Genomic DNA, 64,877 nt, shown 5'->3' on the forward strand with positions numbered 1-64,877 from the left:
ATGCACAATAATCACAGCGAAATAAAAAAATATTTATTCAAAAAAACTATATTATGGCAAATTTATTATTAATAATATTGTTTACTAAAATTGTGTTTCTAATCTTTAATATTTTTATAAATATCTTGGAATAATTTATGGATGCACTATATATACAGCATGAGTATGAACCGCACGCCACTAATTCATGGTAAATCTACTAGGCACAGGTAGAACATTTCATGTTGGTTTTGATCACTTCTGCGCATGACATCAAAAGGGCCAACTACCACGTGACGATCTATGATGGCGTTGCACTTGCATTAGAATCACACTGTCAAAAATTATGTACATATGTAGATATTTGTAAAAATCTGCATGGCCTATAATATGTAGGGCTGTCAAAACGGTATAAATACTTTTTGACCTTTATACTAATCTTTCATTATTTTGTCATTGATAGGTGCTTTTCTTCCAATAAGATATCAGTTATCAATACTTTTTCATTCGATATGACAGCGCTATCTACCTGTAGTAGATTCACCCGCCACTGATTTTATGGTATTACCTTCTGAATGGTAACCCTTCTGCTTGGCATAATTTAGTAGTTTATTGATAAGTACTTGAAAAGTTGACTATTCAGTTGCATAAATTTTGATAGAATCCATAGCACAGGTGATACATTTCTTTTCAGTTTGTTATCAAAAGAATCACTCCTTCTAACATATCATTTAACACTCAAAAAGAGCTAAATGTGATGAATATAATATTATTACATTTATCACTTTATGTATTCAGGTAGTCAATTATTAAAATAAGTTAACGATCAAAAATGCTATATTTTAACACCCTCTCTCTTAGCTATATTAACTTTTAAGAGCGAGATAGAGTACGTTAATTACATATTAAAAATTGAGATGCGAGATGTGACTATTTTGAAAAAGAATCTATATCACGGTTGACGGCCATCGTCTCAATTTATAGTTCTCTACGAGCTGTCAAATATCGAGTGGCGAGTAGTAACACATTTTTTTAAATACATACTGCATGGACATGACTGATAAAATTGTAGGTTATGTTGATATTTTCAATTTCTGTTTGGCATTTCAATACAAAATTTCGAGCATTTCGAGGCTCGGGTGGAAAAAACATAGATATGCCAACGCAAACATACCCGAATTTGATCGAGGACCACAAATAGAGATGTATTCCTACAAGTCTACAAACTTAAATTTTCACCGTATTACATATTTACCAATTATTGTAGATAACCGCTGATAATCAACCGCCTTGTGTATGGAATTGCTTCCGTGTTATTTTGGACTAAAGCAAGGTGCTAAAGCATTAATTGTTAAGAATAACTGTTTTGACCCCATAATAATGTTTAATTTACAATGGCATCGCTTCATCTCTAATGCATTACGAATGCCTACCATAAAATCATGAAATTGTCAGCGGTAAAATGCTAAATTTTGTTATGTGAAGTAATTTAATTATGTTTTCAGATACTGCACTTCTACTATTATTGTTATGGCAACGGTTTTTATCAACAAGGGCGCATTTCAACATTGGATAAACACCAAGAACATGTTGGGTAGGAGCACGTAACTACAATTTGTTAAATTAAAATAATGCAGTTGAATTCATCGAATTTAAAACTGACATCCGAAAATATTTTTTTAATATTATTAATAGTAAAATTAAATTAAATACACATTATAAAAATGAAAATATATATAATATATTATATTGAGCGCAAGTGGAATCTTTTCTGTGGTAGTCAATTATTAATATCTGAGAATTTATTCATGTGATTGTCATCATCAGCCTGGATCAATCTACTACTGGATGAAGACCTGTCCAAACTAGTTCCATTCCTTACAGTCCAGTGCGTTGTTTCCACATATTTCTGCAGAACTAATCTCGTTAATCTAGCATTACCTTTCGGACATATTCCACCTCTGGTGCCACTGGATTGCATGCTCCTGGGCAGTGTAGATAAAAAGATCACATTCAAGCCTGCACGTGTCACGCAGCAATCTCTGCCGGCACTGTAACGAGCGGCGCAGACTGCATCATCTTCGCGTCAGCATACGCTTAGCTTTATTGTCGGAATTTTCGACTATACATTGATGTGAGAAGATTTTTTCGGCCATGTCACTAATAAAAACTAAACAGAGAAACCAAATGGATGTCAATGCAGCCCTTCTTCTTTCCGAAACAACACGATGCCAGGGTTATCAACTATTCTAGCAAAAATGATAGATTAACAATTTAGATTTCTGATTATTTCTGTTAAGAATAGAATTTTCATGGTACATATCGTCGTTGAAACTAGAAAATTGTGTAACTCCAAAAACACTACTTTACAGGAGAGACAAAAAACATTATGGTTTCCTATACAAATGTATGGTTTTGGAGTGAAATCATCCATGATTTAACAATGATACAATTTTTCTGGAATTACAAAATTTGCAAGACGGATAGATATTATCAACGGCCACTAGATGGCATTCAAAGTCAATTTTCGATTAAAACGGAGTTACACAATTTTCTAGTTTCAACGACGATATTCTTTGTATCCATAAATCAGATTGTTATAAGTATGTCTGTTATGTCCATCAGTTATAATACAAGATTTAAATACTAATAACAAAATACTTCATAAATAATAGTTTTTATTTTGTGTCGGCGGTCCACAGGTGAAAAAAGGTTGGAAACCACACAACAGATTGAATAAAATAAAAAATCTTCATAAATAAAGGTATTTAAATTAAATGAAAATTTGCACAAAAAGTTCACACACCATTATCTCAAAACAAGGTGTTTTGAGTTGTGTCCGTATAGAACTCAGGTATCGAATTATGTTGATTTATTTGCAAACAACTATTGAATAAATATTAAACTAATAATAAAACATATTTTTTATAAACATTCAATTTATTTTACTTCCACCCATATGCATAGATATAAATAAAGAGGAGAAACCTATAAGGCCCCCCAAAAGAGAAAAGTATTTAACCCAATTTACGAGTCCATTCATAAGTAATAAGAGGCTATCAAACAATAGCAATTATTCAGTAAAAATAACTCTCATAGCTCATTTAACTCAGAAAAAAATTATAAACCAACAAAAAATGAATCCATTATTTTTTTTAAGCTCCTTTATAATATAAGATAAATCATAATAAAATAGAAAATATTTATAATATTCATATAACTTGATTATAATAATAACATAATATTCATTGTGATGACATAGTATCAAGTAGGTATATAGTTGGGAAGACAACCAGATATTGTGATGCATATAACAAACAGTTCAAAAAAACTTAGGGGTCAGTTATGAAATGTTCCATAATACTTTCGATGTCTTTCTGTGTGATTACATATTTTTATTGAATACCTACATCTAATAGTACGACATAAAAAATATTTAAAATTACTAATATAAAAATTCAGAGAATTATTGACCAAATTATATCAGAATTCGTCAAATCTATTTTAGACACAAATTGTTATTTCAAATCAAAACCTCTTATCTCCAGAAAATTAATAAATAATAATATGAAACATGCGCCTTGTTATGGAACATTTCACAACATCTAGAATTATTATTCTATAACAATAAATAAGCATAATGACTTGGATGAAAAAGTATTGATAATAAGTCTTGTAGTGTAGGCATTTCATAAAAACCCATTGGCGACCGAGTTTATTTTTGTACTTAGAATACAAAACTGACTTCCATCAATCAAATATTAATAACTCAAAAAGTGTGTGTCTGAACCATTTGATTTTTTGAACATAAATAAAAAAAGGATGCTCTAATATGATTTAAAAGAGAGAAAAGAAAATAAATATATTTAAAGCGAGATAGGGAGGTTCAAAGTTCAATAAATAAAAACTTTCATTTATTTTTCTTCAGAATTTTAAGTTTAGTGCTAAATAAAAAACCAATTACGTGCTAAATATTTTAAAAAACTGCTTGTATTATATAGGGTAATCTATTTTCATATGATAACTATCAATAAGTGAAATTTCGCGAATTTATTCAGAAATTTCAAAAGTTACAATTTTTTGTTTCGAGCTTCAAAATATAAATGATAATTTGTAATAAAACTGTTCCCTGTATTATCCTGTATCTAAAATCACTTCCAAGGTTTGAAAATTTTTTACCAGGTGTTCATTTTTCACGCCGATAAAAAAAAGTCAATAACCTTGATATTATTAGTTTTGAACAGTTTTCTATCACGGACTCATGAATACGTAATTTTATTCTGGGCAGGGAACTGTTTTACGAAATATTGAACTAAAGATTCAATCAACAGATGTCACAAACAGAAAATTAAAAAAAATACTTAAAATGCTGTACTATTTTTTTGTATGATATTTTTAAAATCCAATATCTGGTCAGTAAGAATCCCTGCTATCTAATATACTCACCCTGTAGCTAACTTAGTTCTAAACACATTTAACACCGAAAATTTTCAATAGATGCCCTAATTTACTACAAAAAAAAAAATTACCATGTACATGTTCAAACACGAGAATTTCTCATGTTTGGTCGCCAATGGGTTAAGGAGTTTTTTATATAACTGATTATAAATAAATCATTCTTTTGTATTTAACAGTTAACCAAAATTACTTTAACCATTTTCATATCACTGAAAATATACGTATATATACTATAATATAATAAAATACTATAATAATATATAATAATATATAATAATATATATACTATAATATAATAATACTATAATATAATATAATAATATATATACTATAATAAAAATAGAATAGCATCAACCTTTGGACGACAATGATTTTTTTATACATAATGATGAAATCATTGTTAGAACCAAGACACAAATTATAAGGTGTCGACAATAAAATTGTTTAAAAAACTGAATTGACAGAATGTGTCCAGTCTCAATCCGGGATCACCCAGTTCAAATAGACAATTTTAACATTAATTTTAGTAGTCCAATTTAATGTGAATGGATGTTCAATAATAATTCTAATTAAATATTACACATTAAACAATTCAATGATAACATCGCTTCGTGACACTCAAAAAGAATTTACTAACCAGTGCTTATAATACAGAAACTCAGTGGTAAAAGATAATTGTTTTATGAAAAAAAAAAAAATTGTTTCTATTTTTCAATAACAATAATATAGCATTATAAAATATACCTAAAGAATGTTTTATTTAATATTGATGCTTGTAATATATTTTCTATAATTTATCACACTATTATGACGATTAAATTTTGCACCATCCTTAGACATCCTATTTTAAAATTGAATGGAATTTATCAGGAATTTGAGGTCAAGCGAATTTTTTTCATAAATGAAATAATGGTATCTTAAAAGACTTCTCTTAAATATGGTTCATACAACTCACTTGAAGAAACATGGATACATAATATTTCAGACTGTTGTGATCATTATCTAATTTGAAGATTTTATTAGAAATCATCATTTGTCACTTGACCAACCAATATCATAGGATATCTCATTATTCATATTGTATTTATTCTCTTTTGCTAGAATTTTGGAGATCGATAATGGTTCAGTAATGGATTGAACGTACAAGATATAATCGTCATTAACACTATGATAGTTCTTGGCAGTGGCGAAGGCTGACTGTTGGATGGAAGTAAACGATTATAACAAGCTAAACAAATAACAATGATAAACATCTTATAATAGTATGCTCGGCAAATTGTTATATTATGAATTCAAATATTTCAAAACGAACAGAAGATGTTCAGTTTATTTTTAATATCATTTTGGTATATCAGTGTAAATGCACCTACAGTAGATAGAGTGACAAGTAACATGTGGCAATTGTATTTGTTCTGGCATATTCAACTTAAATTTCAGAAAAAAATCACATTGTTTCAAAAATATTATTTTTGTATAAAAACTTTTAAAATCTTCTGATCTGATCTAATCTGATCAGTGCCACGGACGAGTTAACTCGCGGGTTCTTGTAAACATCATAACTTCTGAATGAACTGTTTGTGTATATTTTCTAAACAATATTTATTATTTTAGTGTGAAAATATTCACAATAAACTCTAGAAACATGTTGATTTGGTAAATTTTCACAAAAATTTATCATTCTGTTCTTATTTCATATTTTTTAAGGGATTTATTTTATTCCAAAAATAGCTGGCCTACAAGTGTCCACCTAGTAAAAATTGGCTGGCAGTAAGTGTGGCACCATACTATTTAAAGACATCGCTCATTTCTCATGTAATTTTATTTCTTACGGGTGGAACAATATATAATATATTCCAACTATTCCTGACAATTGCATTGTATATAGCAAATTCTTATATTTAAATTACTTTTTACAATTCATGATAAATTGTAAATAATCGTTTAGTTTTATGTCTTCGCCACTGGTAATAATATTAGGTTAACTGAAATCTACCCAGACAAATCAAAATAATTTGCCGTTTCACAACCATTTCACATTTTTGCTAAATCGACAAGATACTGACTATAATATGATAATTCTAATTATTTTATTTAATTATGTCACGAGCATTACAGTGGGTTTATTTATTAGAGCAGTATGAAAATAAATAGAGGCAGATTCAAGTTAATGGGATGTAAAAAAATTAAACAAATAACATAGTTTTTTAGAACAAATTAATAATCTTTAAAATCAACCAATGACTTTTTAGCTCTGCATACTTTTTCACAATGAACTTATTTTATCTCAAAAGTAATAAAGCAGTTCAAAAAGTTGCGAATCAAATGAAATTTATTTTATAAAAACCTCAATTTATTTCAAATTAAACCTACATCATAATAATTCATTTATTAGTAAAAACATGTAAATTGAATCACAGTTGGAAAAGTTTGCTAAACATTTTAATTAGAGTAAATAAAAATGAACAAGTATTTTCAAAAATATACAAATGAAACCATTTCTTTCATTTACAACATGATTTCCCAAACAGTATGGAAATATGGAGTAAAAAAACAACCTGATAAATTATTATACTAAAATTATGATATCTGGAAATTTATCACACAAGATTGTGTCAAGAGTCAATAGGTAGATATTACCTATTACAAAAATGTTAAAAGTGTCAGATAATCTATCAAATAACAACAGTGGTAAAGCAAATTCTGATAAACTGAGAATTTTTGTTTCCAAAAAATAAAGCAAAGTGGATTAATGTGTAATATGTTTTTAAAATCAATTGTATTTTTGCACAAAAATTCATCCATAAGCATGCAATAATATAAATCTCTATTTAGAAATATGTTTTTAAAATTCCATTTTGCAAACATTTCAAAATGTTCATCAACTAGAAGACTTGGCATTTCAGCTAGATCCCCAACAATATATACATATGTGCCATTTTAGAGAATTGTAGTTATTTTAAGACAGATGACCTAGCATATTTAAAAGCATTTACTTATATACATATTAAACTGTCCATAATTATTTCATACATTTATAAAAAATTAATTACTTTATTTTCATATTATGCTTGATTGTCAGGGGCACATGTCTCTGGGGACCACCACTGTATTACTATTTGGTTAAAAAAAAAAACAAAACAAAAGAATAATAAAGGAGCCTATGGGCTTTCAATAAACATTTACGCTAAAGCTTAAGTTGAAGGAAAGAACAATGAAATATAGAAAAGAGTGGAAATATGCTAAATTTAGTTGTGCAAGACTCATATAATGACCGAATGATGGAAAGCCAAAAAAAGGCTCGTAGAGTCGCCTGGCTATGAGTGAGCACATATATTATATTCCCAAACGCATTTTTAAACAAATGCAAAGTCGCGACCGATGGTCAAATACAAAGAGCACTTTCCACAAACGAAAGCACTGCTCCATCCACCGGTCGCTAACCAACATTAGAGCCCAGAACTCGCAAGAACAAATACATAAATCAACTTTGCCATATATATATACATATACAAATCACAATTGGCGTGACCAACATTTAAAGAAAGTTTGTAATAAATATTATTTTAAGAGATCAATGAACCAGTAGACATTCTAAATGACTGAGATATACTAAAACTTATAATGTAATTGAAAAAAATATGGATTAAACTAAAAGTAATATCTAAATCATTGACAAAAAGATGCCAAATTTAATCAGACCATGGAAATTTGCTAACCCAATTGATATCAAAAGAGGAACTGTGAAATATGGACCGTATTACCAATTCATATCATAAATAACGTTGAATTTCTTCACTTAAGTTTCATCTTTTCACCAAAGAATTAAAAATTATATACATACTTACTCATAAAAATATTAAATGCAAAAATAAAATGAGTGGCTTTAATTTGGTGATACAATTATTATTATTATTGCGGTGGTCATTAAAATATCTCAAAAAGAATGATTTAAATTATTATTGTAAATATTCCTCTAGGACTGCAATTGAGTAAACAATCCCACAATTACTTGGGGAAAATAATCCTTTAACAAACAACACTCTAATAAAATCTATTTAAGTCAAGTTCTGAGCAGTAATATTGATAAGATTTAATTCATACACAGCATGATAAGTATTCATATTTTATATAATTTCAATCACAATAGCGACTCTCTTTAAACAGTTATTTAGTAATTGTAATGTAAAAACATTTTTCTCCACATTAATGTATTAAACTTAAACTAGAAATATTTCTATCAGTACCAATAACACATCCCAGTGTTTATAAAAATGTACATCATATTCATTATATTCAGCAAAGAACAATAATTAATAAATTCTACAATATTATTAAAATATTCAAACACCCGGGTACCTACACTTGCAATAATTATTAACTCACCGGCAGGTACGCTGTCGTTGTACTGTGTACAACAGCCAACGCACTAAATACAACAACTGCTTTATTGTTATGCCCTAAGATAAGAGTTCCTAGAAATTTTTCAACATGCTTCAACATCACTATAAGCAATGATTACATACTCACCTTATAATATACGCAAGGTTTTGTTTAAAAAACGGGTGTCCAAAAATATGTTACAATCTTGTATCTAATTATACACAATATGTATGTGACTACCTTCAAACTTCAGTAAAACCATTCTCAAAAATAATTTAAAACACGAAGAATATTAACAGAAACTGGTTTATTAAAAACCAAACTGTGTAATAAACGTGGAATTTAATTTCTTTCATATCTATTACATTTTAGGGTGGGACTCTAGTAAAATCTGCATAGGATAAAACAAAGAAACCACATTAAATTAAATAAATTAAGGTTGAAAAGTAAAATGTAATTTACAAAAACAAACATTATGAACTGTGGATTAATTAATTTTTCGCAATTCATCATCAGATGACACTTTTTGAATTGTATTCTAGTTGAAGCGAGATTAAATATTTTTTAATAAAATCTTTAAAATCTGACAATCTGTGACAACCTAAAGCCCAGATAATTCATTTAACGTAATATTATGTTGTTATATCACAATAAATACAAACTATGTAAAAAAAAAAAATAGTTTCCAATATAACCGGAGACATCTTTTTAAGTAAATGTAACAAAAATATTTTAAATAATTTCAAAATAAATTCATTATAATTCATTTAATTAAACATCGTAAGTAGGGATCTCAAAAACGAATAGATACTTTATTTTGATGTTATATTAATAATTATAATGGAATTGGTAGTAATTTTGAATGGAGTAATCAACTGTCGGTAAAGTGTAATTTTATTAAATACACAGGTTTGACATTATATGTGATAGCTAAACCTGCACTTGCAAATAATTGCAGTCTCGTACTTCAAACACTAAACTATACTCGTCTATGACTGAACCCTTAAGTTATTGAAGATATTATACTGTTATATATAGCTTGCCTGCCGGGATGTTAAGAAATATTGTCGGGTGTTTAATTTTTCTGTCATATTTGGCTCGAGGAAGATTTCTTCGTTATAATAATACAAACAGTAAAAAAAATAGCAGTTATCAGAAGGCGTAGGAGACTAGTAACTAAATTTTATACAATGCAAAACGTCACACAACTTTTATGAAGATAGTTCTCCACTCAAGGATAAGTATATTGCTTAGTCATCTTTAGTGCACAAAATGTAATATAATAATAATATTACTAAGCTATTTTTATATTGAAAGAAATGTGTAAACAAGTTAGTGTTTCAAACTGAATTTGGTAACAGAATGTTATTACAAATCCATATATTATTATTATTTACTTACAATTAACCTTTAACTTTTTTTTAATAATACAAGATACATCTGTATGGGTGCTAATTAATATTATACACAATAAGCTTATTACAATGTTTTGAAGTATATTTTTTAAATAATAACAATACGAGAATAAGATATTATATATAAATAGTTTATAGGCTTTCAACTAATAGAAAATTACAAAACTGTACAGTGCATAATGCTTGTAAATTTAATCTACATACCACATTCAATCTACCCTAAAGTATCGGTGTATATGAAAATTTTTTAATTAAGTTAACATATATATTACCATTATATTGTTAACGTATATATTGTGATGTTTTTTATGTCATTAATATATCATATTTTATTGCAATCGCTTTGAGGCGTACATCATATTTTACCCTAGAATGTTAATTGTTTTTGTGTAAATTGTAAATACTAGTTTATTTTCGAAGTAAGCACGCACGTGAGGTATAAACGATAGACCAACGCTTCATGAGCGTTGCCTGAAGGCCGACAGAAGGCACGGAGGGTATCACCCCTCAAAACCTCATAAAATATCATCATACAAAAATTTTGATTGTTCAGAAATTACGACCAATTAAATTCAATCAACCGTTCAACTGCCCAGCATTTCTAGAGTACCTATTCTAACTACTCATAGTAAAGTTGATCTCTTTCTAAACTAAAACTACAGTAGTACCTTGTTAATAAGAACACGGATAATTCGAAATTTGCCGTAATTCGAAATTTTCGCGAAAAAAAAGTCCCTTGAACATTATTTTCATATTTTGAAATTATTTCAGTCCTGGCATATCAAAATATTCAATAAATCGTAATAAAGTTCACTATTTCATGAGCCAGTCATTGAAAATTTTGACAGACTTTTCGTAAAACATCATAAATTACTTATTTTAAGAAGGTAATAAAAATAATTCTGACTTTTTATGACCTATTAACACACACGGCACCGGAAATTTGGTAGGCACAGCAGCTATGATCGTAAACAATATTGATGAAAATCAAAAAAAAAAAAATTTTTATTTTTATATTTTCCCCCCATACATTTCATAATTCGTAATGCGAATTTTTTTTCAATTTTCGGTCCAGTGGAATTCGTATTAACGAGGTTTTACTGTATTTATTTTTTGCTCCTATAATTAATCGTAAATTTTACTATCAAATCCGGAGGATAACATCAAATAACTATATTCTAGATTTCACTGCATTATATTATCAACATAGTCTGGAAGATATTTATCTAATACTCATGAAAATGTTTGTACAAAAACACATTCATAAATAAGGCAGTCAAAGGGTTAATGTTTTGACCCATTAACATTCTAGGGTTTACGACATATTATTTTCAGTTCTGTGGATTATACTGTATTTATTATGAATAGAACCGGAATATTTTACTATATAATAGTGACAAAAAAATGCTAATATCTAGTAACTATCAATAATATTATGATTCAAAACAGTATTATTAAATATAAAATAGTGGAGGCAATCAATTTGCTAGACTTTATAATGTTATTCAAGTTCATTTTCTTAAAATATTTCCTCATTACAGAAAAGAAAAAACAAGAATAATGTAAAAAAAAATATTATGTAGGTATATTGCATGTTTACATTTTATAAATTCATTAATAGGTATATATTTTTAATTTATTCAATACTAAATATACAGTAGATATAAGAATGCTAAGATTCTTATTATATTAATAGACCTAGAAAACATTATGACAAAAAATCACAGAAAAGAAGGTGAATTGAGTGTGAAGGCTTTCGCTTTGTGGAATTTTAAACACTTCAGATAGTGTAGATATAATAATAATTAGCATAAATCATGGAATGATCTATAGCTTAATGATTAAGAGCTCTTATCCGAATAATAGATCCACTTTGGTCCAACTTTTTTTCTAGGATTTTTTCTATGTATGTTTTAGATTTTAAATTCCATTATCATTTTCATTGTTAAATTATATTTTCGTTAAATGCTATTGTCGTTTAAATATTAACTGCTTCTTTAAGAATCAAAGTACGAAATGGATATGCAACGAACAGAAAAACAAACCATGGCATAATTTCATTCATAGGGTGATGCTTCTCAATATACGACGTAACAGTTTCCCTTGCTTTCAGCATTTCTCTTATTGCGCCAGAAGATTGGTGCTTTGCCACCTCCTCCTCCTCCACTGAAAAACTCTTCTCCACAACTTCTTGCTGTGAAACACGCATTGGCGCGGAATGTCCCGGCGCACAAGTCAGTGACGTGAAGAGGGGACTTCCCCTTTCCGTGTCACTTATTATGCGAAATGTCGCTTGTTAAGGGAGCCATTTTTTTACAATTTGTTTTGCTCATTATGCGAATTGCTCGTTATGAGAGGTTCCACTGTAGTAGAAAAAAATATATAATAATATTTTAATTAACCTTGTTCGAATAATTCATTTTCATTATTATATACACATTTTTACAAATCATTTAGTAACACTGGTGTTGGGTAGAAAAATCAATAGTAATATATATAATAATAATAATATAGCAATAATTTTGTTGAATTGTTAAAGCTGCAATCCATTTCGAATTTCAAAAACATGTAGAAGAAATAGTGAATAAAGCACAAAGGCATAAAAGAAATAGTTTGCTAATTCTAAGAGCATAAAAAATGTGTTGGGCTAAATCCTTACATGGTTAGCATAAACTTAATATAACACTGTTTAAATAATTGCACACCTCAGTGTATAATGAGAAGTAGTATGTAGTTACTTGAGCCCATAAAAGTGTTTCTTCTTCTTTGGTGCCGGTAGATTAGCGAGTCTCACAAGTATCATATAAGAGAAAACCTGACATCTTATCCACAGTTCCAAATATAACCGCTTAATTAGATAACACAAAACAATAAAATTAATTGAAAAATATAGTTAGATTACTTAAAACCGTAAACAACTAGCCTTATCCGTTTGTTCTTGGGGCGATCGTGGTGATACTGATGCAGGATTATTTGTGTGATTCTTCCTCATTCGACCACCGCTTCTCCACCTCCTGCAGCTCATACTCCCACTTCAACTCGAGCTCTCTTATATCTTTGGCGATTCCAACTTCATATGTATCTTCCTAAAAATTACAAATTACTTCTATTATTATAAGTAAACATTAAATTGACTACACTAAAATATGTAGATCACTCTTATAGCACCGTTGTAGGTCTCACATGGTAGGAGGCACATGATATGTCATTATGCTTTCCCCGTGCTCTGACACTGAAGTGTGATAAAGTGAAGTAAACATATGAATTTGGAATTTATATTAGAAGAAAATATCACAGTAGAGTAGCACAACGTGGTATGTTGAGGTGCATAATGCGTAAAAACAAAAACCACAATACGGGAACAAACAAGGGCATAATATGAAATAGTTTGCTGAAAACCTGATATGGAAATGGGCACAACATATTGCTCAAAAAAGAAATGATCACTGGATCCTAAGAGGTAGAAAACATTCGAAGAGCTGCTTGATCGACGAGAAAGTTCAGTATGTAAATTCATGGCAATGCAACACACAGGATTAGCGGAGAGAGTTAATGAAATCAGGTTGGAACGACCTTAATCCAGCAGTGGATTTATCCAGGCTGGTGAAGATTTGAATCAAACACTTGAAGTATGGTCATGTTACAAAAATTAAATGGTAATATGCAAGGATGCATTGTGTACACCAGGGGTTGGCAACCATGTTGCCACGAAGGGCGCAATTCAAATTTTGAATATAGCCAGGGGGCGTACATACACATATACACATATATATACCTTTCTTGAATGCTGATAACTATTGAAAATCCCAATAGAACTTAAAATCTTGATATAACCCCAAAATCACAGAAATTTGCATTAATAATAATATGGAGTTTTATAAATTAAACACCATATTTATTAATCAATCAATTAATATTTATTTAAGAGAAGATACACACATTTCGACATAAATCAACATAGAAAATATATAACTAATATTTCAAGCTTTAAAATAAAAAATACAAATACTAAAAAAGTTATATAATAAAACAAAATCTAAATTTTCAACATTATTATAAATTTAAATTGTTAATATGTATTTTAAAATGGGTGTTCGTATATTTAAATGTACATACTTACATATATTTATATGCATGCTAGGCAAAAAGAAAAATCAATGCGACACATGGCACTGTAAATCTTCAGCTAACTTATTATAGTCAGGTACATCATTAGAATTACTTGTCCTTAAGCAATTATCCAAGTGAGGGTCTGTATCGATATTTTGATTTTAAGTTTTTCATATTAGAAAACAGATACTCGCAAGAATAAGTCGTTGCACAGTATGAAGATACGTTTTAATGCACATTGTCTTAAATTAGAATAACTATTCTCTTTGACAAAATTCCAAAACATTTTATCATTAGATACCTATAATGTGCTTTTAATAGCTATAGTATCATTTTGTATATTTATTATTTTTCTAATTCTAGGTCTTCGGTATTACTGATTTCAAAATATTATATTGAAATCATACTGAGTAGGTATATCATGTTCAGTAATATTGAATGGATTTATAAAAAATCTCACCACTGGTTCTAATAACACATATTCTTCAAATCTAGAAGAAAACACTTCTATGAGAGTATCAAAATCTTTATATGATGTACAAATAGAGTTGTCTTCTCCCAATTTCTCAATAATATATTTAAGATTTAGGAAATGTGATGGTTATTTTTTTATTATTATTATTAATTTAATAAAACACAAATTTTTATAGTAGGTACTATTTTCACTTTTATTAATTATATCTGGACCGGTTTCGTCCGCCTCAGAGGGACATTTTCAACTAAATAGTTATGACTAAGCTGGACTTTCGAGTGTAACATTTGTCACGGGACCACCCATTGAATCATGAATCACAAACCCATTATTTTTCTCGCGGACATAATCATAATAAAACAGTATTATAATTTGATGGTATCTTGAGGGCGCATCGAATATTCTCCGAGGCCGCGTTGCTGACCCCTGGTGTACACCATTCTTATTTGAGAGCACCACACTCAACACAGTGTAACATTTTACATCAACGCTTAGATACATGAGATAAATTGAAATGTGTCGCTGAGTTTCAAAACCCGCTATAACACCTTTTTGAAATAATTGAGATATATATATCAATGGATTCGTTATTAAAATCTCTACATGAAAATTTTATTGTCTCTTTCAAAGTCCGCTACGATTGACTGTCATTTATGAAAGAAAATCAATGTGTCAATCAATTCACGTTATAACACCATGTGTTACATTCAAAATCCCCTATAACACGACTGACCAATAAGAAGCGAGAATCAGACGAAATGCAACATGGCCGCCAGTACATTTATGTTGTGAGTTGCGGTAGGAGTGCTGTTTTGTTGATTTGATATTCCTACGATTTATAGTCTTAAAATGTGTGACGAACTTATAAATATGGTTAAATCTCCAGTTAATAAAGCTAGGACGAGGTTGAGCCAACCAAAATCTTGGAAAGTCAACGAAATGCGCCGTAAACGGTAAGTTAAATTAGACATAAATGTGTTAAAAACGCGCGGGTCATCATCTGAATTTCCTGTGGCGTGTAACTCAATTATGAACTGGTTAAAACTGTGCTTTTCTCTAATACATTTTTATAATTTATAATAATAAGTTTATTTTTCTGTATAAAACTCTATAAAAACCTTTTGATGGGTAAACGTTATCACCTTATCACTTATCACATATTCAGCAGTGGCAGTGTTATGTTATTTAGAATATTTTCAGTATGATTTGTGAAGAAAACAGTTTGTTTGTCAAGCACGCCACTGTTTTAAAGAAAATATTTAGCTCTACAGTATTATTCAAATGGTTGCTGTGATATTAAATTTGATACTTTTCATAACATGTGAGCACCAAACCCTATAAAACCGATTTATTGGTCAGGCACTAATGCGCACCGATAAACCACGTAAATTATTATATTTTGGAGCATTATTCAATGGCGCCATTCACAAACCGCACTTGTATGTTATCAATGTGTAGGTACTGTGAAATGTTTTATAATTTATTACACATAATAACTTAGTTACTTTATAAGTATAACAAATACCTTTCACGTTCAAGTGGTGATGCTACTGGCTCAGCGCGGTGACAGATTATTTGACTCACTTATTTACATGTTATGAAAAAAAAGAAGGCAAACAATTAACCCTTTTACTCCCAGCTGATTAAGCCTAGCATATGTGAAAACTCCCACGGGTTTTTTGCCAAAAAATTGTCGATTTAGTTTTTTTTAAATAAATAATTCTACACATGTTTTAAAAATTTTAAACTTTTTTTGTGTGTTCTCAATGGTGTATAAAGCAATAATAAGTAATAATATTGATAGTTTAAATCAATAAAACAAAAGAAAAAAATAATGTTTCAATATTTATTTAGAAATGAACGGATAAAACTATGTTTGAACTACTAAACAAGTGTGACAACATTTTTTTATTTATAATTGATATATCAAATTTTATAGTATAATCTATTCTTATCTAGTAACAGAAAAAAAAAACATATTATTATTTCCCTATGAAATAGAATTTTTATGAAGTAATCAAAAAAAAATCGTATAGTGTCAAGGTATTCAAGAATATTATTCAATTCACGAAATCGCAAGAGAATTTGATACAGTATCGAGGACTAATGATATGAGAATGAAGTAATTTCAAAAAATAAGTTTCAAAGCACTAAATCAATTATAGTAATATTTATTCATGTATTTTTTCACCATCCTACCAAAAGAACAGTCAGTGGGCATCCATTGTTTGTTTGGTCAGTTCATAGAAATTACAAAATTCATTTTGTAATGTGATATATGAATCATAAAACAACTAAAAGAAATTTCAGAACATAAAATGTCTCATAAAAATAATGTTTTATTATTTTTATGACCCTCTTTAGTCTCGAGTTCGACAGCAAGAACAATTATGACTTGTGAGTTATTAGGGTATGACATAATTATAAACAAGTTCAACACTAAAATAAATATTAGTCACACCTAACACAGAGCGAATATAGTGCTTTGTCTACACCAGACGATATATGACGGGAAAAAATTTGGAATAAATCGTAAATTTGGTTCCAAACTTTCGGCCGATGGATCGGCCCAGATGGAGTTTTCGCATAGGTATGGTGGGCCGAAATATCGGCCGAATGGGAGTAAAAGCGTTAATTCACCCAAATAAAATATAAAATAAATGAATCAGACATGTTTGCAGTCAAATTATGAGAGTACCGCGTCACTCATATTTTTTAAAACCAATGTATATATTTTATTTTATATTATTTTTGTGAGAACGAAAAAATATGCTGTACATAGTGTTTTTATCTAAATTGCATTGTATTTTTAATTGAATTATTTTTACTGAACAATGAAAAATTGTAACATTTTTAATAATTTTTAATGTTTCCTAATTTTTAATTATGTCTTTATATTAAAGTTTTCCCTTAAGGCGAAGTCTTCACTGAGCCTTTTTTAAAGAGGCACCTATCGGAAAAATACGAAGCTTGCAATTTGAGACATTTTTTTGATAATTTACAATTTCAACTATATTAATGAATAAATATGTATATGAAAACATTAAAAATATTTTTTTTTTTTATTTTAAGTCAAAGACAAACTTACAATTGTAAAAAATGTAATAAAATGTGAATTTGTTCTATCGGTCCGCACCCTATTATTACATATATTTTATGGTCATATGTATTATTAAAATTTAGTTTATTAAGTTTTCTAAGCATCACCTAAGCGATTTTTGACAAATTCATAGTTTTAATATTTTTTATATCTATTTTAAAAATCATCGATTTTTATAAAAAATATAAATGTGTATAACTTGAAATCCTTTTTATTTATATCAAATCAATTATTTTTATAAATATAAATAAAATATTTATATTAATATAAATAAAAAGGATTTCAAGTTATACACATTTATATTTTTTATAAAAATCGATGTTTTTTAAAATAGATATAAAAAATATTAAAACTATGAATTTGTCAAAAATCGCTTAGGTGATGCTTAGAAAACTTAATAAACTAAATTTTAATAATAAATATGACCATAAAATATATGTAATAATAGGGTGCGGATCGATAGAACAAATTCACATTTTATTACATTTTTTACAATTGTAAGTTTGTCTTTGACTTAAAATAAAAAATATTTTTATTTTTAATGTTTTCAAATATATATTTATTCATTAATACAGTTGAAATTGTAAATTATCAAAAAAATGTCTCAAATTGCAAGCTTCGTATTTTTCCGCTAGGTGCCTCTTTAAAAAAGGCTCAGTGAAGACTTCGCCTTAAATTTGTATTTATGTAATATAGGAACAAGATGATAATGTTTTTTTTTTCATTTTAAACTGCTATTTTAGAATATCTACTTACTTATAATACTAATTTTAAATGAATAAAACGTTTATTAAATAAAAAATATGTAACTCTTTTTCATCCTACCACGCGCCACCAATGGAAGATTCCGACTTTAAGCTGTTAAAAATGTGCCTAACAAAATACGCTATAACCTTCAATGCGTATTTCAAAAACCGCTATAACACTATGTAACTTACAAAAGACGCTATAACCAAACATTTAAGTCTTTTATTTAATCAGTGGACTAGAATACAATAAATATTATATGCAAAATATTTCCAAAAATAATCTATCATTGGGCAAAAAAAGAAAAACATCTATAATCCGTTTATCCATAAACTGAGAAGTTTTTATTGATTTTCTCAACAAAATGAAAAGGTGTTAATAGGGGGTTTTGAAACTCAGCGACACAAATAACAACTATCTTTTACTACCGTTTTAACAGATTTTTAATAATTAATATTGACGTATTTAGCTGAATTTTGAAATTAAAACTAGAGACCAACTATGGTAGACAAATATATTTATCAAAATATATATACGACTCAAAATACCCGAAAAACAGTTTTAGCCACTTTTGAAAGTAAGCGCTTCATATCCTCTCTTGCGTTTGACAGGTAATAAAAATACTGGGAATAGTCTAAATTGTAAGACGACGCATGTGTTAATTTAATTTATGACAGGCGCAGGGAAAAACAAAAAATGCATAAACTTGATTTCAAAGTCTTGGGTCAATAAATCGACCCCCTGGGAGTTTTCACATAAACAAGTTGGCTCGATATATCGACCCTGTGGAAGTAAGATGGTTCGAAATAAATAATTATTACCTCTGTATCACTGTCATAAGGCATTCGTGCCGCAATGGCATCCAAATTGTCGGGGGGGTTTGCAGGCATCTCTTGAGAAAATACATCGCTCTGGAAATTAAAACCGAAAAAAAATTTAAAGTTTTGTTTTTTTTCCATATCTGGGTGAGTATCAGGCGATTTATGCAACGGATGACTCGAAATCAAAGTAATCATCTTTGTCAAGTAGTTGTATGTATTTGTATACATGTTGTCTAAAATTTTCACATTTACCACGGCCTCAATGGGGCGATTAGTAGAGTGCTAGGCTCTCAACCAAAAGATTGTTTCACTGCCAACAATGGGGGTTTTTTTATTTTTTGACTCTCAGCAACTTGCGAAACTGCAGCATTATAAAATATCACAATCATTTAAACTGTTTTCTGATTCTAAAATAATTAGACAATACCTGTAGGTCCGGGGTTCAAGACCTATTCTCTTAACCTTTTCCACTCGAAATTTTTTTTATAGGTACATACCACCCACTCGAGACTTTTTTCCGTAAAAAGCATAATTTCAATATAAAACATTTAATTGGTGAAAAAAATGTAAAAAAAAAAAAAAAAAATTTTTATTATTTCTGTAAAATAGATTTATAATGAATATACTGTACTTATTTTTAGTTTATTTATAATTCTTCATTGTGTGGTATTTCACAAAGCAATCTCCAATATGTAATCCTGGCTTATCACAGAATCGTAATGAAATAGCGGTATGTAGAGAAGTGGATATAAAGTGTAAATCGTCCATACATATAGTTATGACTGTAAATATGATCCAAATGAATTGCCTTCAAATACACTTGTAATATATACATATAGTTATGACTGTAAATATGATCCAAATGAATTGCCTTCAAATACACTCGTAATATAAGCGGCCGTCTCGTAAATTTCCTAAATTAGTTTCGGGCTCATAACAACTCATTCCCAGTGTGGTACACATTATCAAAAGATTTCTCAAAAAATAATAAATCGATACGTAATAATTTTCATTTGACTCATTAGAGTATTTCACATTATATTTGTAAGGTTCCGTAACTCCTTTTTCCGTTACTAGTAAGTATTGTCATCAAAAACAGTCTATTCAAATATAAAACTGTAAACTATACGAGACGCCCCTGCGCAAGCGAAAACCAATAAAAAATATAAACACACTTCAAAATCATGCGTGACAAACACTTCAGTTCACTCTAGTCTGGGAACGTTCAATAAATAAAATTTATGTGACAAAAAAACATTGCTTGCAAGCGACGACCTACGAATAAAAAAAGAGAAGATTCCGATAAAAATACTATGTTGAAATTACGCACGCAGTATTCTTTTGCCGACTTCTTTCTCAGATAAATGTAATATCCTATTATTATTCATTCTAACTTGATTGAAATCGCATTATAAAAATTTCTGAAAATATTACAAAAAATGACTTTATAGGCGTGCCGCCGCTACGGCGGCACTCGAGTAATACGGGAAACTTTTAATGCCGCCGATATGGCGGCACTCGAGTGTTAAGGGTTAGTTATTGACTTCAATGTTTTGACTCACATATTTGAGCTGATGTTCCCGTTCGCGAATGCCCTGCTCGATTGCCCTCAATTCCTGGCAGAGGCACTCAGTCTCGATGGAAGACTGCACACACATGGTCGGAATCTTCTCCTGCATCTGTGACGCTATCTTCAGGCTGTTCAACTTGCGCTCAAGATGGCGCAGCTGTTGCTTCATGTTGTTCTGCGCATGTATCACAGCAGGCATGGCAGCGTTTTGTTGAAATTGTGAATATGGTTGTATCTGAAATGGGATGAAATGATAATTATTAATCTGGAATATACCGATAACAATGTCATACGAAAACTCAACTGGAAGCACTCAAGACAATCGACAAATCGCATAAAAATTCATCTTGTGTTGATTTTGAACATGACAGTTACACCTGTGTCATGTTTCCAGATAAAAGCTTTTATCTTTTTGACCACTTCTGTCCCATTACAGAACCCAATTTATCTGCATCTTAGTACTGAGTTGCTAAAAGTCTTGATATCCAAAAGACAATCGATAGGCTGCATAATAATTTATCTAATATTGGTCAAAATCAATGCTAAGACAATCAGCCTTTATAGAACCTATCCCGATCGAGATTTCCCCCTTATTGGTGACAGACAAAACATAAAAAGGATCCCTTAACCCTTTAACAGCCACTGACGAGTGGTTCTCGTCATTGGTGTCTACTTTCATGCGCACACGTCGCGCATTTTTTGCGCCTAATACGAGTTATGTATTTATTTTTAAAATTCTAATACGTGTATTGACATCTATGGGAAAGCTCCGCAGGCAAAAGCGCTTGAAAAGTCATATACATTGTGAGAATAAAGGGGATTCCCGAGAGGCCCATTCAGGGTTACCGATTTCTTCCCATGTACTGAAAAATTGTTGACTCATTAGTTCACGTAATTCTCGCAGCAAAATTACTGAACACTGGGCTATCAGAAGAATGTTGTTTTGACCGTATTATTCGGAATCAATGCCCAGGAATCGTTTTGAGGTCTTGCATCGAGCATCGAATGTTGCATTTTAGCGATCGACTAGACTAGATTTCCGGAGATCGACTGTGCAAGATAAGACAGGTCTTGAAAGAGCTAAAAATTTCTTTCAAGCAGTACTTGTATCCTTATCACAATTTATGCATTGATGAGTCTTCTTCTCTTCAAAGGGAGGCTTTTATTTCACCTATTTATCAGAACGAAGGCAAGTCATTTCGGCATTAAAATTTTCGTAATGGCCGATTGTAAAACTGGCTTTGTTTTAGATGTAATAATTTATACGGGGAAACAAACTGAAATTCTAAAGCAAAATTACATCGGAATATCATTCAATGTTGTGGTGACATTACTTCAACCGTACTTGGAACGAGGACATACGCTTTTTATCGACAATTGGTACAGCAGCCCAACATTGTTTAAGTACCTGTATGACCACCGGACAAATGCCTGCGGGACCGTGAGAAGAAATCGAATTGGGATGCCGAAATTCATAAAAAAACTGAAGAGAGGGGAAACTGAAGCATTTTACACTGACGAAATGATGGCATTGGAGTGGAAAGACAAAAAAGATGTGACAATGTTGACCACAGTGCACAAGAATGTATTCAAACCAACGGGAAAAGTAAACTATGTGACAAAAATTCCTATTTCAAAACCCAAAACTTTCAAAGTCCATCGTGGACTACAACAAAAACATGGGCGCTGTAGACCAAAGTGACATTATGCTTTCATCCATAAACTCCTCATGAAAAGCCCTAAAATGTTTCAAAAAACTTTTTTTCGATGTATCAGATTTATCATTACTGAATGCGCATATACTGTACCAACAAAAAACTGGTAAAAAACAGCCCTTAGGTGACTTTCAGTTGAATGTTATCGATCAACTGATTCAAAAACACAAGACAGAACCAAACACAAATTTGAAGCGGAAGTTGCCGCTACCCACCAGGCTTACGGAGAGACATTTTATGGGTAAAATACCACCCACGGAAAAAAATAATAATGTGACCAGAAGGTGTTACGTATGTTATAATACAAAAAACGTAGGGAAACTCGGTATTTGTGCAAGCAATGTGATATTGTAGTATGCTTTCAACCGTGTTTCGAAATTTACCATATGGAAGAAAACTTTTAGAGATGTTTATGTGGACAGTGAAAATAATAGTGATATTACAAAAAAAAATAGGTGTATTTGTAAAATTTATAATTTTTCGACATCTTCATGAAATTATGAATGAAAAACCCTTTCGACGAACTTCAAATGATGTCTCATAATATGTAAGTGCTAGATGTAAAATTTTCCACGGATAATTTATTATTTTATATTTTATTTAATTCTTGGGCCCTAGAGATTATACCTAGTATTATCAGCTGGGCTGCGAAAAGATTAAATACCCAGGCATGAAGTTCACAAAGAAAGCTCTCCATCCAAATGGTAATAGCGAGAGAAACATTCAACTCAATGTAGGGACTTACGGCTGTTGAATAAATAAATGAAAGAAAACACAAAATACTCTTCTAAATTAAATGGGTTAGTAAATTTTCAGTGTTTATCTTAAGATAAATACACAAAATCCATTAAAAACATAATATCTACCTGTGAATGATTATGTGTGTACCATGCTGATGAGCTGGGCTGGATTGTGGAACTGGACGGCTCCACAAAACGGGAGATAGGTCCAAACTTGCTGGCCGGTTGGGCATCAAACGGCACGTAATCATCATCAGTCAAAATGGAGTCTGACCTTACAAAATCGCGCTGCAGTGGAACTGAAAGTGAATGCTAATTAATATCACACTATTCTGAAACCTAGGAAACACTGAATATGTTACTATTCTTACTGACTATCTTAAACACAAAATACAAAAAAAGTAGAGTTCTTGCGACACAATACTGGTGTCTGTACATACATCACTGTCAATACTTCTTTAGATAAGACCATGGCCCCCACAAGGGGGGGGGGGGGTGACAGGGCTCTAGCCTGGGGGCCCGGCATGGTGAGTCGACCAAATAAGTGAGATAAATCCACACGACAAATTTGCTCTGATAGTAAAAAAAGTCGCCTGCGGCGCTATTTTCTTTTCATAATGGTTATATTTTAGAATATGTGATTGTGTGATGTCATTTTTAATTGTGTCATTACTTTGATAACACCATAATTCAAGTGGATGTAAGTATTAAAAATAAACTAAACACCCTTAATTATACAGTGAACGACATTTGGAAAACGCTACTATAGAGCATCACATTGCCTTTAACCTTTGCGATAGGTAGGGGGGCCCGACAAAGATCCTAGCCTTGGGGCCCGCTTCAGGATGTGGGGGCCATGGATAAGACATCCCTAGATGTCACCTACAATGCATGATATAAGCTGTAAGGAGGGATGAAAACCTTAATGAATGGTAAATGTTATACATTGCCATAGGTATGTCATAAATATAACAGAACCAAAGATGTTGAAGAAGCCCTTCCATTTTTAAGTTAGATGGAGCTTAAATATATGAAGGTGAATCTGAAAAATGATGTAAGGTTTAACTAACCATAGACATAAAAGAAACAATAACTATTGTAAATTAATGACAACACCAGAGTTTGTTCCACAACATATTGTCATCGGGACATGTAAAACATTTTTCGCATATTATAGGTAGAAAGTGAGACATGTAAAAATATGTTTTTTACACTGTCGGTTATTTACGGAATATCGACTGCTTAATCTGCAAACCGGTTCAGGAAGGAGAAAAAAAATAATAGTTTAACTATAGAGCATAATTTGACAATTCCAAAAATACACTTGGAAATTTTTATTTTACAATCAACCGCACTATGAAGTAATACACTTTAGTTTCCTTTTTATATAAAAAGAAAATTGATATAAAGGGCGGAGTTGTTCCATTTACGATATTGGAAATTTGGCACCTGCAGTTGGCTGTGTTGTGTGAAGAACGATAATGCATTTATAGTTTTAGGAATTTAAAATTTTGTGAGCATAGAAATCATGCTTTATAACAAAATGCCATCAAAATCTCATTTTTGGTCAAAAGCGCAGTTAGCTGGTTTGCAGATTAAGCAATCAATATGTAAAAATACGGGATTACATATCGGCGTGAAATACCAAACCGTAATGATTGAAAAAAAGATAAACTGAGTGGGATTCGAGATATATTTTTTAATTGTAGTTATAAGCTATAGCATAATACATACCAAGTATTTTGTATAATACACGCACTTATATTATATGATAATAAATAATATACTGATAATAATAAATATTTTGTATTGATTGATTCATTAGTTTTATTTGTATATAATGGTTTTCTAGAAATAGTTGCCACACGTGCCGCCACCTCCACAAAAGTGGACCATTTTTTGACTAGTGGGCCATAAACCTTAAAAGTTTAATAGTTGTTATACTAGTGATCCTTGTGTAGACTTTATAAGCATATTTATTGCGTCACATAGTTCAAACTTCCACTGGATTTAAAAGTCTGGGACTTGGCATGTTTATTATTTATTATAGAATTATATTATGATATACCATATTATGTTTTTATATATATATATATATATATATATATATATTTGCATAAATTCAGATTGAGAACATGTAGACTGGATTTACTAAATTGATAACTGATTCATATTATGCAGATATTGGTTCAGAAATATAATAAAATTATCAAGTGGGTAATCGGTGTGTTTTTTTTTTAACTTTTAATAGAATAAATCTCAGCGATGATTCTCTTAAAAACGTCAATTAAAAATATTTATTGGTTAAAAAGTTGTATAAGAGTATAATAATATTTTTATGTAAATCTTTTAAAATAGCCCGCTACGCATGAAGTTCTATTGTTCAAACTGTTGAGAAGTGAATTATAAAAACACTTACCAACTCTAATCATATGATGATAAGATTGCTGAGAGTTGTTGGCGTACTGCATTTGAGATTGGACCACGCTATTTGATCTCTCCAGCTGAGAAATGATGTCCCCTTTGCGTTTGTAAAGCGCCGCGAGACTCTTGTCCAAAGTCGCTAATGACGTATCCATCGGTTGAGTGTTATCATGGCAGAAAGTAATGTTATCACAGTGCGATGAGTTATTCAAAAGTCTGAAAAGAAAGTAAGTAAATATTCTATTTTGCATTGTGAACATCTGCTGCCAATTACGAATTCGATCGCTTTATGCATGAACAGATTATGTTCTTATCATGAACAGTTATAAATGCCATTATGATTCTTGGCTCTACAACCCTTATGCAGATCTTGGCTTCATCCAGAAATTTTGTCATCCTGGATGATTCATAGTTACAAATAAAAACAAGCAAAATATTCAGTGATGAGAAAAAATTATGAAGCACATTCCCAGATACAAAATGTAAACTTTGTTTATTGAACTGCACCCGTAAACTTTCACGGTTTAATAAAATGGTTATTTAAGGACATACCCATTATTATCTGACTGCATATAGTTTTCATGAGTGAACTTCATTTGTGGCAGAATGGAGTTTTGAGGTAAGGCATGCGACCCTATCGAAGATAGTCTATTCCCTGTAACAAAAGAAAATTATTACCACAGTAGAACCTTATACAGACTTTGATTATCCGGATTGGGCAAAATGAATAATTTCAATCAATGACCTCGAACATAAAAAACATAGGTGTTGGAAATATTATGGAGCTAAGAAATGAAGAAGCCGAAGAGTATATTTTCATGTGGTTCATCTTCAGAAAATCTACGTGAAGACATGAAAATACTGCAGTGGAGTACAAAACCAATAACGTGTAACCATAATGGTTTGTGCCAATTCAGCAGGTAAACACAGACTCCCCTAACATAAGAAGTCTTCAGGTTCTATAATTATAATCAATAGAAAAGAGAATGGATGAATGATGGGATTTTTAAACGGTATAAAAAATAATTCATTACGGAAGTGAAAATATATGAAAATTCTCAATTACTCGGCAATGCACTGTCACACCCATCAACAGAATAATTATAGTAAATAAAATACATTTTACTAAATGACACGTCTATAATACAACCAATGGCTCAGGACAGTAATAGAAACATTTACATGTTTATATTGGAAACAGCTCATGAAACAACTATCATTAACAGACCAAAATAATGAAGAATCAGTTTCAACGAGAAAATTGATTGAAAGGACTGTTGCTACATGGCAATATTACAAAGAATTGGAAATCTTTAGATGTGCCAACATTAAACAACTCACGGAACAACATTTTCAAAATACCGTTATTAAGTTCCCCAGATTACAGTCCCTCTCGATTATTCCAGATATTTCATTATCCAGACCACCTGGTTTAACAACTGTACCTACATACATAATTGAAATAAAACACTTATATTCCGAAAATTCTTTTACACAAAAAGTATCTTTTTCCAAAATAACAGGACTGAGAAAGTCATAGGATGGGTATAATCTCGATGAATATTGTATCTATCAGTGTATGTATGTATATGAGTAGATAACTTACCCAATTGATTTGTCATTCCCATATTCTGATAATTGTCATTTGCGAAATCTCTAGTATTATTGCCCATCTGGTCATATGAAATCGGAGCCTGGTTTGAGAACCTTGGCTCATTGTTGTTGAGGAGTTGTGGATTCGACAGCTGCATCTGCTGGTGGTTATTCTGCAGGTTATTCGGAGACTTCATGTTGCCATTTGTCTTTGGCACGTGAAACTGTACATCGGAATGATTATTCATATTGCCTTGGTAATTGGACATGTGGTCGTTACCACTGGAACCTGCTTCCAGTCTCATTGAAGATGTCGAAGGTTGGGTGTTCTTCTTTCGGTTCTTCGGGCGATATCTATAAATAAAAATTTACAGGATTATTTTCATTGCCATAGCCATCAAGTTTGGACTGTAGAAAGGGGGATTCATAGAAACTGTCAGTATTGCCATATTTCAGAGCAATTCTTAATTAGTTTGGTTAAATTAGTAACAGTCCGGATTTCCCTGTGATCAGCGATGGACAGAACATCGAGAACGTCGACAAATTTATCGGATACACATTATGGGCACATTTAACATTCAACCCAATTTCTCAGAAAATGTATGACTCGCAGCTGTGCTTGGTAAAAAACAAATGCTGCTTGTTCATCACTTTTGATGCCCCATCTTCAATATTGTCTCGGTTGACAAGAGAGATGTACAATATAATTAATTCGAAATTGAATGAACTTTAAAAAATTACATGTTTAAATTAATTTAAAAAACTAACCAATACCATCTGCAATTTGTATTCTTGGTTCAATAAAAACAAATAAGTTATTATTGACAAAGCTTTATGTGCATTATTTATTTTTGACCATTTCACTTAGATATAATTGCAATTGCTGCTGTAGTGAATTTGAATTACTTTAGAGCAGCTTTTCTCTATTATGTTGCTAGTAGCTGCAAGAATATGGCTTGATGATCTGTTTCTTTGTTTCTTTTTTTAAATTTTGTATAAACTGTATAAAACGAGTGGATGTCTGTCATAGAAAATTGTCATAAATATGTGGATTGTATACAGAACGGATTAGTAAGACAGAAATGCAAAACCAGTCGCCATAGACCAACACTTTAAGCTGGATCTTCTTTATAGTTTAATGACAGTTATGCTATAAAATGTAAGAAACACAAAGCCTCCGAAGGGTCCTTAACCCTTTCCCGGCGACCGTATTCCAGTAGGATACAGCTAGTACGTAACACATGGGCGACCGTATAGCAGTCAGATACGCAAACCTTGACCTGTGGATAACGCAAGAAATATTTTTCATGTGGCATTGAGAATTTTATTAAAAAATAGCCCGATCCATCCGCCTACTTCCACCTATATAACTTTGTCAAAAATATGTTGTTTTAATTTCATAAACATCGATCTTTCGAACCCTCTCGATCTATTGAGATTCGCCGGTACGATTGCATCAGTTCAAATCTACGCGGTATTTTACAGCGCCTGCGCACTAGGTATACAAAATATTTTCATTCGAGTTGAGTGTGCGCCGAGTGATTTATCGTGTCAAGTTGAATATTCACCGCGATCTTTACAACACCATGTTTGCGGGAATAAAATACAACCAAAAAACCGAACCTGTGTCGTCGAAATATTTATAAATATGTACTTGAACTTGTGTTCTGGATTATGTCATTTATTTTTATTACTCACGGTCATGTGTCGTCATGTGTCACCCCAATTGTTTGAAAGTCATAAATCGAGCTCATTATTGTAATTCATAAATATGTCATAAAGATACGTCCACACGGAAGGAAAAAATATAATATATTATTATATTTTAGTTAGGACGATTGCGAGTTTTACCAATATATTACGAACTACTATGAAGGAATATATAAAACGTATAAATAAACGTAAGTATAAAAAAAAACACACGGGTATACAACATAATATAAAATGTAAATCATGGAATATTGACTTTTCAACTATATTACATATTATCTTTGTATGCAATTTAATGTTTATAAAATTTTAAAACCTCACGCAAAAAATGTTTTTATAGCACTTTTACAAGCACGCAGCAGATTTTACAAAATAAATATTGACATTTTACAGAATAAAAAACGACAATCACTAACATAACACAATGCTCAATAAAACTGAAAAGTTTAATCTAGTAAAAATCCAAATTACACTCAAAAAAGAACATAAGAAATTATTACAATATTTCAACCACTGTGGACTCAACTTTACGCGACCCATAAAACTTGTATTAATATGCGACTCAATAAAAGCTATTATTTTCAATATTTTTAATGGCATTTTTAAGTGTTTCTAACATGACTAAAATAAAATTAGTGTCAGTGATTTATTTCTTTTCATTGGCGCACAATCACAATGACGCGTTTTTACGTCACAAACATGGCTGCGTAATTTTTCGGTACAAGGGACTATGGACGATTTTATTCAAGTATTCACAGCTAAATTCAACAATCGATTCTATTTTTTAGTGTGGCACTTCGAACCTTATGTATCTAGGCATGATAACAGTAATACCAGCTATTTTTAATTGCCGTATTTATCATAATACAGCGAAGCATAGCATTTAGAAAAATGGCACCGCAGAGAGGGCCCCTTTCATATTGAACTGACGCGGCGGCCGGGTTAACCTGTTCTATGGCCATATACAGAGGGCCGCGATTTTCTTTGAAAAAATAAACCTAAGTAAATACACTTTTTTAGGCATTATTACTCTTCGAAGTTTCTTGGATAAACACACCACATATCTTGCCATTGTTTTGACTTTTTTTGCACTTGGAGATGATTTTGCCATAAAATGCCTCTCTGTGAGACGCGATGGCAATTCTGAATATCTTTTCCTAACTGAAGATTTGGAAGGCACAACACGTTTGTATTCATTAATTAATTGTCGAATGACCTCTAATTGAAATTATACTAATGGTACACGTTTTCCAGTTTTTTGGCAAAACAGTATGTGGTTGTTCAACAGTAAGAGGTCGATTAGATGGAAGAACATTTTTCGTACCACCTCATTGTTTTGCGCGTCAAGTGTACACTTGACAGAACCATGTCTGATTTGTCAACTGCACCCATATTTTTATTGTAATCTCTGACACATTCCGGTTTTATTATCGGTTTATGCCGATACGTTCTTTTGCCTGTGTCGGTGAGCTGGGCAGGATGAAGAGTCGTCAGCATGGACACTTCCCTTATATCCTTCCGGATTTGTGCCGAAATAGTGTCTGTGTGGTACGCTTTCATTTCTCCTTTTTTCAATTTCTCCGTATGTTTTGGCATTCCCTTTCGGTTTCTCCTTACAGTACCGCAAGTATTCGTTTTCCGGTCATGTAGTGTTTGGAACAAAATTTGGCTAGTATACCAATTGTCGACATACAGGGTATGTCCCCTGTCCAAATATGGTTCCATGAGAGTCAAGACTACACTTCCTGAAATACCCATGTGCGTCTGTGTTACATTTTCAGTGGTTTTTCCGGTGTACACAATAAAATTCAGTACATATCCGGTGGCACAGTCACATATCACAAAAAATTTAATGCCAAAACGGCTTGATTTTGATGGGATATACTGGCAAATGACAGATTGCCTTTGAAAAGCAGCAAATTTTTATCGATGCACACATTCATGTAAGGGTACATGCACTCTGCAAACTTTTTTTGAAATAGTCAACAAGGAATCTAATTTTAAAAATCGTATTGTCACAAGTGGAGCATGCGAAGAATGATTTGAAATCTATTGCGGGACATCGTATCTGAGTAAATCGGAGATAATAGTAAAATATCTGTAGACCAGTGGTCTTGTATTTTATTTCTCGAATTATAAAAAATATTTCAGCCGCGAAACCGAATTAGATACGCCAAATACGACTATGAATATTCAACTGGTATGTATTCCAAGATGTGTCACTCCTATTGAGTAGTTGTGTATATTCAGGAATCACAGTATTCCCCGTTTCAACCATAATTTCGATTGCATCTACTATAAGTAAATGGAAATCCCGGCGTGTGATTTGATAAATATCGGATCCGTGGCACAACCTTACTAGTGACGCGTTTTGGTAACCCAAGAAAGCTTTGTTTAAAATTGAAGTTTCGTTGATGATAATATAGAAAATGACAAATGTAAGTATTACACCATGATCCTAAGAGATGTCGCTGTGTGGGCAATGTGATTGAATTATTCAAAACATTGACCTCGGCCAATATATTGCGTTTCAAGTGGAGCGTCTTTGCACGTGCATTCTCGGAATAGAAAAGCGTGCTAGCACGCTGGCGGCAGTTGTCCGGTTAAATATCGCCAATATTGAATGAGCATTTTGTCTATGTGGCAAACTTTAATGCATGTTATAATACAGACATTGATAATAACATATTCTTCAACACGTGTTATATTTCTCCACACTCGAAAATTATACCATCTTACTAACACACCGAGAAGGTAATGCACCTCTCATTATTTTTGTATTCCTTGAATTTAATTAATATTACCTATTACTGAAAGACTGATAATAAAAATATTATTATTTAAAAACTTATCTCATTAGGAATTTTACTCACAGTAATGACAAGACTGACTATACTTTTTACTTGACATGCAGTGACATCTGGTTTACACCTTATACACTGGTCAGCAAGTATATTCAAATTTAGATGTTATGATCATGATATTATCAAGAGTAGCATATAGCCAGTGGTAAAAATAAAAAATATTTTATTTATGTAGATCAGTGTCTGCAAAACTGTGTGCCACGAGAGGTTCCGGATGTGACGCGAAAGAAGCCTGTGAATATGTCGTTTTTGTCAGAACCACAGAGAATCATAAAAACTGCTCTACATCGTTTTCAAAGTAATCTCAATCACTTGATTATCAAATTAATGAGTAGGTAATCAATCCTCTTGCAAGGTATCACGGTATACACCTGACATTTACAGTGGAAGAAAATTTTATAGACTTGAAAAACAATCCTGTACAGTGTACACAAACCCTCATTTGGAGTTATGTGTCTGTTAATCTACTTTAGAGTCGTGTTTTGACATAATTCTTTCTCAAAATAAATTGCACCCTTCACACTAATAAAACTATTATCTATATTACTTACATATTATATAAACATATTGAAAACAATATTATTTCATGTTAATTTTTAAAGTATATAATTTATTTTTGGGTGGATTTTTATTTAGTGTGCAATGAAACAAATGCTACCAGATAAAAAAGTTTGGCAGACATTGACTAGATTTTTGACATCCGTACTTCTCAAGTTCCCCATCCGTATGCGCGTATGTGCAGAACTCTCCGCGGGGACAGAATCCTTTCTGCAGGACGCAATGGCACATGGAAAGCTTGTATTTGGGTGGATGAGATGCCGTCCCAGCATGTTGGTGCATCTGCTGCATCGAGGAGTTGCCTCCGGAATTGTTAGGGGAGTGATGAGGCGGTGACAGCTCCGCCATCTGGTTCTGTCCCTGAGAATGCATTTGGCTGTGGGGGACTTGGTGGTTGCCGCTCATCGGTACCACTGAATCTAAAATGCAAACAAAATATGTCACAAACTCACAATAGTGACTAAACAGATAAATAGAGACAATTATAACAATACTAGCAGTACGTGTCACACGGCGCTGTACGGGAGTGGAATGGTTTAATATTTGAAAATTAAAAATTCTAAATTTAATACATAGAGTGCAAAGGCTTGAATTTAAAAAAAAAACGCGATGGAAATGGTTACGCCAAATTATCTATATGCAATATGTGCTGTAATACGCTGAAAATTGCACATAGGGTGAGTCTGAACTCCGCGTGTTTGAACATGTACCTAACCGGAAAAAAAAATATTTTTTTAAAAACGGTACATGTTCAAACATGCGCGTTAACATGATCTTACTCCCTACTTCATTTATCGTTTGTCAATTTATGGCTACGGCCGTATGTTGTAGCTTAACCACTGGGAAATGCTAATAGAAATGGCGTATTTCAAAATAATACTACCTTAGTCTTAGGTCAATAATTATTATAAAGCAATCATTATTCGTAGGATGTTTATCACATTTGAATGGTCAAAGACATAGCTTATAATCAGTATCTTTAGAATTATCTTCAAATGTGTTAATCGTGCCCATTTTTGAATAATAAAATGCCTAATTCTTGTCAAATTTGGGATAACAAAGATTATAAAATATAATTTTTTATCGTAAATATGTCACTATATTAATTTTACTAATGGTTTTGTAAATGAGTTTAAAAATTAATAAATCTAAAAACACCACTGCACATGGACCTACTGAAATATGACTATATTCTAAAATATTTGATGGAGAGGTTTAAAATAATACTATTTTATTGTAATAAAAATACTTTATGCAGTCATCAAATATTTAAAATAAATATAAAAGATAATAAGGCTTCAAAATTACATAAATAGATTATCTACAACGTTTATGGAATGTCCAGGGTTATGCTCTGAAAATATCATAAAAGCTTCATTTTGACCTACATTGAGCATGTGGGCCAGTGATGCCAACCGTACTATAATTATAGTACAATACTATAATTTTGATTTCGCGAAAAATGTAAAATACTATAATTTTACGCCAAATATACCAAAATACTATAATTTTAAAGGATTCAAGACGAAAAATGTTCCTGTACTATATATTTTTCAGAAATACTATAATTTGTACGTCTTTGTACTATAATTAGCATAGAAAAATATGGCAACACTGATGTGGGCCCTTAAATGTTCAGACGACAGAAAACTTGGTTACTACACGGGTTTACTTCGCTAAAAGCAAACATGCATAGTAACAAGGTTTTCTTTCTCTCTATATTATGGTTCATCCAAAGTTCCTATGTATATAGTATTGATTTAACCCTTTACTGCATAGTGTCGCAAATTTGCGACATTTCAAACTATTTCGATATAGCCAATGCCATCTGTGTAAATTATCAAATAATATCCTTTTTCGATGCCTAGAAAACTGTTTTACCATAAACATCCTACTTTACCGATGTTGTTTGGACATTTGAAGAAATAAAGCATTTCTGCATTAAAGTCTCTGCATTTCTGTTTTGACGGCTGACAAATTCGTATGTACGCGAAAATCCGCATTTGTAAATAAATAAAAAAAAATATACAGAAGATTGAAATTGGTTGAATAAAAATATCTACACATCATTAAGGTGTGTACATTAGTTTTTTATATTTGTTTTCATTTGCTTTTGTATTTTGTAATACTGAAATGTAAGATTTCCAAATGTCGTAAATTTGCGACACCACGCAGTAACATACAAAATTTAATGAAATTTTCGAAAAATATTTTTTTTATTATTTCTCCTTCATTCACAAGGCATTTTGGCACCAAGAAAAAATAAAAATTTTCAAAAAAAAAATCATGCAGTAAACAGCAAAAAAATATATTTTAAAGCATTTATATTTTTTACAGTATGTAATGCAGTTAATACACGGACTTTTTCATGGACACATCTATATGTAAATTATTTTGTATAGAAGCTATTGATTTTTTACCCAAATGTGCGGCAACAGTTATTCTGAATCTGTGGCATAGATTCCTAAGAAAATCTGCACACTTATTCCAAATTTACCACAGAGAAAAAAGTTATTTTTATAAAATTTAATCATACTTTGATGATTAGGAAGTGGTCGATCGCTACTAGGCCCGGCTTGGCCCTGCCCGCTCTTGTTTGTCCCACGGTGTCCAGCCTGATTGTGCGTGTGATTGTGAGGATGGTTGTGATTCGGATCCCGATTGGCAGTGCCGTGCTGCCAAACAAACTGCACAAGGCCGACCACCACAATCCTGACAGCATCCAGAGCGCATGATAAGGCCTGCCACATCGGTGCTCCCAGTTCTTTAAAAAATATTATATACCGATTGCAAATATATACATTTTACATTCGAATGCTGAAAATCATTTTGATTATATCATTTATTTATAAAGCATTCATACACCACCTATCTGGGATCACGCATTACTCAAAACAACATCAGCCATGAAGTTAGTAGAGGAATAAATTAGTCTAGTAAGCAAATCCAATTAGACACTACAATCAAGGATTCTCTAAAAACTAAAATAAAGCTATACAAAAACCTAGGCAAGCCTATATGATCAGATAAAATTATAAAGCTGAACCATATCATTAAAAGGAACATTCAAACATTTTCACTTAGATGTTGTCTCGAGATGCGAGAATTCCCGAATTCAAGAATATTTCATTCTCGAGAATTCAAAATTGATTTATTGATTTCTTGAGGTCTTAAGAAATATCGAATCTACTAAATAAAAATTATTATAATCATTTCAAATGATCGCATGAGAATAACTAGTAGTTCTTGTAGTAGTCATTTTTGTGCTTTGGACAACCAAAATGGAATAGTACTAATAAGAACCCACACGAGTATGTAGTAAGTTACATTTGTTTACCAGAACTGGGATCGATAGCAGCCAATAATTCCAAATGTGGCCCGAGAACACTGAGTCTTGCAGGATCGCCGGTCCTCTGCAATGCAATGACCAGTTCCTGCACTGACTGGGCAAATGACTGTGGAGTCTGCAGTTTATCGATTATGCTCTGCATGTGAGATTTGTGCGCCGTATCACCATAGAGCAAGGCGCTCCACTGGTCTGGGGCAATGCGTAGACCAGCTTCTGTGGCGATTTGAACGATCTGAGCATCGTGCTCGCGGCGCAAAGCCTCGTACGTGCGGAATTCTTCTTTCAACTGCATCAGGGAAGAGTCACTTTCACGTTTGGATACCTGTATGACAAAGAGTAATAATAAATAATTGATTAAAAATGTTGATTCATCAACCTAGATAATTTGATAACATTATTAACGAAAAAATATAATGACATTGAGCGGAATCCAATACAACTAAACAGTGAGTAAATTCATACTGATACCAAATTAATTATCAAAAATCCATTCAAAAACAATATTTCTCAAAACAAATAGACGAGAGATATCCGGTTATTAAAATTTAAATTACCTTAAAACAGGATGCCCTATACAATAATTGCACTACATGGCCAATGCTGGTTTTCGATGCCTGGGGAAAATGGGGTTCAAGCCTCTGCACTACAAACATCACCAAAACCTGGAAAATATCCAAAGTTATTACAGGTCGTCTTGTAAATGGCGGGCAGCAATTGGGGACTTAAGCCTAGAGCCCTTAAGGTTGCATACGGCGCAATTTTCATGGGAATTGCCGGTTACGCCTCCAGCATTTGGCATTCCCGAGTAAACTCCTTAAATCTCGTGAGACGCGCACTATTAAGCGGGCAGCGACTTGCGCTGATCTCGCTTACCAAAGCCTACCGCACAACTTCTACTGACGCGCTTGCCGTACTCGCGGGGGTGCTACCCCTCGATCTGCACGTCCAAGTCAGAGGATCGATCACCCTCCTCTTGAGGGGGATCAGCACAATACTCGCCGGTGTCCATCTGACACCACCGCAGAGATCCGAGGACGTTCCTTACAGAAAGACTGTAAGTGACATTGTGTACAAGACCGCATTTGCGGCATGGCAGGCGAGGTGGACCGCCTCCCCCAAGGGGCGGCACACTTACCGTTTTTTTCCAGACGTATTCTGCAGGCACCAAACTAGAAGACTCCAACCTTCGCACTGGATTAGCCAGTTCCTCACCGGCCATGGCAACTTCGCCGCCAGACTCCACGAGTTTGGCTTGATAGTAGATGGGCCGGGTTGTACCTGCGGGCATGACCACCAAGATGTTGAACACATCCTCTGGGATTGCCCGCTTATGGAATTCGAACGAGCGGAGCTGTTTGCCAGGGTCCGTCCTCACACGGGCCCAATTGGTCATGGAGATCTGGTAGCAACCGAGGCCAACTTTGCGGCATTTGAGAAATTTGCAGCATCGTATGGGGAGCGGGATAGTCCCGACTCTTCTGTAGACTCATCCATTTCAATTCGTGACACTCAGTATGCGGGTACACAAAGCGCTTAACGTCAGCGGACAGCAGAGCCAGTCCAAAAACAAACATTTTCTTTCTTAACTTTCTTCTTTAAGCACTACGGTGCATGGTTGCAGCATCAGTCCCGTGCGGCTCCGTCTCGGGACGGAATGAGCACTTAAAATCACTTCTTTCAGACACGTTTAAAGCGTCATAGAAAGCGGCCGTGCATATCCACGGTTGTGCATATATGACGGGTGGTGGTGGGCACTTTAACGTAGGTCGTCTTGTAAAACTGAGACGAATGATTAAAAAATACCACATTTTTCAACCGCATAATACAAAATATACATACAGTACTGAAAACAGAGTTGATTTTGCAAGAATATTTACAAGTGCATATATAATGATATACTAACACTGATGAAACACTTATGTAATTTAGGGTGCTTTTAAACGATCAATTTTGCTGTCCAATCAGTCTCCGTTTCAATCGAGCTGTCAGTTAAACTGACGTGTAATTGCAAAATGAAGCAACCGACTGAAAGCAAAACAGAGACAAGACAGGATGGATTTGCCATTAGTTATCGTACACATTTTTAGAGTTGCCAGTTAAATTGATGTATAAATTACTATGTTGCCGTATTTTTTATACTACTTTTCTAATTTTGATTGACATATTATTATCTCTTCAAATATAGAAAGATTAGAAAGTTATTATAAAAATAATATTCATTATTAGTATCGTATTTTACGTAAATATATATCGTCGTTTCCCAACTGAACTGTTGACTGAGACGGATAACTAAACTGATCGTCTAAATACACCGCTGTTTCAAAACTAAACGGACCAAAACGGAAACCTTGACTGAACGGACAACAGAACTGACGTTTAAATGGACCTTAATTCAAATAGAATTTGTAAATATTGATTTGTTTTAGGTTAAATAGATAAGTATATAAATATGATGAATAAAATACTTAGATAAAAAAGAATGATTAATTTTTTTAGAATTATTCACAAAGACATTGAATAGTCCATGATAGAAATGTATTATACAAACATATACTAAAACTGTAGGCCAAACTAAAACTGTAGGCCACGAAGAAAATCTATTTTATGTTTCTTTCCATCTTCAACGGCTCATATACCTATCGAACCTTTGTAATTTTAATAATTTGAATAAGAATCTATGTTCGGCAACCTATCATGGGTGAAGAAAGGTTGATGAAGTATACTTATGCCAATAGCGAAGAGGATGTCCCAGAGGCCTGGAAAAATGGCTCAATTATCATCCTGTAAGAGACCCTGAAGATCTGAAAAATTATCGGCCCATCAGTCTGTTGACAATTCTATACAAAGCTTTCACAAATATACTCTCCAACCGCCTAGAAGCTGTGCCTTCACTGGGAGAACAGTGGAATCGCCATTAGGAATACCTCAGTCACCTGCATTTTGCAGAGGACATTGTTTTCTTCGCAAACGACCCAGAAAACCTTCAGAACAGGATGCAGGAGCTTGCAAATGAAAGCCGCAAAGCTGGTTTAAAGATAAATGTCTCAAAGGCAAAAGTAATCATAAACTGCTTTGCTGAACCAAAAGCAATCCTCATCAATGACACTCATATCGAGCAGGTCAGCAACTACGTCTATCCCGGACAACAGATGTGAATTGACGGGTGGTATGTATGGCGAGATTGCTCGCGGAACCAAACTAGCAGAGTGTATTTCGGCACATGGATAGTATCTTCAAAACTGACCACCAATTCTGTCTTCAGTATTCAACCAATGTGTGCTATCTATGCTCACATATCTCACATAGCACTCTTACCATGAGAGAAATTGCAACATGGCATGGAAAGGTACATGTTGGGCATAGCGCGGAAGGATTGCAAAAGAAACCAATGGATAAGGAAACAGACAAGAGTACACAATGTGATAGAGGTCGCCAAGCAGATGAAATAGGCTGAACATGTCGCTCGGCGAGTGGACAACCACTGGACAAATGCTGTCATACAGTGGTACCCATGGGGCACTAAACACCCCCAGAGACGCCCTAAAATAAGTTGGATAGACAAACTAATAAAGCACGATGGATGTATGCAGAACTAGAGACAAAGAAGAGTGATGGGAACTAGCAGATGCCTCCATCCAGTAGTGGATCGAACTTGTACCATATTAATAATATGTACGCAGGTGCAAAATCATTTTAAATTTCTATATACACAATTACAAATTCGTAGTCAATTATTATTGTCAGAAAATGAGTTCAACATTTTAAAATATTTATGACTAGCTACTATGAAATGCAAATATTAGGAAAAACATAAACAATACAATTTGGCTAGATATTGAAAAAATTTCAATACTTGACAGTCTGCGCTGATTGCCTAATGAAAATGAATTTCCCAGAAAATGATGACCATGACATAAGGTGATGAAATTTATTGTTAACAATTTCTGTGATAAATGATTGATTACCTTTCTTGATAAAGCTGATCCGTCTTCAAGAGCCAGCAGTACAAGCTTCAGCACTTCCTCTTGCATTGCGGGACCTAGAAACTGGCATCCTCTGGCACGCACTGCTGCCCATAGATTGGCGCTCAGTTGTTGTGGATTCTAAGAGACAATGAATAATTACAAATAAGAGATAAATGCGATGAAATCTTGTTTCTTCATTCATTCATTATCGTCACCGGCACTACAACCCAATGTGGTTCTTGGCCACCTACAGAAAATATCTACACTGCCTACAGTCTGTCGCAAACTCCCTCCCTCTGTTTTGTGTCTTTCTACACAGTTCAACTACCGCAGTCTAGTTCACCCAACCCTCGTTTTCCCCTTTAAATTATTGAAAAGGATTCCGTTGGTGGTTGATCTAATCTCTTAACCCTTTCTAAGCGTTACGAATCCCGGATTAATACAACAGTGCTCATCCCGGTTTAATACAACAGTGCTCGTTCTGATTTCAATCATCAATAAATGGTAATAAATGTCAGTCAAACATACACAAAAAGAGTTGTAAAAAATCGGTGTTAAGTTCAAAAATGTTTATAACCGAACCTAATATTTTATGGGACTCTAAAAATAAACGTCGCCTAAATCTGATAAGAAATTACTAACAAGATTGCTTCATATAAAAAATGCCAGCTTACTCGAGTGCCGCCATGACAGTGACGTATTGGCGCTGGACAAGTGCGTCGATGACAGATGATAAACAGTTCAGTATTCTTGTAGGCTACCGGCTACCCAAACCACTTAATAAATTTCGACAAATATTTATTTACACCCCACTTTTAAATATTATTAATTTGTTTTGTTAATTAATCGTGACGCTATACCTACATTAAACAGAACACATAAAATCAACACCAAAATTTCAATAATTAAGCTTTTCATGATATTGTCTAAAACACGGGTATACGCATAACGGCACATTGCACTCGGAACACATTATATCTTGAATACTTTTTAGTTTTTGGATTATGTTTTGAATTTGCACAAACATGACAGACTCTGCAAGGGTGTTGCCGTTTATTAGTGGGAGGAATTATATCCGGCATATTCAGGATCATGAATTTCTTCTCCCATTTCATCGCACAAATTAGCAGGGATATCCATTTTAAAATAATCACAAAAAATCGAACACGCAAAATATACGTAGCTACCACAAAAACTGTTTTTAATTTTTTCGATTGTGTGAAAATGTTTATTCACTTAACGTATCTTTTCTTTATAAATGACTGATAACTGGGGTAAATAAACAATTTTTGTCCGTTTTACATAATTGTATAACCAGAAAATAGTATTTAAAAATGTTAATCAACGATAAACAAAGAGAAATATTAAATCGCAGACTCGTATATTTAAATTACACCTTGTTCAAATTATTTTCCGAAACTATTAACTCGCGGATAATATACTAGCAGATAGACGAATGAATGCAATCTCCAAAAGCATTCCTTTTGTAAATTCAATTTGATCAATGTAACTTTCGAATATTCTATTTAACAGTTTACGCACCAAATAGTTTTTCAATCAACAAAAAACAATATGACATATTATATCGTGAACTCGTATCGTTACAAACGCGTCAGTAAAATGTCTTCGGCGCACATGCACTGAGTAGCGATAAGGTCAATATAGGCGACAAATTTGAAGTGAAAGATGATGGATATTTTTTATATCCGAGACACGCTCCCAAAAAATATTTATTTAAATTAGATAGAACAAAAGTTTAGGCTATACATCGACAGATGTCAGGAGAAGGATGATTTTTGAATAAATAAAATGAATATTCGAATTTTTCACGCCTGGCCGAAAGCAGTACTAGGCAAACGAAAATCGAAATGACTTTAGTCAGCCTATATGCGCGGATGACTCGCGCGTATAGGCTGACTAAAGTCAGTTGCCGCGTAAGAAGGGTTAATGATATAAAATCATGAATTAAAAAATTTATAATAAAGTGATGTCTTGAACAGTCAAAATGTGAATTTCAAACTACACTAAAATATATATTATGTAATATTATAATACATATATTCATTAAATGGCGCATAGACCATCCAAGTCCATGACAGACTGCATAATTGAATAGCTGAATACTAAAATAATCCTTTACTCCATAAATAGGTAGGTAACCAAGTTGAGTAAATCAACTTCAAAGTTAAATATGTGATTATAAATTCTACATAACTGTTTTCAATATTAAGTAAATGAAGTACATATTGTTTTAACCCAGCCAAAGCTGAACTTTCGGTCAAACTAAATTGAAACTACGCGGTATTATTTCTCCGAATGTTTTTTTTTTCCGTATTGGAATGAATAAGCTCATCAAAAATATTTGGTATGGATTTATTGGAGGCCTCATAAATATTCTGTGAAAACATTAAAATACGCAGTTATATATCAAGTTCTGTCATAACATAAAGAAATATGTGCATACTAACAAATCACTCACTGTTTGTTGCCATTTTGTATCGATTTGGACACTTCGCCGAAAAGGCGCCTTCGATTGTCATATTCATCGCCATAGATCACGCAATTATTATTCACACTTGAACAGTTTTATGATAACACATTTATTATTTAACATTTTGAACACTTATTACAGCTATAAATGGTAAATTAAAACTCAACTACACTTTTACAAAATTTACATTAAAAAAAACGATACACTAATTTAAAAATGTTTTGAACTGTGGTATATTTTGTAACATGGATGCAAGCATAAGGCTACATCACATGCTGTACACATAAAACGAGTGGCTTTCTTAATTTTTTTTTTTTTTTGAATTACCACAAACACGGCACTGTCTACACAGTTTGTCATTACTAGGTGTTGGAGGAATGTTTTCTGGCATATGTCGTGTAGAAGATTTATCTTATTGTAGAAGGTTTATCGCTAGTCAGTGGCGACCGGTGAGTTATTTTACTAGGAGTTCACTTTTTTTTTAAGTACTAACATATTATGTAAGTACGTATATATTATATTATTGTTGATGAGAAATCCATTCTTCTGTTTTTCATTGACACAAATTTTTCAATCACACGTTTGTCAGTCACGAGACATGGAAAACAGAATAGTGCATTTAATTTGTCACATCCACATAGCCACGAATTTTGTTCATATTGTTTTTTGTTGAATGTTCTTTCGTACTTTTTAGTTTTTGAAACGCATTGTTGTTTTAATTTTAGGTTAGGTGCAGGTCTACTGCTAATATGAAGACGTTCTTCAAAAGTATTAGAATGTTTTTTTATGTATTCGACATCAAACGGTGCCATTTTGAAACAAAAACTAATGTAGGTACTCAATAACTAAAAATATGACATAATGACTAGTTAATATGTGAAGAAACTATTTTTCTTCCAGTGTGTATTCATAAGACGTCAGCTGGCTGCACTGTCGCGAAAACAGCGAAGCTCGTTTCACACGGTACAATGGTTGCCAATGCGGGACATTCCGTCTCAATATGAAGACCGCAAGCAAATATCATTCTATGTCACATCTGTATCATTTTGAGTAAATCGATTTTTAAAGTTTCAAACTCTGAATAATTGTTACAATTAATCTTTCACTATAATTTTGAAATGATTTTTATTTGTTATTATATTGCATAATATAACATTCACTTAAAAATATTATATTATATTTCCATTTCCTATTTCCGAAAAAAAAAACTTTTTCCAGTCAAGTCATTTTTTTGTGGGAAAAAAACATTCTATGTGCCTTTGTTGTGGTCAGATCACTAAGAGTAAATTTATTATTATAAATCCTAGACTTCTCAATTTGCAGATAAAAATAATAGACAATCATGTCTAGATGTACCTACTTTATTCCAAAAGTGTATTTATGGATAAAAATCTATTTATTATGCAAAGTAAAAAGGTTCACATTGGTCAAAAAATGCTATATTTCAATTGAGCCCATATTCGGAAAACGAGCGTTATCGTGATAACGCTGTTTTTCGCCAAAGCCATTTAAATTACGCGCCACACACCTATGCATGCACTCACCAAATATTACTTTGATACTCTAACAATAGGTGGCAGTAGACAGTTCAGAACAACCACGCGGTGCACGCTGTTTATCCGTATATGACATACACACAACTCGTGCTTGCGGACGGTTGCGTCATTTCGATTTGTTATTGTGATAAGTTTGTTTTTACGTTAAATAATTCAGTTTTATTATGTCAGATAGTGAAAGTGACAATGAAACTCTTCAGAGTATAAAATCTAAGCCTGTTTTTTCTAAAAAAGGCGAGTCGTTATAGAAACTAATCATTAAGTCAAAAATAAAAAGTGATAAAAATTATAAAACTGTCAAAGGCAAGATTATCAAGAAAAAAACTTTTGTATATAAATATGGACAAGTGCTGTCATAAGTTTTGGGAAATAGGAAACAAAATTCAACAGGATGCACTGCTATTTATATATTTGGAACAGAAGCCTAAAACTAAACAAGTTGTTGATGCAAATGCAAAGGTGAGGGATTTTCAATGGAAGTATTTTGTACCAAATAAGGGAATCAATGAGAATGTGTGTAGGAAGTTCATATTATCACTTTTGAATATTTCGGAAATGAGGCTACGAATTATACAAAAGGCCAGGAAAAACGATACTCCTGTGGTAGAACGCAGAGGACACCACACCAATCGGCCGCACAGGATTGATGGAGAAATTTGGAAAATGGTTGAAGAAAACTGGGCACTATATCCACATAAACCTTCCCATTATAAAAGAAGAACATCTCGCAACTACTTTTATGACCCAACTTTGAACATTCTGAAACTTTTTAATGGTTTTAAACAGTTCTACTTTAACAAAGTAGGAAACATTTTTAAAATGACATATGTAAGATACCAACAATATTTCCGAAACAATAGTAAATACTGCTTTAGGTTGCCTCGCACTGATGTATGTGACTTCTGCAGAAAATCAGAAATTATTCTTGAAAATGTTAATCCTCAAGATCCATGCCAGGTTCAATATTTGGTTCATAAGAAAAAAGTTGAAGCTTATACAGCTAGCAAGAACAAGTATTTGTCCAAAGTTAATGGCACTGAATCAGATAAAGTACTCATTATAGAATTTGACTGTGCTCAAAATCTGCCAATACCTAAACGGAATGTAAATAGTCAGTTTTATAAGAGACTTTTATGGCTGTATAACCTTAATGTCCATTGTCATAACATATTGTCCATCCATCTTCTACATGGGCAACCAAATATCAGATTCATTCCGTTAATAATAGTGTTACACACTAAGGGTCAACTCATGTGTAAACACGCCTTGGGAGATACAGAACATAACATGAAATAGCAATTAATAGTCTTTCTTACAGAGCGCGAGATCAAAAAAATAAATGTATACAATCTGCGCCTTATTACAGACAAACCTTAAATGATTAGATAGTAATAAATACCTGATGCTGGAGTATTAACTCAGTAACGGTGCGTTCCCCAAGTGAACGGGCTGCCCTGTATGCTCTTCCCCTTCCCTCTTCTTCAGTTAAAGCACACTGAACCAATGTAACCAACTTACGTTGCATTGGCTTTGAAAGGCGGCTAGCAATAAGACCACCTTGAAAAAAAACAGAATTGAATCATTTAACCATAACATACATTTAATTAAATATTTCCTTAAATCATTATGTTTAAGCCAATTATCTACTATTAACCTACCTAACCGCGGGAACAGTATCAAACCAAGTGCCCAAACCGCTGTTTGAGTGCATATGACATTGTGAATATAAGTATTATGTGATCACAAATAATTTCAAGTACACATCCTGAGATCTTGATTGTCCATGAATTCAGTTGAGTTCAATATGAATGACTCTAGTCTGTCAATCCACACTCACCCTGTCTCATTTTCCAATGTGGTATCAGTTAACCCATCCACTATACTAGGACCACCATATTTTGACTATGATTTTTCTGCACTGTATGCAGTGTTACGGACCATATTTATACCTGAAAGTGCGGGGGTACCGTAGTACCCCAGATTGCCGTTATAACGACCATAGCCAAGATATAATAGTAAGTACAGTCTACTTGCTCCCTTCAGAATAATTGCAACCACAGTGCATTTGCATAATATCTCCTCAAGTGACATCCATTCAATGACTGTCAATGGTGAATTAATTCAACTAATAAGATGATAAACTTCATGCTTACCATTCCCGCTAAACTTCAGGTAGAGTGCGAGGTCTTCTATACATCGGGTGCATTGGTCATAATAGGCTTGGTCTTCCTCTGGAAGAGCAGTCACGAGCGGAGGGTGTGTCACATGAGAGGGCGCCGGTACTCCAACCAACTGCAGGAGTGCCGTGTTTACGACTAGGTTTTCTATGTCTGTATTTATCGGCGTCTGTAAACAAAGATCATAAATTAAGTATTAAGATGTCAAATATCCACATTATGGGAGATGGCACTTTGTAAAGAGAGTTTGCTATCTAAATGAGAATGGTTGAAGTAAATTCAACTCAATGCAATAGCAATGGCTGCAAACCAGGGATGATATCCCATAAGTGATGTTTGTCTAAATACTCTTTTGAAAATAAGTTCACTGTATATAAAAAAAAACCTTTTTTATACTGGTAACCAATGAGATGTTATTTTTTCGCTACGCTCATGGAGACACCCTTACAAATGAAAATAGTACATTGCCCACCTTGAGTTTGGGTTCACCTGCAACATAGTGGTATAAAATGTCATCGGCTGAAAACCGCTCCATACTAATCAGTCAACACCTCATTACAACATACGCATCAAATCTACATAAATATAGCTAAAAGACTACTTAACGCAAAGAGTTCACCTCAGTATATTTATTGCAAATAAATCTCAACACATTGTGTGTGAATGTTGATTAACTTTTGGTTCAACTCTCTTTCATCTATCTAGACACTATCTTCGTAGAGGTTTTCATCCAACATCTTTGAATAACATAATAGGTATGTGGAGATTGAAAGAGTTCCGGAATATTGGTTATCTACGTAACCCAAAAATCACTATCACTGCCACGCAGTGTGCTTCTTATACATAACAAACTAAGTAACTACCGACATTTGAAGTATAAAAAAAACTCAATTACATATTCCACAGTGATAACAACTACAGCCAATAGTGTATTATTATGTTTTTAAAACAAGCAATATTAAAATAATAATGACATTTACCTACTTATTTTTTAAAACATGATACCATAGATCCCATTAAAAAAGTAAATAACAATTTTATTTATATCAAACTTTAAAAGAATTTTCACTGGTTTGGCTATTGACCCATCAACAATGTGAGGTGTCTTATTATTTTACAAAATGTAAATAGAAATAATTAAAATGCAATACGCAATGTGTCATAAATGTAAATACCAAGAGTTTTTGTGAGTTGAATGAATAACATTTTATATTATTTTATTAATAACATGATAAAATTATTCTGAGAGCTGATAGTAAACTAATTGATTGTTATAGCTACTTTCAATCAATATCTAAACATTCAAGCACCTAGGTTGAGCCTAGACGAACAGAGCCTTGAAGAACAAGATAATAAAAAGAAAATCTATGTATCATTCTACTTTCACAGTTCTATTAATGATTTTCAAGACATTGAAGAAAACCTTCTCCATATAGAGCAGAGATTTCCAAACTGGGAGGCGCAACAGAAATGTAAGCACAAGCTTGTAGTTTGCAAGTGCATAGTTCATAAAACGGCCGCTTGTTAGGTATAAAAAAGAGTCCTTTAAAATTCAGTTTGTTTGCAAAGCTGAGTGAAGATATGGAAGCTAATTATAGGTACCTAGGTACCTCACTTCTATACTATTGTGGAGTGCGCTGGTTGTCTCATGCAAAAGTGATTCAAAGGGTGTTTGAACTATAAAAGATTGCAATTTGTCTTGATGACAATCATAATGAAGAGGCAAATCTGTTGAGGAACGATAACTTTAATCTTAAACTTGACTGTTTGGTTGATTTTTTTAGAAAAATGTGTGTTTTGAATAAATCACTGCCAGGACCACAAATGCATTCACTGATTCAAAAATACAAAGTGAAAGCATTCATAAAAAAATGGAGATATGGAAATCTTACAAAAACATTTTTTCTATTGGTTATAATGTGTGTTTTTCAAAATTATGTATGTTCAAGAATTTAACTATTTTCCTTGAATGAAAAAATTTAATTTTTCAGACAACCTAGTTTTATCTTGAGTTCGTCTTTGTCGGTTAAGTGTAATATTCATAGATATACATCCACCGGATACACCATTCCATACAATATTGGAACAGAAAAACGGGTATTTTTCCCTGAAAAGGATAGTGACATCTAACAAATATCTGTAACCATCACCATTGTTGCAATGTAGTTTTTAAATACATACAATATGTATTAATAGGTATGGGTTTAAGTAGGGTGTTGATTTATACTTCTCCACTTATTAAAGATAAAGAATAAAAAGTTTATGGATTGATTCAAATGTGACAAAACATCGATTGATGTATGAATCAACCAATAGTTTTCAAGTTATCAGCTTGAATAAATACTGACAATACTGTATGGATCATATTTGAATTATGCATAAAAAACTACATAGTAACAAAGCTTTTGCCTCTCCAGAAAAATTTCATAAATGGTTCATTACAATACAATATGTAATGTTGAATTGAATTAAATTGACATTTCATTATTGTGTGTTATACTACTTAGTATGTTTTAAGTATTCTTATAAACATTTGTCATAATTATGATGGGAAAACACACTAAGCATAACAATTATCTAGTCACTCAATCACTAATATTTTAAATTGTTTAAAGACGCCTAATGATTAATTGACAGTAAATTTTAAGTTGCATTTTAGCCTATTAGTTTCAAAGTCGGTAAGAACCATTTTTTTTTTATAAATTATTATTGATTCTGATTCTTCAGTTCTTCAGAAATCTGTAATCTTCACATAAAAAATTAAATAATTCCAATCTGACAGGGAGTACCTACTTACTGACAAATAATTACTGCCAGTCGGAGTACATAACGATTAATATATTACCTCTCTCCCCAACTCATATTGTTATACATGTCAATACTAGTATCATTGTAATAAACTGTATCTGACTTGAAATATCTTCTTTTATTTATTTTTGCCACATTTTCGATTTTATAATTATGAATACTTTCTTAATTTCTGTACTCGTGATACGAATATTCATAGTCCTGTCATTTGTTAGCTGTCAAATATTTCAAGTATCTTTTTAAAAACTACCATTTAACACAATGGATTATTTCTCCATAGCACAATGCATAAAATCGTACAACTATACTACAAAAATGGCAAATCTTCAGACAGTCATACTGCGAAAATTAAGGTCAGAATTCGGTGGAAATCATCACCCAACTGAAGGCTGTATTCACAAGCCAGTACTAAGTAGTAGTGCTTTGGATCACCTGACACCTGTACATGTTCATCTAGCCCGTTGACGCAAAAACATCGGTGCTGTACCCGAAAGTGTGACTGAAAAGCAAGAAATATCGATTCCAAGAAGATCGCAGCAACTTGGCCTCTCATATGGCGAATTTTGCATAAAGGCCAACACCTGTATAAGACCCAGCTCACGCAAGAACTACAATCAACAGACCATGGACAGCATGACAGATTCGCCAATTGGGTCCTGGAAGAGCAGGCAACTGATGATGATGCACTTTTTCACTTAAATGGGTATGAAGCCTCAATTACATTGAGCTTCTTTACAAGCTGTTTATTGGCAAATTTACAAACTGCCTGTAAAGTCGCCCAGTGTAATCATCGAATAAGCTAATAAACAGGTTGTAATCACTCTTACCGAGAAAAGTTGAAAGCCGGTCAACTTTACACGCTACATGCCGGCGTGTGGGCCTACTGCGTCTGCGCAGTAGAGCGCAGTACCAACCTCCCGGTAAAAAAACCAACTACGTTCTGTCAAAATAGTCACTGGCTTGTGGCTTCTCAGCGAATGGAAAGTTTTGTGTGTAATCATCAAATCGCAGTAGCTGAATCGCCCGCTTTTAAATTCGCCAATAAACAGCTCGTAAAGAAGCTCAATGTAATTGAGGCTTTAATAAGCAAAACTGCTGTATTTGGGGGGAAGGAAACCCGCAAATGATTCAAGAGGCAGTTACTGTTTAAAGCGATTTTTGGGTTGGAGGCGTCATCAGACCATACTTCTTCAAAATATGTTGGCGCCGAATGATTCGTATTTCTTTGACAGAGCATAGGATGAACCAGTCAATCATCCAGAGACTACGGATTAAGGAACGGCTCTCGACAATATGTTTGAGATGCATCCTGCATTTTGGACGTATTGTTCGGCTCAGAAAGGATAATCCGAGGAGACAGGTGGTTTTGGGCAGCCTCCAAGCAAGGCGATGTAGAGGACTCCACTCCTTTGCTCTCGGGCCATGACTCGACATCGTACAAAAATATGTAGAACACCAATGCTTGCACGAGCATCATTTTCATAGCAATTGAAATTCCCCGATCCTTCCACATAGTAGTAATTTGTGTCATCACATTTTTCGTAATCTGTGAGCGCCTTCTAATCTCTACTTCCCATTTGCCTTTTCCACTAACAGTCAGTCCCAGATATACAAACTTGTCCACTGTTTCCAGGTTTTGGAGTATACTTGCTGCTGGTAGAAGGTTAGTCCAATCGATAAACATTGACTTGGTCTTATTCCTATTAATAAGGAGGCCGTATTTGCAACTCTTTTCCTCTACCCGGTGTAGCAGCTCTGTGAGTTCTCTTTCATTAGCAGTGATTAGCGTTGTATCATCTGCGACTCTTAAGATGTTTATTTTCTGGCCACCAATTGTTATTCCGTCTTGCCAATGATCTAGGCTTCTCTGCAGTATATACTCTCCATATACATTAGATAACTGAGAAAAGAAAACACATCCCTGGCGGACACCCTACTCAGTTCGGAAACTCACAGAAAATGCACTAACATAAGTTATTTAAAAAAATAAGCACAATTAAATATATGGTACACTACGGTTATACTGGACACAGTCGGGTGAAAACGGGAAGCAGCGGGATGTAGCCCTCAACTAAACAAGAAAGCCTACAATAGGCGTGCTAGTAATCGGCAACCTTTTCTTATGTGTATTCTGTGATTTTTACTAGTAGGGATTCTTACTTTATTATTTGTTAGATTATTATCTACTTAGAGCAGTGATACCCAAACGCGGTTTCGCGAGCGGTGACATTTCGCAAACATTTTTGTGAACACTTAAAATTGAAGTAGATTTATGATTTTTTGTTAGATATCGCATTACATAATTATATCAGCAAGGTGCAGGATGGAAAATTAAAAGGGAAAAAAGTATTGATAAGTAGGTATGTATCGAAAGGACGGACGATAGAATTGGACATGGATGCACTATTTTTCAAAATGTTTAATAACACAATGAATAGGTAATGATTGAAAATTATAAAACATGCTATAAACACACAATAAAATAGCTAAGAACTATATAAATGAATCAATAAAATGATTAAAGCAGTCAGCGTACTCATTTCAAATGGTCAATTCTATCGTCCACCCTTTCGATACATACCTACTTATCAATACTTTTTTTCCTTTTAATTTTCCTTCCTACACCTTGCTGATAATTATGTAACGCGATATCTAACAAAAAATCATAAATCTACTTCAATCTTAACAGTGGTCACAAAAATGTTTGCGAAACGTCACCGCTCGCGAAACTGCGATTGGGTATCACTGCTCTAAGTGGATAATAATCTAACAAAAAATATAGTAAGAATCCCTAATACTAAGTAAAAATCACAGAATACACATAAGAAAAGGTTGCCGATTACTAGCACGCCTATTGTAGGCTTTCTTGTTTAGTTGAGGGCTACGTCCCGCTGCTTCCCGTTTTCACCCGACTGTGTCCGGTATAACCGTAATGTAGGTACCATATATATATATATATATTTTTTTAAAATAACTTATGATTTTTTACATCGGCATGTGTATATATCAATGTGAAAGTGTCAAGACAATCAACAAAAATGGTATTTAGACACGAAATTCGTAGTTCTTACAAATGACGTAGTGTAATAACATCAGGGGTAATATTTATTGTGAATATTTAATAACTACCTATTATAAGTATAGGAAGATCATAGGATAGAATGCATAATAAAAACATTTAATGTTTCATGTTCTGCTTTTCTTGGTGAGATCAAAGGTTGATGAATTAAATATATTGGAACTTGCCTGATCGAAGGGACATTGCTTGCGATGGAGGTGAGCAAGGCAGTGTTTGCAGATCGTGTGGCCGCATCCAAGACTGATGGGACTCCTGGGTGCTGAGCCGAATTCCCGACAGCAAATAGGACATGTTAGGAATTCTGTCCATTGTGGAGCCTGGATGGGCATTCTCCTGCATCACAAAACAATAAACTACATAAATAATCAATCATAATACGGAACGGTTCACGAGTCAAACAACATACAATTAAAAAACGATTTTTATAAATATTGGCGAATGACGTTCTAGGTGCCAACTAGACAACTGTGCGCAGAAGATCACACGAAGCGCTAGACACATCTAGACATATTACCTATTTGCCTATTTTTATCATAAACACATTATTTACACTGAATCCTCATCACATACCTTATATTAAACTATAAATATTCATCACATCGAAACCCAGATCGCGGCCATAATAATATATCGTTCATAACACAATCAGACAGCAATAGAAAATCGGCAGCACTGAATTAGTATTCTTCTTCGTCTTCTATCCTCGCACAATGTTGCCCTCGCTATACTATTTTTTAGCACGAACGCAATAATTATTTGAAATACAGACGTAACTTCTGAAACAAACACAATTTCAATTCAATATTTTAGATGATTCTTATAGCAATATTACCATTATGAAATCAAAGTAGATATACGGTATATATTTATTAATTGATTTTATTAGTTAATGAATTATTCGATCCTTTAATTTTTACTAGTTCACTACGTACATTTTTAAAGAACAGAAGAACCAAAGACATTTTTTATTGAGCACAGACAAACAACAAATATGATGAACCTCCTAATGCTAGAAAGAAATTACCATCACGTCATGTGAGAGCACATGCTAGGTTCCATCTAATAATAAAAACTGACAACCTACAAAAACATTGTGACCTGTCATTTATAGCCCCCTTCCAGAACACTAAGGCCTACCGCGCATGAACGATTTCCTATCGTACGGTCAACAATCGGGGAGTTGTAACCATCGTATTGCAATGCAACCCCGCGCATGGACGATCGAGCGAACGGCCGAATTGAAAATCTGTGTTCAGACACAAAATTTTACACCGATTCGAACCGGCCGGGGTCTCATTGGCAATGCTTTTAAATGAGAGCCCGCACATGACAAGTCATGGCCGGCCGAGAGTGCACTCATACATGCACGCACAATAATGACGCGGTCGTATGTAGCGCACGCATACATCGAACCGCCACATTTGACGTGACAGTTCATCGATGCGTACCTATTGGCTTTGCATGCACGTACCAGTCCCATTTTTTCAGTTTCTTTCTTCATAAATTATTAATATATACACCCACATTTCAAAACAGTTTGTTAATCTATACAAAACCTCTATATATTATATAATATAAGCTCTACAAAATCCATTTTGACGTTTCTTTTATTGCGTCCGCCATTTTTCGGTGCGGAAGCATATCTTAAGTGCGCGCGCATTGCCTCCGATCCATATCACGCCATGCGCGCTCATACATACTGGCCGGTAATAATAATTTGGATCATGCGCGAGCAAACCACCGATTGTCCGAATCAGTGTTGCCAACCGTACTATAATTATAGTATTTGTACTATAATTTTGGCCCGCGTACTATGTACGATATAAAACAGGTATAGTACGCCCAAAATACTATAATTTTGAAAATTCAGAAAAATAGATAAAAAATAGCGCTAAAGCTGTTCGGGAGAACTAAAATACCTAACTTTTAAACGTTTATCTAAAAAGCGAGACGTTAATCACCTTCTATTTGAATTTTTGTCTAAAAAAAGAATTCGTTAAACACCTTACATTTCATTTTTTGTCTAAAAAAACGAGATGTTAATCACCTTACGGTTGAATTTTTGTCTAAAAAACGAGACGTTATTACTTTACATTTGAATATTTGTCTAAAAAAAAAGGTGACGTTAATTATTTTACGCGAAATTTTTGGAAAATGCAGAAAAGTATTCGTCATTCAACGCGTACTATATTTTTTTCCGAAATACTATAATTTTGGAGGCTCGGTACTATAATTCCACTTTGAAAATATGGCAACACTGGTCCGAATGCTACCGGCCGGTTATGTAATGGTCCATGCGCGGTAGGCCTAAAATTAAAGATACCTACGTGAACACAATGACTTGTAATTTTTCAGAAAATATAAAACGTTATATTGGATACCTACTACGCGTCAAGTTGGAGGGTAATGTGGGATGATACTCGTGATCCAAGGTCATCCTTGATGTGGTTCTGATACATTTTGGCAGATTATTCGCACTATTGGTTTGCGGCTCAAAATGTTGATAATATCCGTCTGATAACATTTTAAATAGTAAGTAAAACAACATTACACACTTTTGCTCACGTGCCCTCGCGTGACGTAATCGTAATGTGTTTCTAACATAATAATTATACTATTTATTATGTTTATCATCTTTTTTATAAGAAGGAACACAAAATTAACAGGAACGGCTACCTAGGCCTATCTGCCGTGGTATAAAAGGTTAGGTAGGTACGGATCTCAAGTGTGGAAAAATATGGATTAAATTTAAACACGTACCTATTAAAGAATAATATTATATTATTTTTAATTAATAGTTACCTACCTACGTATATATCATAATAATAGGTATGCATTAGGTACAATTTGTCACGTAGGTAAATGTACCGTGAATTCGACATTATTTGAGGAATAGCGATGGTTTGCATTGCTACCTAGGTATCATATTAATCTGCTATGTGAATAATTGTGCGCAATAAGATTTTTAACAGGTAGGTAGGTACCTTTATAATTATAGAAAAATAATAATAATACCATTCGACAATATACGTAATTTCATTTTATTTTGGACGATAAAAATAAAATAATTATTATCCCCTATTTTACAAGATATCGTAATCTATATTATGTGGTGTAATTTTTCACGATTACATATTTAGTAAAACCTCTTTATAATGAAAATGTAAGCGCTCATCTATTACAAATTTATTATAAACTAGCAGAGCCAGCTGGCTGTCGCCTATCTGCATAGCTAGGTCTCGCAGACAGCTTGGCATCCTAATGATATGGTGTTGGATTTTATAAAATTATGTTAAAAAAAATAATAAAAATAAAAATGTGCCCCATAGTTTTCCCTTCGGGATTTTCATTCACCTCAGACAGTTTGACATTTCACTGATTTGTCAGTTTTATGATTTGCAAGTCGTCACTGCCAATATAAATTTGGGGTCATAATCTTAGATTATAGAAATCTAATCTAACTCAAAATTTTATGAAAACCGTTTTAGGCTTAGACTATAGATACATTTTTGAAACTAGGCGCTTCTATTAGCACTAATATTAACAGGATGTTAACAATCTTCACATTTGACCGGATATTTTATCCGTTATATCCGAAGTCTGTTATATCGAGGTTCTACCGTACGTAGTTGTAATATATTACGATTTCAGTAAGGTTTTGAAGGGGTGGCTTAACTATTTTATTTCCTAGGTACATCAACTTACGAGAAAGTCGTTTACAAATTAATCATGAGTAAGCTCACGTCATCTCGTCGTATTATCGTGATTCGTATTTCATCACCCCACGGCCCACCTTAGAAGTCCCATAACCGTCGCGCAGTAGGCTCTTTTTATACTAGGAGAATAAGTTGACGATTAGTGTAAAGATTGCTCAAAAGAAGACCAAAACTGTTTATTTTCATGACGTATGTGATATTGAGTTTATCTTTCTCAGTTTAAGTTGTAACACCTCAGTGTCCTCGCCAAATAACAAATGCATGGATTACGCTACTGATTCTTTAACCATGGCCTTATCCGCACAAATTCGCATGAACTATTTGGTAGAGTAAAAACGCTTTATTGTGACCTATTTTTAAATAATTATTACATTTACATTGCCATGTTCGATTCTAACGCGCCGTCTTACGTAGCGAAGTCAATGCAAATGCGACGCGACGCGGTGCGCCACGAAAATAACAGTCAACGCCACCTGTAGTGGTCTACGTGCAGATAATACCCAGCGAACGGTGCGAAGCGGTGCAGGGCTTCAGCGACGCGATCAAACGGTTTGATATTTTTGCGCGAAGTGGAAGCGGCGGTGTAGGCGTCGCAATGGTAACAATTTTATAATAAACATAGCATAGGAGGTAATTATTTACATACATCTAAATATTTCTAGGCGTAACCATGGTTGTTTTTTGTCAATTAACAAATTGTATAATAATTAATCTGCGATGGTGACAGCTGGTGACTCAGCTACGCATAGGACAACGATGCCGCTTCGCATCGTTTTGGATCGTATCGCTTTAAACCGCATCGCGATCCACGTAAGACGCCCAGTAATGGGAGCATATGGGACTACACAGAGTGGAGGTTGTATTAACAGATTTTTGTTTTTACGAAAAATTGAAGATAGCCACTTCATCAACCTATTAAGTATATACCATCGCCGGGACGCACATTTAAAAACAACAACAATTTCCAGACCCGGGATTCGAACCCAGAACCCATGACATTATAAGCCGACGCATCATCATAGTGGCCATTTAACAATGAAGTAGATATTTTAAAAATTTAGCGAAAGTTTTACTTAGGATAGGAAATTGATATAAAAATGGTCATAATTTAGCTTCGTCACGTACTATGCACTGTTCGTTTTGTTTATGGGAAAGTGTTTAAAATATGTACGTTAACGTTAGAGTTATGGACATTAACTATATTTTATATTACTATATACTATATTTTATAGGTATTGAATTATATTTCAAATATTAAGATAACTCGTGTACCTATCCGAATTATAGGAAATTAGTATATCTACATAATTATAATAGATTGGAAAAAATATTAGTTAATAGGTACCTATTTATTTTTCTCTGATACGATTCTTATGATAAAAATTTCAAATGCGGCGCTAGCATTTTATAAGTATTTTTGGATGTGTAGGTATATCAGAATTAGGGATTCCAATCCCGGGATCCCAGATAATTTTCAATACATAATATGAATCCCGGGATTAGTAAACATAATCCCGAAACTTTCGGGATTGATTTTTTATCAATCATAATCAATTGGTATTGCAGGCATAATATTATATGAGTGATAAGCATGCAAAACAGTATTTGGCAATGAAGATATACACACACACACACGAGATTTTTTTAAATTATAATATCACCGACTATAGCTAGGGATTCATAAAATTTGCCCACAAATACCTATGTAAATATTCTACATGTTTAGTCACAGCATGGTGGTCCCCTATTCAGTAACACTATAATGTTTTAGTTGTTTAACTGTTTAATTTTCTTATTTTACTATAATATGTATTGCATTTATTGTCAACACAATATGTTATTTTTTATTTTAATATAAATAAATAAAACTGTTTCACTTTCACATTATTATTTATATTACAATGTATTAAACCTATGTACCTATGTCCAAGATTGAACGAACATAATATTAACAATAAAAGTCTTAAATAATATAAATAATTATACCGACCACACATTTTTGATCGACTTTATTCAACGTTATTTGTATAGGTATATAAAAATTTAATATTAACTATCGATCCCGGGGTTGGCAAATTGTAATCCCGAAATCTCGGGATCAAAATTTTGGCTCTGGATTGGATTCCCTAATCAGAATTGTACGATATACAATTTTAAGGTTACAGATAGGAAGGGGTGGCAAATTCAGTTTACTTAATTATGGCGAGTAGAAAAAGTTAACATGCAACTTCTTGACTGGACATGGTGCCTTCGTTAGTACGTTGCATAACGTCTACCATAATATGGATATCAGGGCTCGAAATGGACGGGAGTGCACCGGAGCGCCGTTCCGGTTCGTGAAATTGGTAAAATTATCGCTCCGTCTTGTGGAAAAAATATTTAGACCATCTGAGCTAGATAGGCCATATTATAGAAAATCGAAGACATTTATTTTTATAAAATACACATAAAATTAATTAAGGTAACTATGTAAACATCTTCAGAAAATTGTTGTGCGCTGCGGTTCGTAAACTTTTCCATTTCGAGCACTGATGGATATCTTATCGCACGTCCAAGATGAATATTTGGCGGAGAAATACAGGATGTAAACCATGAGAGTTATACAATGTGTACGGAAAGGAAAGACATGGTTAAATTTCGTCTAACTTCTGTTCATCAAATATAATAGTGTCTATATTAGTTTTAAAATGGACAAAATATGTAAATAAATACAAAATATCTCTAGAGTGAACGAGATTAAAAAGTGAAGATAGTAATATTACGATCTGAGCGGTTCTTCGCAGTTAATGGGATTAACAATGTTCACCGTACATTCTTCAGAGAAATAATAAGGCATTCTTCAGAATAATAATTAATGTTAAAACAAAATACACAAGTAAAAGTATGCTCTCACGTCCGTCAAGAGCAGGTTGGCAGTCTAACACGACAAAGCGAATGTTAATGGACCGAGCTTGCACCTTTTATAAAATTTAAAATAAATAATGTAACAAAAATAATAATTCAATTACGGGCACGTATATATTTTATATTTTTGAGAAGAAATACAAACACAAGAAAGAGCACGGTCGGAAATCAAAAAGTTTCGCTTCCATTATTTGTATTGACTATTTAGTAGGACAGAGGTTCCCCAAGTGTTTCTCTAGAGCGCTACACATAATTATTCTGATGTGGCGCGGCAGCATATTCGAAAATTTAAATCGTCACCTCAATACTACAACTAGATATTACTATGATTTGGTCATTGTATTGTATTGTATAAATTCGTATAATTGGGTGGTTGAATTCTTCAGATATATAGACAAAATGAAAAGAGACCGACCACGCAGGCACGCACGCCAATAGACCCCATGAATGAGGATCGTGACCTGGATGATTTGGTTGTCGGACAGCCTTCTCAACGGGTCATTCTCACTCCTCTCCATTCTACAACACGCAAATCTCGTGTTAATGGAAGACCCATGGCACTCACGAATTGGTGGAACTATCTGAGGCAGACAATGTTTACTTTAATATTTTGATTCGGTCTGAAAGAGAAACAAGCACGGACGACATAAACGGACACTAACGAATCTAATAATTGTTATGACCATTAATTAATTAAGTCACGCGCATTTATTAACCACGTGCGGATGCAATAATTCGTAGGTGAGCAGCCATAGTAATAGCTACAGATCAGATGTTTATCACCAGGGAAATAGATGTCTAGTTTGCTTCTAAGATTTGAGAAATTGTGTGGTGAACGAATGAACGATTAATAGATTTTACTTACCACATTTAATTACCACATTTATATAACCATGGTTGTCATTAACAGTGACGTCCCAAGACAAAATGCCGCCCCATTTTTGTATACAATAATTTTTACCATCAGTGCTCGTGTCGTATTTGGTCACCAAGGATGTCGAAGGGCAACGGAAATAAACTAGACATCGCCAACCCGACAAAAAAATACAGCCATGTTGAACCTTTTATGTCAATTAATACGTTTTGTCACATTATTATTTTTATTACAATATTATTTACTCCATTAAACGCATGTATTTCCAAGATTGAACGTGTACAATATTAACAATAAATGTCTTAAATAGTATAGGTATATTATACTAGATATTATACATACTTATATAAAAAAAATATATTAACAATGGAAAAAAATGCCAATCCTGGGATTGTCAAATTGTAATCCCGAAATCTTGGGATCAGAATTTTGGCTCGGGATTGGATTCCCTAATCATGATGTACTCACTGTTTACTCTATTTTCCACTATCTTGCAACTCTACTGATATTACAAATAGTTCAATAAAAAACAAAGTACAGTCGAACTCGGTTATTACGATCTCGGACATAGCGAGATCTCGGATGTAATGAGGAAACATTCGTTTACATTTTGGTTTATGATTTTCTCCATACATTTATTCACTGATATGACGAGCAACTTATCGGATGTACCGAGCTAAAATACTGTTAATGTGTCGATCATGTAAAAACATTTCGACCCTAAGCAATAAAATCCGATCGGACAGGATGCCGCCGGGGCCGAATTACGTTTATGACACTAGTTAAGTGTCTAAGTACCTACCTAATTGTTGTTTATGCCGAAAAATAATGAGAAAGTATCCACGCATATGGTTGAAAAATCCATGGTTTGTGAAGTCCGTAGGTACCTACCAGCGTTCATTACAATAAACAACTTATTTTGTATTTTATGAAGGTCATGCTTGTTTCGGGGATTTTTACGATATTTTTCAGATTTTTTATTTTAGACCGATTTTTTTGTTATGTGACCGCTCATTTAAAAATACCTATTCTCTGATATAACGTGTACCGCGTATAACAAGCAAATTCAGTCGGTCCCATCTTCTTCGTAAAAACAAGTTCGACTGTAAATAATAAATAAAGCGCAAACTCAAAATATTATTAAAATTAAATTAGGTTAGTGTCACACACTGAATTTTCTGCCCCTGAGGGGGGCGCTCCCATAAGGAGTAGTGCCTCCCAGCCGCTCGGTCTGACCCTGGTAGTCAATGTGCCACCGGTGGAATGATTACGACCCTCGACAAAGCTGAACAAAATTAACAATATTTCATATATGTAGAAGTCCCGCAGTTTGCTCTGGCAGGTCCCACCACTTCCCAGGGTGAACTGTGGAGGAGATAAGTCGGTCGCAGACCATGTACATATAGGTAATAAGGTAATAGGGTTAAAATTTTGATCAAATATAATATGCTTAGGTAAAGGGTAATTAAATTAAATTAGATATAAAATATGATTTGGATGTAAGATAATATGTAATGTAAATTGTAATATAATGGTTAGTAAAATGTAATAGGCAATGGGTTAGAGAAATAATAAAGTAGGACGTATGGACGGGTGTTAGTAATATGTAGTAGTTAAAATAATTAAGATAATTAAGGAATTAATGTAATTAAAGTAATATTAATATTAATCATATTATGTACATCGATATCGCTATATGTTTGGTTGATAGTCTGACATCCGTCAACCTTATATAAATGTGTAGCATATGGCGGTATCGGTGATCGGTGTGAATTTGTAAGAAATACAACCATCCCTAACGGATAAAAAGGCAAGATTATAAAAGTTAATTTTTAAAATAATTAAATAATAATATTCGAATTAATTTTTAATTAACCAGTAATAAATGTGGTTATTTTTGTGACTTCGGATATTAGTTGACTCTTGTTTATTGAGACTTCGAACTGTGAACTTCGAATATTAATTGATTTGACTTTTCTTTTTTTTACTAATTGTGGTGTATGGATAATAACAATAAATCGAGTTTCTTTTAATTATTATAAACTTTGGGACTTTCGATACCAATGTGAATGATACCTTTGGACTATAATCCTTGATGAAGGAATGCCATAAGGCCAAACATATTCTAATAACAATAAAATACGAGTTCTGAAGATTTCGCCCCGTGACTTCTTGGTTACTCCACGTCCATGAGGTTCCTGCCTGTTCTTCCACATTAATGAACCTCCACTTCCAAGTGCCTGAGCTAGTCAGGAAGTCGGAGGCCTTCATTAGGTTAGGTAAAAACTGTTACAAATATTTAGTGAGATCTTTGTGCTTGTTGTTTTTTTTAAATTCTTTGAACAAAAAATAAGAAAAACGATTTTATGCTTAGGTACGTACGTTCGCCAATATTAAATCGGGTTGGGAGCCACTGTCGTAGAAGATTACGTCACTGAATAACCGTTCATTACAAACTCATGCTATATAATAATATAAACTAATTGCAGTACGGCTATCCAGGGGTGGCGAACGTTTTTATGCTTAGGTACTAAAAACGAAAACAATATTAATTTGTAATTATGGATTATGTATGCCTTTCAACAGTTTCAACATCAAACAAGTGCTTTCACCTCAAAGAATTTTTGATTCCGCTAGGCCACATTGAGTGAAGAGGAATTATCTTTTGGCGACGCCCCGCACATAGAATTAAGTGCATAGCATAGACAGATCTTCCGGCAAAAAAAAACCGTCTATTTCTATTCTGATCACATTTTTTACACATCTGTAATAAATTGTAAAAAGTGAGAACGTTATGTACAGTAATACACGGACAAAAATGGAATTACAACGACGCCATATTCAGCGCTCGGAATGGACCAGAACTCACCGGAGCGCCGCTGCGGTTCGTGGAATTCCAAAAACTATCGTTCCGGCTCGTGGAAATTTATGACATCCCTAAATTTCTTTCAATTTTCTTTTTTGTGTTGAAACACTCTAAATAATTGCATACTTACATAAAAAAAGTAACTGCAGCTGCAAGCTACAAAAAAATTGTGCCTTTGCTGACATTGTTTGAAAACCTTTTGTACTTAAATAACTTAAATTCAATAAAAAATATAGTAGGTACCTACATATACCTACATAATAATTTCTAAAATATGAAACATCTTAGTACAGTCTAGCTTTTACCTTTGATTGGTATGCATTGCGAATTTACTTACCTACTAATTTATTACTTATATTTTATTGTGAGTGATAAAAATTATTTATGTTCATCGCCATCTATTTTCGTCATGTTAATTTATACCTGCGTATATTTTTACGGGCGAATGAATTGAGTTTTCGGTGGTAAAATTAATATGATAAAGTTTGGTGATTTAAATCGTACATTTATTTCGCTATTCAATTCAATTCAATTCAATTTATTTATTTTTACATATTGTGGACATTACAAATTATAAGTTTAAGACGTTCACAACATGACATAAAAAAAAGAGATAGATAGTATGTTATTAAACAGTAGAAATATGTACATACAAAAATATTAATTATATAGGTACATGGAAATACACCGGATGAGTTAAGCAGACCCTATTTTAAAAAATTATAAAATAACGTCCACCTATACTCATCCTCACGTAGGTGGAATATATCAACACCCGAAGCAATTTCGTTGAACATAGTTATCGCCCTCCCAATTGGCATTACCAGTGGCAGGTTGCTTCTGCACCTTGGGAGAATAAACAACTGATGTTCTCTATTTCTAAGATAGTTATCAGGGACACACAGGTCAACACTGCCCAGAATGGCAGAGTTCTCATTTATACCTCGTATAAGTCGAAAAAAATACGTAGCTAAATAAAGATTTCTTCTAAATTGCAAACTGCAGTATAAGAGAAAGTCAGTTGGATAAAGCCACGGATAGTATCCGTACAACCTCAAATAAAGGAGTCTCAAGAATTTCTTCAGAACCCTCTCCACCATAAGGCCATACTTCAACTGATATGGTGCCCAAACAATAGACCCACTCTCAAGTCTGCTTCGAACTAAAGAGTTAAATAAAAGTTTTAATACCGTAACATCCGAAAAGACCCGGGAAGTACGCATGACAAAGCCCAACATTTTAAGCGCCTTGTTACAAATGGTAACTGTATGGCTAATAAATGTCAGTATACTCTCAAACGTAATGCCAAGATCCCTTACAGATGATATTCGTGACAGAACTCTGCCATGCATCGAGTATTGGAAAAACAACACTTTTGAGGCTCTGGTAAACGACAAAAGATTGCATTTATCAATATTGAATTCTAGTTTGTTACGCCTGCCCCAATCTAATATATTATCTATATCAAGTTGGAGCTGACGACAATCGTCCAAGGTGACAACTTCCAAAAAGAGTTTCAAGTCATCAGCGAACAACAAAAACATAGCATTTTTTATTACCATTGCTATGTCATTTATAAAAATCGTGAACAGCAACGGCCCTAAGTTTGAGCCCTGAGGGACACCAGAAAATGTGTAAAAGGTCTGTGACTGATAAAGGCCGTACGATACGTATTGTTGAAGGTTCCTAAAATAACTCCCGAATAGCTTCAAAAATCGATCAGACAATCCAATAAGTTGGAGTTTTTCCATCAGGACATCATGATCGACTTTGTCAAATGCTTTCGAGAAGTCATTGTAAGAACAGTCAACCTGGTGGCCTCTTTCCAGGGCCGATGACACATAATCGGTAAATACCATCAGGTTAGTTTCCGTTGATTGGCCTGCTCTAAATCCATGCTGTTCGTTTATTATAAATGACTCAATTTTTGTAGAAATCATGTTGTGCATGATCATCTTAAGAATTTTTGCTGGTGCAGAGAGAACAGCTACCGGCCTGTAATTTTCCACTGATGACTCTGTACCACTCTTATGGATTGGAGTAACCTTCGACATCTTCCACGTTTCCGGAAAGATACCTGTCTCCATTGTAAGATTATATATATATGCAAGTGGGCAAAATCAACACACCCCTTTAAAAAAAATGTAGGGACGTTATCAGGTCCCAAAGAGTGAGTATTTTTAAGTTTTTTAATAAATTTTAACACATCACTCTCATCAACTGGAAAAATATCAATGGACTGGGCACCGCATGATGGCTGTCTCGACGCAGAGGAAACATCCAAATAAGGAATACAACTTGCGTAGGCATACCCGCCATCCCTTCTTAATGATTTAATATAATCCCAAAACGATTTGGGATTGTCACAAATGCAATCTTCTACCGATTCCATATATGTTCGATAGGCCATTCGAACAGCTTGCCTCACTCTCAAGT

The 64,877-nt window shown here is 33.2% G+C and overlaps 1 protein-coding gene across 2 annotated transcripts; it reads right to left on the reverse strand.

Annotated features, from left to right (window-relative positions):
- Positions 1-12,147: 12,147 nt before the first annotated feature.
- roq (RING finger and CCCH-type zinc finger domain-containing protein roquin) lies at positions 12,148-52,755 on the reverse strand. Of its 2 annotated transcripts, XM_085943036.1 has the most exons (17): positions 52,652-52,755; positions 52,249-52,414; positions 46,171-46,363; positions 45,417-45,574; positions 39,971-40,108; positions 36,560-36,667; positions 35,994-36,327; positions 35,193-35,420; positions 32,805-33,075; positions 27,538-27,878; positions 26,484-26,586; positions 25,927-26,147; positions 23,634-23,806; positions 21,045-21,287; positions 19,483-19,572; positions 13,156-13,318; positions 12,148-12,595 (listed from the first exon to the last, which is right to left on the reverse strand). In XM_085943036.1, the coding sequence occupies exons 2-16, from the start codon at positions 52,408-52,410 to the stop codon at positions 13,202-13,204; spliced, it is 2,880 nt and encodes a 959-aa protein (XP_085799162.1). In that variant the 5' UTR covers positions 52,411-52,414; positions 52,652-52,755; the 3' UTR covers positions 12,148-12,595; positions 13,156-13,201. The 2 variants fall into 2 exon arrangements, with proteins under 2 accessions (XP_085799162.1, XP_085799152.1); XM_085943026.1 differs by lacking the exon at positions 12,148-12,595 and having other exon boundaries at positions 13,001-13,318.
- Positions 52,756-64,877: the final 12,122 nt, after the last annotated feature.

This window comes from Rhyacophila brunnea, unplaced genomic scaffold, assembly GCF_057557595.1.
Source record: "Rhyacophila brunnea isolate RB1 unplaced genomic scaffold, BYU_Rbru_1.0 scaffold_1, whole genome shotgun sequence".
In the NCBI taxonomy this organism is placed as follows: Eukaryota; Metazoa; Arthropoda; class Insecta; order Trichoptera; family Rhyacophilidae; genus Rhyacophila; species Rhyacophila brunnea.

Bases quoted from the DNA above. Each gene is read 5' to 3' on its own strand.
- roq (XM_085943036.1), bottom strand. From the start codon at position 52,410: ATGCCCATCCAGGCTCCACAATGGACAGAATTCCTAACATGTCCTATT. The intron at 46,364-52,248 runs GCAAGTTCCAAT...CTTTGTTTACAG, and splicing joins AGCAATGTCCCTTCGATCAG to ACGCCGATAAATACAGACAT. The intron at 13,319-19,482 runs GTAATAATTATT...TGTAATTTTTAG, and splicing joins CTTATGACAGTGATACAGAG to GAAGATACATATGAAGTTGG.